Source organism: Cibotium barometz, chromosome 1 (assembly GCF_041138505.1).
Source record: "Cibotium barometz isolate CiBa-2024 chromosome 1, ASM4113850v1, whole genome shotgun sequence".
In the NCBI taxonomy this organism is placed as follows: domain Eukaryota; kingdom Viridiplantae; phylum Streptophyta; class Polypodiopsida; order Cyatheales; family Cibotiaceae; genus Cibotium; species Cibotium barometz.
In genome coordinates, this window is record NC_141046.1 from 19,057,173 (window position 1) to 19,122,074 (window position 64,902).

The 64,902-nt window shown below is 42.6% G+C and overlaps 2 protein-coding genes across 3 annotated transcripts; one reads left to right on the forward strand and one right to left on the reverse strand.

The window, feature by feature from the left end:
- The first annotated feature begins 1,473 nt into the window (after positions 1-1,473).
- LOC147641689 (omega-hydroxypalmitate O-feruloyl transferase-like) lies at positions 1,474-3,686 on the forward strand. Its single transcript, XM_086798399.1, has 3 exons — positions 1,474-2,020; positions 2,188-2,707; positions 3,166-3,686. The coding sequence occupies exons 1-3, from the start codon at positions 1,487-1,489 to the stop codon at positions 3,543-3,545; spliced, it is 1,434 nt and encodes a 477-aa protein (XP_086654525.1). The 5' UTR covers positions 1,474-1,486; the 3' UTR covers positions 3,546-3,686.
- Positions 3,687-26,734: 23,048 nt separating this feature from the next.
- On the reverse strand, positions 26,735-57,913 carry LOC147641690 (uracil phosphoribosyltransferase-like). 2 transcript variants are annotated; one of them, XR_015265949.1, is made up of 13 exons: positions 57,753-57,913; positions 57,348-57,467; positions 36,826-36,904; positions 36,681-36,739; positions 36,509-36,586; positions 36,235-36,316; positions 36,108-36,156; positions 35,904-35,965; positions 35,659-35,726; positions 27,855-27,910; positions 27,672-27,719; positions 27,354-27,549; positions 26,735-27,192 (listed from the first exon to the last, which is right to left on the reverse strand). XR_015265949.1 is itself a non-coding variant. In XM_086798535.1 (12 exons), the coding sequence occupies exons 1-12, from the start codon at positions 57,867-57,869 to the stop codon at positions 27,498-27,500; spliced, it is 870 nt and encodes a 289-aa protein (XP_086654661.1). In that variant the 5' UTR covers positions 57,870-57,913; the 3' UTR covers positions 26,736-27,497. The 2 variants fall into 2 exon arrangements, 1 of the variants encoding a protein (XP_086654661.1); XM_086798535.1 differs by having other exon boundaries at positions 26,736-27,549.
- Positions 57,914-64,902: the final 6,989 nt, after the last annotated feature.

The following is a 64,902-nucleotide window of genomic DNA, read 5'->3' on the forward strand; positions in this document are numbered from 1 at the left end:
AATATATAAATATATAAATATATAAATATATAAATATATAAATATATAAATATACATATATAAATATATAATATACATATATAAATATATAATATACATAGAGAGAGAGAGACATACACACACGTGCATACACACACACACACGTGCACACACACACACATATACACATACATACCTACGTACACAGTGTGTGTGTGTGTATAGCTACATACATACCTACAATGTGTGTGTGTATAGATAGCTACACACACACACACACACACACACACACACACACACACACACACACATGCACAGACACACACACAGACACACACAAATATGGATATATAAATATAGATGCCCACACACTCATGTATGTGTGTGTGTGTGTGTGTGTGTGCATACACTTATATATATTAGCACTGAAGAGAAAATAGGGCAATAGGATATGTATAGGGTGTATATAGACCTTATTAAAAAAGTAATCTTTGTGTATACCTAATATTGTACATATTTTAAGTAATGCTTGTGAGCGCCTTTAGGCTCGTGTTGTGTGTTGTTGCACAAGGTGCTTGAAAGACCCAATTTATATCGTATGTTTACTAGCTAGAAGTTAAAATCCCGAGATGAAATTTGTTATTATCTTGATTTCAAGGGACATATACGTATATTTTAGACCCCTCAATAGTTTCTCTAATTTTGTAGTGCTAAATCCATGTTACTTTGGGTTTTTTTTAATAAATTTCATTGGTTGGAAAACGATCTTTTTTCGACCAGTCGTTGAATTGAAAAAATGGAGAGTACAATTTTTACTCAAAAACACATGTGCAATGGATCTATATCTATGAACATATGAAAGATATGCCCTAACTAAGAAAACATCAAAATCATATTAGCTTGTCAACTAGGTAGGGTAGGCAATGCAATATCTACACATTATTCAACACAACTTACTCCCTCTCCACGTGGCCAAACAAAGGGAGGAAAGGGGCCAAGGAGAAAAGAAGATTTTTGGATTTCTGCAATTAGAGATGAAGGTATAATTTTTAAGCTTGGGAAAATATTTTTTAGTTGGTGGGTCACCTCCAAATAAAACAAAAAGATTTTCATCCCCATGGACCATAGTTGCTCTGTTATTGAGGCTCGGTACACACTGGAGGGGCACCCGAGTTAAGTGCCCGAGGCAGGGGCATGCAAAGATACACATGGGCACCCATGTTACACACTGATAGCTGGTCATCTAAAAAGTGTTGTTTTTCACATAAAAACAAAAAACTGAAAAGGGAAAAAATTTGATTGGTTGGGAACTGGGGCGCCCATCTTTGGGCAGCCATAGGTGGCAGCTGAGTCTAGTTGGCGGGAGTGCCTCAGCGAAACCTTATTGGCTACATCAAGTGACTCAGCGAAACCTTATTGGCTACATCAAAACCTCAATTAGCGGCGGTGACAAACCTCAATTAGCAGCGGCAAATTAACGGTTATATAATCACAATGCATTCAAACGATGCGTCCCGCGCATCTAATTCTTCTTCTGCAGACTCCATCGCTCACCCACGCAAGCTTCACGTTGTTTGTAAGATCAGCTATGGGCTCTCAAAATGATACGTCCCCTCTCTCCCTCCCCGTGCATGTGGGACAAATTGAGACCATCCTCCCTTCTGCACCTTCTGATACATCACCCCTCTACCTCTCCCAGATCGACCAGTGTGTCGCCTACATTGTGGACACAGTCTATTTTTACCCTGCAAACCCCAGCCAGTGCAGCAACATCCATGATGAGGTCGTGCCCAAGCTTAGACAGTGCCTGGGCGACATTCTGGTGCCCTACCACTTCATGGCGGGCAGGCTGCAGCTCAGCACGCAGGGCAAGCTCGAGATCGACTGCAACCGACAAGGCGCCCTCTTTGCTGCTGCCTCCACTGACCTCACCATCTTCGACCTCGGGGATGTTACCCGCCCCAACCCCGCCTTCCGAACCCTGGTGCTCCAAGCTGCCAATGCCCTCAAAATGACTGACAACCCCCTCCTCATGATGCAGGTTAGGCTTCTTTCTTCCTCACTCTGCACCAATTGTATCAGTGTTAACAAGCTCAGTATAGATATGGCATAGTCACTTTTGCCCACACCAAACTCCTGTACCACCACTACTTGCTGCTTTGAGTTCAAGCAAAGACTTGATTGAGGTCCTGCTTTCTTGATGTGCAGGTTACTACATTCAAGTGTGGCGGCTTCGCCATCGGTTTTTCCATGAACCATGCTGTGTTTGATGGGTTTGGGGCTCTAGAATTTGTTCTGAATTTTTCTTCTCTAGCTAGAGGGGCAGGGATCCCAATTCAACCCAAACCAGACAGGACCATCTTCAAGCCTAGAGACCCACCCCAGATCAAATTTGAGCACCCAGAGTACCTCAAATTGTCTGACATTCCGAAGGGTAACTCATTCACAACTGCTGAGTTAGCTGATGTAGACTTTGCAGCCATCAAGCTCTCACAGCAGCACATCTACAGGACCTTCTCCTTCAGTGGCGACATGCTCAACCGCCTTAAGGATGCTGCCATGGCAGACTCTTCCTTGCAGAAGTGCTCTTCTTTCGATGCCATTGCTGCCCATGTGTGGCAGGCCAGAACCAAGGCGATTGGCATGCCTCCTTCAGCACCTTCCAAGGCACTCTTTGCCGTGGACATTCGGTCCCGAATCAAGCCACCTCTACCCAAGGGATTCACAGGTCTCTAACCGCCTCCTTGTGACATGACATGGCATCTAGTATGAGCACCTCAATTGAGTTTCTCTACATGAAATCAGCTCAATGAAGTTGTCCACATGTGCATGCATGGCTGGTCACAACTGAACTGCGCCGTACTGTATGTGTTTACATGGTTAGTTCATCTGTCTAACATGAGATTGCACACAGTATAAGTGTGGCTTGAGTGCATTTCTCTTCATTAAACAAATTCCTTCATTTGCATGCATGGCTGATTCCCTGTGTCTTTACATGGATTGTTCGTTCCACATGTGTAGGTATGATCTTTGTCTGGCAGTAAGAGATTAGATGGAGACTGCATGCTAATCCAAATCAACCCAAATCAACTTCTCTTATGTGTATGCATGTTAGCCACATCACTACATGCGCTCACATTTATAATTTAAACTCTCCTATACCATGGTTGGTTTGTGATACCACAGGTAACGCAATCCTCTCAGCCTTTGCAAATGTGCCCGCAGAGGAGCTACAGAAGGGCAGCTTGTCTTTTGCAGTGGGAAAGATCCAAGAGGCCACCAATGCCATAAGTGATGAGTACATACGGTCTTCAATTGACTGGGGTGCAGTTCATGGGGGTGCCCCCAATCTGCCTGGCGGAATTTTCTTGTCAGCATGGTGGAAGCTCCCTTTCTATCTCATTGACTTTGGGTGGGGGAAGCCCATCTATGCTGGTCCTGTTGTGAATGCAATGGTGGAATTTGTGCTGCTGCTCTCCAATGGAACTCAAGAAGGGCTCAACCTCTACATTGCCCTGGAGCCTTCCCACATGCAGAAGTTTGAGCAGCTCATATATGACTTCTAAATACTGTCTCATTTGCTAAGCCCTGTAATTTGAAGTGTTGTGAATGCTTGAGTTTGGCACTATCGATGCCATTCCGAGCTACTAGGATCACCCTGTTGATAATTAGGAGGTCACACTCCAAAATACAAACATATGGTTTTGGATCTTTGGATGTGTTAGATTTGTTGTCTAGGAGGTTACACTCCAAAAAAAACATGTGGTTTTGGAGCTTTGGATGTGTTAGATTTGTGTTTTATTTTGTTTTGAAGCTTGTTTACATTAGAGCATTCTTAAGAAACTGTGAATTATAGTTATCAATATGGCTATAGCTCCAATATATATATATATACATATATATATATATATACATACATACATACATACATACATACATATATATATATATATATACATACATATATATATATATATACATACATACATACATACATACATACATATATATATATATATATACATACATATATATATATGTATACATATACATATATATGTAGGTGCTACAATTATAGAGACAATCCACCAAAGAAGATGCCATTGGAGAGCTCTATGAGAGCACATCCCTCTGCATGTGAAGCACAACCGAATGCATGTGGAGCACAACCGAATGCTACAAGATTTTCTGGGAAGGGCAAGGAGATGGTCAAGGGAAACTCCTTGTCCATGAGATCTCTCCTTTTTCTCAGCTTTTATGTTTTTTCAGTCTCTGTGTGAAGCATTTAAGTTTGTACAATACGCCAGAGGACATGACTAAGGTGCCAGTCGATAGCTCTATGAGAGAAATCCCTCTGCATGTGGAGGACAACAGAACTTATTAGGGGAAATTGGGGCTCCAAGTGGGCAATTTTGTAGTCCATTAAAATAATATAAGACCAGCCATTACAGCGCTTGGATTTTAGATCCATGTGACATGGATTTTTTTTGTTAGAGTGGGTCCCACAATTTCGAGCTAATAAATGAGAAATAAAATATAACCGCATAAAACTCAAAAAAATAGAAGAATGTCAAGTCTTAATACCACCTACTAAAACGTATGTAAGAAGGAATATCACAAAAGGAGACCAAACTGATTGAAAACTTTCTCCACAATTTGAACGTAGTTCTCTTCACTTCTCACTTCTCGTATAGCATCACTTATTTTTGCCATATCTGCTTCATCTCTTCTTCTTATTCTCTTAGCCTCTTTTTTCTTTCATCTTAATAGTCTGGTAAACTTCGTTACTCTATGTTTGCTAATTATGATTTCTTTGTGATTTTATTTTGTTTATTATGTTTGTTAACCTTACTGACCATGATGTCATTTGTAAAAATGTACACGGTTATTTGTCAACTCGACTACAAGGAAAATGGGCAGCTGAATCCCTCAGTGGTTAAAGAAGTCAGACTGGATCACGATGAGACCCAACACTTGAGAAGCATTCAAGGTAAAATGAAAAGACATTGGTGATCCTTATAAGCATTGGAAAGGTACGATCTTGGAGTATTGTAGGCGGCTAAATGGTACAATAAAGGTCCTTTTGCAGCATACTTATATGTACATGGACATGATGCTACATAATTCAAGATAAAACGAAAAGACATTGGTGATCTTAATAAGCATTAAAAAGATAGGATCTTGGAGCTTTATAGGCTGTCAAATGGTGCAATAAAGGTCTTTGTGCAACATGCTTATATGCACACGGACATAATGCTATATCACCACGATGAAAGTATAAGAACTAAGACAAACAGTAAGATTCAATAAGTAGTCTTTGTTTTTTATGTTCGATACCTAATTGTTTTGTGCTCTATAGCTATGCATTGAAATTTTCTTGTAGCTTTATGTCCATCAAATGTACAGGAGTGACAGAATGCAGAGTGCATCAGTGCAAGAATCAATGTCTTCCATATAAAGACAAGTATATATTGCTATATGACTACCCATCCAACCATTTAGCAGCATAGGGAATCTTCTTTTACAATTCCATGTATGTTTTGGCTAAGGCAAACGATAATATTGGTAGACTAGACTCTATCTCTCTACCACCATTGTTTAGCCAAGAATGGGTTTGTTCTTGCACATACATCATTGTCTACTATAACTAGGTACTTCATTGTTTGGGAGGTAAACATTATACATATGATTTCGTTATAGAAAATGGCGACTACAAAGCTTGGATCAAGACATGTGTGATGGAACTCACTCTTCCATCATAGATGTTGTAATCCAATCACAAGGTCGAGACCCATTAGTGCTTAATCTAGAAAGCCATCGGCCATTGGCCTTTCTTAGACAAGAGATCCAATTGATGTGTAGTGATGCGTTGAGGAATTTTTATTTTAAGTTAGATGGTAAGAAAATCGAAAGCAAGAGTGAAGCTTCCAAAACTTGCCTTGATTGTATCAAACCACATATCTTAGAGGTTGTTGAATCACCTTGAGATTGTAACCTTTCCATCTGTAATAAAATTTCAAGAGCTATCTTTGGTCTATATGTTGTGTAAATGTTACTTCTTTCTTCTTTTTGCATCTTTTTCTTTCTATTTGCTTCAATGGCAACCACATATTGTGAGAGGTGCCCAAGGCTAAAAATAAAGGTGGAGTGTAGAAAAAATAATAAATAAATGATTATGTGTAATGAATCTTAGTGGCAGGGACATCATGACAACGGGAAGCATAAGAATAGGTGCTGGAAAACCAGAATAGAAGGTGTATGGAGAAGAAAGGGAACCAATGCATTTGTTCCAGAAAGGCGGCGAAGCAGCGATGGACAAAAGGACGAATCAATAAAATTTACAAGTAGGAGATAGACGAGTGGAAAAAGGAGAGACAAGAGAGAAGCAAGTGAGTAAAGAGGGAAAAGGATCTACAGTGAAGAAACCTATTGCAGATAGGAGGGCTTCCAGTTCTCAGGGGTCTCAGAGATTGAAGCGCAATCCAATTGAGGAGGATTTGGGAAAATCAGAGCAGAGGAGGTGTCTTAGTCCAGAGAATTGAACATGAGATGTGTCCCTAGTTATCTCTGAAAGGAAACTTTGTTGGAGATGTGGTTTAGCCCAATACATGCTCAATTGTTGCTGTTGTAGGTTAGCCATGTGCTAAATCGAGTCTCTCTAGGAGAAGCTTGCAGTCTGAGTCAAGTTATTCACTGTAGTTAAGATAGTTTCAGGAGCATACCTATAAAAAACTCTAAGTTTGCTGACAAGTTTGAACCCATTGTCTCAGGGGTGTTGAGACAGTGTCTCTTTGTTTTGTGAACAGAACAGTGAGTTTGATGCTCATACCTATGGCATGGTCAATGTGTGTTTGTGTTTTGGAATTAGTTTGAGTTGATCTATTTGTTTTAGTTGATGTAGAGAACCTATGAAGAAGTGTCTGACAATCTAGGGGGTCTGAGCTATCCTTCTCTCATCTTCTATTGAGAGAATGCTGTCAAAATAGGATTAGAAGGGTGATAGTTACAGGTAGTTATGTTTCTAGGGAGTTCACCGGTTCTGATCATTTGGTATACAAGGGAAGGCACTCTGAGTCAAGTATGACATATTGATGTCTGATAAAAGTTAGGTTGGAAGCTGGTCATTCTGGAGCAGCTGTGACTTGAAAGTGGTCAGTTCGATGTCTAGAGGGTCATATTTTGTTTTGGTTTAAGTGTTTAGAGGGTTTAGAGATCTTAGAGGACCCATAGCTAAGTGTGTCTGTTCCAGTTGAGTCAGCTGTCTCACAGCAATCAACAATCAGACAATAATAGTCAGTTGTTGACAAACAAAATGTCTTTGAAGTGGTATCTTCATGAAACTAGGATAGCCCAAGGGCTAGAAGGATACAACGGACATAAAATAGAGAGTTACTAATCGAGATAGGGATTCTGAGTTGGTTGGTTCTACCTCTCCGAGAACAGAATTGGTAGTAGTTAAAGACCAGTTAGATCAGTGTCAACTGGAGATCAACTGAACATAGGGGGATGTCTAGTATGGCTCTAGAGATGATAGATTAATGCTAGCTGATTGGGGAGGACAATAAGAGGTCCAAGAGGATGAATATTGGGTTGAATCCTGCGTCAGGTATCCGAATCAGTTTATAGGCATCTAGGACAGAATAGAGTCAAGATGACGTTAGCAGGAGAGAGCTGATAGGTTTTAAGAAGATTAGGGTCAAGTGTTCTGCCATTGAAAGACACTCTGGAGGACTGGCGATGTATTTCTATCTGTAGTCACCTGTTCTAAATATTTTGTCAGAAGTTGTTCATTTTTGCGGGGTAAAATTTCACCAGTTTTTCTATCAATTAGGTGTAGCTGGTGTCAGCTCAAAGTGGTTATAAAGCCTTTCCTAGCTTGGTTTGAATGTTTGGTGGGTTTAGAGGTGTTAGCTGACCCAAAGAAGAGAGTATCTACATCAGCTAGGTCAGTGTAGCAAGCCTTAAAGAAGACAGACTCCTCGGAGGTAGTTGTGCATCAGCTGCTGTCAGAGTCTGTAAAGTGACAACCCTTCAAGTTTGGAGGTGCCTGAGGTCTTGTGGATGTCAGAGGACACTTGAGGAAAGTTTCTATTTTAGTGAAGGCTTCTGATTCAGAATTCTGCACATCAGATTTTTTTAGACAGAACTCAATTTACTCTTATCGGCTAGGGGGTTAGAAGGTGGTTAGCAAAGGATCCGAAGAGGTTCCGGGGATGTAGATGTGAGATCAACTGACCTTGGAGGACGTTTTTAAGAAGGGGGAGGGTCTGTTTTTGGATTGGTGTTAGACATCAAGCTTTCGGAGGTAAAATTTTCCATTTATGTGACAGTTGTTGAGGAAAATTGCTTCATTTTGAGATGCTCTAAGGGTCAGAGCTTGAGATTAGACAAAGATTGGGGAAGGTTGGAAGGTCTGGAGGATGTTTGACTGACTGGGATCAGAAATCAGAAGTCGGAGACGGATTTCAGACAACTAGAGTGTATACAGGTGAGAAGGTCATCAGGGTGTCAGCAGAGCAGCAAAAACAGCAGTAGCAGGGGAGAGTTGATAGGCTCAGAGGAGATCTAAAGCAAGGTTTTGGGACTAGTTGACACAATGGAGGACATTCTGGGAACCCGGAGAATAGAATTCTAGTAGGGGAAAAGTGGAGGACTTTCAAGGTAGAATCTGAGCAGTTCTACGTCAATTGGAGATGATTTTAGTCAGTTGGTTATCAGATGTGGTCGGCTGACGATTTTGGGTAAAAGATTTAAAATCTTGAAGGTAAGGTTTGATGGTGGACGACGACTGGAGATAGTGGACAGGTTGGATTGAAAGGTGTAGAGGTACCCATTTGTATCAGCCACCACCAGAGGTTAGGGGATTGAGCCTAGCTGTCATTTGAGCTGGGATCCTAGAGTCTCCAAGTTTTGATCCTCACATATTTTCTTCCTGTGTGTCTATTGGTGGTGTTATAGAGGCCATCACCCAGCCACCACACATGCTTTGGTGCCCTCACTGAGGAACATAAAGCTCTTGTTGAAATCTTTGATTTGCAGGTTGGAGATCACTTGTAGCTGACTCTACATATGATGTTTTCAGAGGTGAGAGAGGGTGAGATGTCTCTCTCTTCTTGAGAAGGGTAGAGTTGACCGCCTTAAGGAATGACAGAGATGATGATGTGTATAAGGCTAGGATGATGGGGTTGCTTCTGGAAGGGGCAGCCAGAGAGTGGTGGTATGAAGATGTGTTGAGAGAGAAGCAAGGAGGTATGGGAATATTCGAGGAATGCACTGAGGAGGAAGTATGGGAGGACTCAGAGTCCCAGAGGAAGTATGGGAGGACTCAGAGTCCCAGAGGAGCTCTAGCACTCTTTATCTCACTGTTCTATGTATTATACTACCTAACATTATACTTTCTATCACATTATTCTATGTATTATACTACTTGACAATGCACTTTCTATCTCATTGTTATATGTATTGTTCTACCTACTAACATTGTACTTTCTATCTCATTGTTCTATGTATTATACTACCTACTAACATTTTACTTTCTATCTCATTGTTCTATGTATTGTACTACCTAACATTGTACTTTCTATCTGATTGTTCTATGAACCATGTATGTATTACTTAACATTGTATTATCTCTCTCATTGTTCTATGCATTGTGTGAGTGAGAGAAAATAGTAAGGGTATATTAGGGGAAAATTAGGTACCCCCTGATTTTCTAAAGAAAGACAGGTTCATATAGGGTTGCTGTATGGAGTCATAAAGGATACGGTTGAGTTGAAGAACCCAAATTCTTATGTTGAAGCAGTCAGAATAGAAACAGAACAGTGGAAGAAGAGAGTGAGGAGGTAGGAGATGGCATAAAAAGAGAGAGTCAACTCTGTCAGCCAAGTTTGAACATGGAGCTGGAGGGATTGTAGTTGAGCCATTGCCAGTTGAGGTTCATGTAGAGAGAGGTTGTCGCGCTGAGGTTCCTAGGGCAACAGAGGTCGAAGAAAGAAATCAGGAGGGATTGCATCAGCAAATCCAGAGGGTTACAGAGTAGATTGGGAACTTGAACCTTGTTGTGTAGGGTATTCAAAATCAGGTCAGAAGACCACAGGGGCTGACAGACCATTGAGAAACAGGATGGAGAATTTTCAGTGTTTTAATTGGGGGGAAAGGGGGCATATTGCTCCATAGAGTACCTAGCCAAGGAGGGAACTTGGGGGTGTATACCTAATAATTCAGAGGCTTAAAAAGAACATGGGAGTTGAGAATATAGAGGTAAACAATGGAATTCCACGGCCAGTACAAGGGTAGGTACCACCACAAGGCCCATTGGGAAATGTACATACACTGGGGAGACCATTAAAGAAGAAGAGGAGGAAGATGAGGCAGACATGCTGGATAACAAGAGGACTAGGATGACTTTCAGAGTAGGGGAGAGTCAGAGCTAGGAGGAGGAAAATTGGGATGGATAACTTTCAGTTGAGAGAAGGGAACCCCCGTATAGCCTCCTATCAGATGTCAAGAATAAGAAGGCAGACATTACTTATAGCCAACTGAATTCAGGTATAAGGAGACAATGGCATAAGCTAGCTAGTGTGTTAGAAGAGTGAAAGTCAAGACACCACAAGCCAATGTAGTGCAACTAAGCAAGGTGTCTGACATTTTGCCAATTCTAGATGTTTGGATATAGGGCACAAAGGTAAGTAAAGTGTATGTAGATGGTGGAGCCCAATGGTGGAGCCCAAGTGTGTGTAATGACAGAGGAAGCAGTTCATGACTTAGCCTTGAAAGTGACAGGAAAGTCCATTTTTAGTGTTAGAATGGGTGATATCTCTAAAGTCAAATGCCTGGGTGTGATTGAGGCTATGGAAATGAATGTATTAGGACAAAAAGTTGTGATTGACATGCATATAATGCCATATGGGGTTGGAGCATACCCTATCATTTTAGGTAGACCTCATTGCTATGAGGTCCAGACAAGACTGGTACAGGGGGTGTATAGACCTTTTTGTTGACAGACCCAAGGGAAAAATAATAAGTTATGATCTGAAGATAGGTATAATACTGGAAATTGGGGAGAAGCTGGAAACAAAGAGGGAAGATGATTCAACTTCTGCTTGTAGTTTTGAAGATTATTCTACAAGTTCATCTGAGACAGATTGGAGAGTCAGAACTAGACCAAAGTCTGTTAGAACTGGAGGCAGACCTTTGTGGTGTACAGATGACTAACCATCCAGCAAAGTCAGCTTTTGATCCAACTATGAAGCCAAATATTCCAAAAGATGAGTTATTGGAGATGTTAGTAAAGGACCTGACTAAAGAAGAAAAAGAGCAGTATGAAGAGCTACTGTACAAATACCCCAAGTTATTTGCAAAGGATTATACTTAAATGAGTGGTACCAGCAATGTTTTCCATGAAATCAAATTGAAAGAAAGTGCCAAAACAGTAGGTCAAAAAATAAGAAGATTGGGAATAATATAGAAACAAATTCTAGAGACAGAGGTTACTAAACTACTGCAGGCACGTTTTATCTATCTAGTTGATGATGCTGAGTGGGTGTCTCCCATTGTAATTGTTCCTGAGAAAGGGAATAAATGGAGGGTTTATGTAGATTATAACCATTGAATGCAACTACCAAGAGACATCACTATCCACTTCCCTTTCAAGATGAGATCTTGGATCAGGTAGCAGGACATGATGCTGAGTGGGTGTCTCCCATTGCAATTGTTCCTAAGAAAGGGAATAAATGAAGGGTTTGTGTAGATTATAACCATTGAATGCAGCTACCAAGAGACATCACTATCCACTTCCCTTTCAAGATGAGATCTTGGATCAGGTAGTAGCAGGATGTGAAAGGTACTCTGTATATGATGGATTTAGTGGATATCAAATAAGAATAGCTCCTGAAGACTAGAAGAAAACCAGTTTCATTACTCTATGGGGAGTATTCTGCTTATAGGGTGATGCCTTTTGGTTTGTTGAATGCCTATGCTAGCTTCCAGAGTTGGGTAGACAAGATCCTTGCCCCCCACATATCTAGGCACTTTTGTGTGAGGATATTCATGGATGATTTTTATGTGTATAGTGACATGCTGCTGCATGTACAGAAGCTAGATATTGTTTTCAAGCATCTAGATGATGATGGAGCCCAATTGAACCCAACCAAATGTAAAATAGCAAGAGCCAAAGTTGTACTATTGGTACATGACATAAGCGAGAATGGAATAGCACCATATCTTGTAGCAAACTTAGTATTATAAGCTTTTCTGGGATCTCTCCCTTTTTCAGCTTTTATGTTTTTTCAATCTGTGTGTAAAGCACCTAAGTTTGTACAAGGATCTTATGAAGTTTTGTGGAAAAAAATAACCCACTCACTTAGAGAGAGAGAGAGAGAGAGAGAGAGAGAGAGAGAGAGAGAGAGAGAGAGAGAGAGAGAGAGAGAGACTTAGAACTAATCGATAATTTGGGCCACTTAAGAAAGTAGTTGATGATGGGTCTTAGGTGCTTTCAGATGTTGCTTCAACATTTTGATGATGGCTTCAACATTGTATTTAAAAGTTATATAAGCAACGAAGCGATAAGAGTGCTTGGGATGTAGTAGCTTGCTATCTTTTGGAAATCACATTTCCATGGATTTTGTTGTTGAATTACCATGGAATTTGTGTGGAAATAATGTCATTCACATGACCATTGGTGGTTGATTCATTAGGTTGGTGAGAGATAAAATATCATCTATATAACTTGCTCATTTATTTATTGAAATAACTTGTGGTTGAGTTTATTGGATATTTTTAGCATGAGGTGTTCAAGAAATTGGGCACTAAGCTGAGTATGACCTCATTTGATCATCTTGAGTTTGTTGATAGATAGAGCATGTGGGAGGAGGGTTGAGACACCCATGTGGAAGGAGTGTTGCGTTGCTAGAAAGAACTAGCCCACCAGCTCTTCATCACAAGACTCCACTGCTACATGATTAAAGATGAGGACAGTACATCTGTATGTAGAGGTACATTGAAGAGCCACAAGAGAGGTAGTGGATGAATGCATATTTTGGGTGTGACACCAGTACCTGGCGGTAAGTCACTGACCATGTGGGAAATGATCAAAAATAAATATCCATGAAAAATATACCACCAAAATATTTCAATTACTTCTATAATCCATAACATGCCCCGAGGTTGGAAAGCAACTAACCTCAATTGGTCATGAAGCTAGGAAGATGCCTCGATCGACGAGTCTTCTTTCTCTACTCGTGTTTCCTCAATCGGCAAGTCTACACGAAATCATGTTGCCTCAATCGGCGAGTCTGCATATAAAGAGCGCGATGCCTCAATCGGCGAGTATGCACATAGTGTACTGCCTCAATCGGCGAGTCTATTCACACAAATGGATATATGTACACTACCTCACTGTAAGATTCCTCCCTCAGCTTTTGAGGTGTGCAGGTGGTGTAAGAACCTCCCCTTCTGATCTTATAATTATTCTCCTCTCTGAAATAAAAGAAAAATCTTGTTTTACCCTGTTTTGGCCTAGAGAGAGAAAAAGTCTAGAGAGAGTTTCAAAATTGAGATATTTTTTGATATAAAAACTTCTAGTGTCTAAAATGGTTTCCCCTGAAACAAAAATTCAAAAAGAACTTTCCAATGTGCAATTGGAATTAATAAAAAATAGGTATAAAGGACCTTAGCCTAAGGATCCTAACGGTCTAGCTTTTCAGAAATTTTTGAATTATGCTTCAATTAAGGTTCCTATGGACCAATAAGATTAATCCAAATTTAGGGAGGATATAATTTGAAGAATAAAAAAAATCTCCCAAAAATGAGTAAATACTCACATAAGATGAAGAGTTGACTAAGGATAAGGTTTATTAGTTAAAAAAGAAGAGATATTTAGAGGAAACGATGCATTTTTGACACCTCAGTGTGGGGAGTTTTTCTCATGAAGGAGACGCCTATTTCACATGTGTGGAGGAGTTTTAAACTCATAGATAATGAGATATTTTCATCTCTCCTCTCTCCTGTTTCAACTAGATCCAAAAAGTAAGCTAAACTAACCCAAAAATGGTCAAAAATTGACCAAACTGATCTAGAAAATTTTAGAATTAGTTTGCTTGGTTAGAGGCTCATTTTTTCTTATAAATAGAAGCCTTCCCCTTTTTTCTATAAATAGAAGCCTCCCCCTTTGTAAAAGGTTAATAGTGTTTATGCACTGTTACTCTACGCCTCCCTAGAGCCAAAAACATTGAATTCACTTGATAATTCAATTGTTTTTGACTAAATCCTCTACAAAGAATTGGTGGCCACTCTTGATCCAATCAAGAGTAGAACCCTCAATCCCTCAAGCCAAAGGAAAGCTCACAAATCTCCATGTAAGTTAATAATTCTATTTTTTTTAAATTCTGATCTATGGTTTTCTGATTTCTTGCTTTTTTAATGTGAATATGGATGTTATACCTTGATGAAAAGGCCACCCCCTTCTCTTCATTAAGAATTCAGCCTTTCTTTATCCTAAAATGAATAACAAAAAAATTGATTTAAATTTTTCTTATTGTTTACTCTTTAGAAAGTGAAAAATTGAGTAGATTAGAGTGCTTTACTTCAACGTGGGATTAATTTAAAGTCATATTAGAATGTAAAAATTGAGAAATGGTCAGCCATACAAAGGAGGTTATGGCAAAATTTTCTTAAATTTTAGGAAAATAAAGTTTATCTTTATGTTATTCTAAAAGAGTAATCCCCACCGTTTGTGCATTCTAAAAGAAATTTTTTAAGATGCATAAAAGATTTATTTTTATTTCAAAAGTGTTATTCTCATTAAAATTGAATTTATGCATAGAAAGATGCATAAAATATTTATTTTTATTTCAAAAGTGTTATTCTCATTAAAATTTAATTTATGCATAGAAAGATGCATAAAAGATTTATTTTTATTTCAAAAGTGTTTCTTTCATTAAAATTGATTTTATGCATAGAAAAATGCATAAAAGAATTATTTTTATTTCAAAAGTGTTATTCTCATTAAAATTGAATTAAAATGCATAAAAGAATTATTTTTATTTCAAAAGTGTTATTCTCATTAAAATTGAATTTATGCATAGAAAGATGCATAAAAGATTTATTTTTATTTTAAAAGTGTTATTCTCATTAAAATTGAATTTATGCATAGAAAGATGCATAAAAGATTTGTTTTTATTTCAAAAGTGTTATTCTCATTAAAATTGAATTTATGCATAGAAGATTTATTTTTATTTTAAAAGTGTTTCTTTCATTAAAATTGATTTTATGCATAGAAAGATGCATAAAAGATTTATTTTTATTTCAAAAGTGTTATTCTCGTTAAAATTGAATTTATGCATAGAAAGATGCATAAAAGAATTATTTTTATTTCAAAAGTGTTATTCTCATTAAAATTGATTTTATGCATAAAAGATTTATTTTTATTTCAAAAGTGTTATTCTCATTAAAATTGATTTTATGCCTAGAAAGATACATAAAGGATTTAATTTTATTTCAAAAGTGTTATTTTCCTTAAATTTAAATTATGCATAAATAGATGCATAAAAGGATTTTTATAAAAGTGTTATTCCCATTGAAGGTTATTTTTATGCATAAATAGATGCGTAAAGAATCTTTATATCAAAAATTAGAATTCTCTTAAATTTTATGTTTAAATTCTATGAATAGATGTGATGAGATGTGATGTGAATCAGATAGATGTGAATGGATGGATGGATGTGATGTGAATAGAGGTGATGAGAATGAGAGGTAAATAGATGTGATGAGATGTGATGTGAATTAGATAGATGTGAATGGATGGATGGATGTGATGTGAATAGAAGTGATGAGAATATGAGGTGAATAGATGTGATGAGATAAGATGTGAATCAGATAGATGTGAATGAATGGATGGATGTGATGTGAATAGAGGTGATAAGAATGAGAGGTAAATAGATGTGATGAGATGTGATGTGAATTAGATAGATGTGAATGAATGGATGGATGGATGTGATGTGAATAGAGGAGATGAGAATGAGAGGCGAATAGATGTGATGAGATGTGATGTGAATCAGATAGATGATGAATGGATGTGCTCTTTTATATGGATCCATTTGTTGATCTTGCTGATCTTCAACGGAGATTCCATTTTTAATATGTGAGTATTTGCCGGTTACTATGAGCTAGGAACTATCGAAAAGGCCCCTAAGTGGACGGGTGGTGAGAATTCTGGTTGCCAATGATGCCATAGATACACCGATGAAGGAATGATTGGAAATAAATATTCAACCGGAGATTTTGAGGATTATGATCAGTGACACAATGGTTTCATTAAATGATTGTTTTTAAAGATAGCTGATTCTGTGAAAAAGGCAATTTCATATTGGGTGTGTAAGTGGTGTGACTAGTTTTAAATTTGCACGAATATCCGGCTAGGGGGCTTGGGAACTCTTCAAAACCTAACCAAATTCTTAATTGGATCCCATCACTACAGTGGTTGGACGGTTGGCTAACCCACAGGACTAGGCTGGACTGATGGATCCCTAAATTGAGACTCAATTCTGTTATGGTACGATAGATGAAGTAAATCCTGGACAAAAATTGTTCTATGGAAAAGAATCAACGGCTGTGCCTCTCAATGAGGAAAAAAGCGTTGGTCTCTATGATCCAAGTGCAATCTTTTCCCTGATCTGACTATGGGACTTACGGGTTTGGTCAGATCAGTTTAGTTGGTTAAGGCTTTTGACTACATTAGAGAAAAATTATCCTGGAGGAATCGCCGTGCTTTCCGAGCAAGGGAAGTTTTTTCGAGTTCGATTTTGGAAGAACCGATGGATTAGTCTCTTGTCCGCCGAATATCCGTGTGGTGGGGGGCGAGGCCCCGAGTGTGGGACCTTGCCCTGCGCAAGAAGTGCTACTTCCGCTGTTAGCACCCTTGAATTCGTTGCACAGTGGGGACAGGGATCTTACACTTGCAGAGGTGAATTTGGAGGTGCAATGTGGATTTTAGAAGCAAAATAGTATAATTTGGGGAAAAAATTTGGGAGGTGGCTTTATGAAAAAGTGGGAGGGTGAATGAGGAGAGGGGAGAAGGAAAAGGACAAATCCCATAAGCCAAAAACATGGGGAGTGGGAAGAGGGGCTTATTTAGTGTGTTGGTTTCATTTGCATGTGTCCAAGAGGATGGGGGCATTTTAGCTAGACCCTCAGGGAAGACATCTACATACTTAACCATTCTGGCTCCTTCAGGTCAGACTTCTTAGTCACCAGGTTCATCTTAGCGATATAAATTGCATATCTTTTTCTAAGCCCTTCAATAACCTAGAGGTTTTCATTAATGGCTTCCAGGACATCACATCTAAAGGTTTTTAATGTTATAAGTTTCTCTAATCTCATCACAAAACCCAAATACCATAATTTATGTACAATTTACTATTTATAAGATTACCTAGATCAAGGCTTCAATCTCAATGAGGAAAACCTAGTTCACAAAAAGCCTGATTAAAATTCATGTTACTTAATTCCAGGTTCCAGAGCAAATATGGTGAATTAATATGGGTTCAAGTAAGGGTCACCTTACAAACTCCCCCATTAAAAGAAATCGAGTTGTCTTCAACTCCGAAAAGAAGGGAGGTTTTGTCAGATCACATCCACCAACCACTCCCAAGTAGCATCTTCAACTGGGTAATTCTCCTCTTTTTTCTTGTGGATTTGGAAGAGCATGTCTTGGTGAGAGGTCCATAGTACTAGTTCAGCTTGCTTACCCACCATGAAGTATCTTTCCATCTCAATCACATCTATCACTTGGTAGGAACCTTGGCCTCTTTACTTAAGTTTTAGTTTGGTGTTCTTGACACTATACATTAGCACCATGTCTCCTACCTCTATACACTTATCCTTGAGTTGGTCTCATCAAACAACCCACTGCTTGCGCCTTAGTTTTTCAACCATCAATCCATAAGCGGGTCGCAGTCTTTGGTCACTAAGTTGCGCAAAGGCAACTAACCTCTCCGTGTGAGAGGGTTTCCCTTAAGGTTATGTCTGGTCGCCATTCGGAGGCTGGAACCAAGCGTTCCATTAGCATCACTACGTCAAGCTCAATTGCGAGCTGGAAAGTTGTGCTATGTTGACAGCCACCTTGTATTCCTTGCGGTAGGCCCATAGAGCCAAGTGGAGCTTATGCTCAAAATCGCTCCTCGATGCTTCTACCATCTTGGTGACAATAGCACACAAAGTTTTGTTTGTGCTTTCGGACTAGCCATTTGCTTTTTGTAGGTAGTAAGGTGTCAACTTTCTATGCACCACAAGGAATTCCTTGAGCAAGAATTGTACCACTTCATTGATAAAATGTGTACCACAATCTCTCACTATTTCTAGTGGGCAACAAAAGCAAGTAATCACATTCTCATAGAGGAATTTTGTGGTAGCTCTTACATTAACTTTTTACATTGCTTTGGCGATAGTGATAAAACGTGCTTGGGTTCCCTTTAGTAGCACGACTAATTGGACCAACAAAATATAAACCCCATTTTTCAAAGAGTTGTTCCAAAACTACTAGTAGGGAGGGGCATTCGGTCCTTCTCATGGACAATGGTGAACCTTTGGCATTTGTCTCACAAAGTGTTTGACAAACCTAGCTGCATCTCCAAAGAGGGTAGGGTACCAAAGTCCAGTCTGGAGAACCTTGCGGGTTGTCATGTCTCGAGCAAAGTGTCCTCGACCTATGCCAGAATGGGCTTGTTCAAGAACGGTGACAAATTCATCTTCATATAGGTGCACTGCTCATGATGTCATCTTAACCCTTCTTATATAGCATTCTTTCTATGAATTCATTGGGGGAAACCTTCCTAATGAGGCATCTGGCTTTATCATTTTTAATGGGGCGGTCAATGGGAAATCCATTGACCACCAAGAAGTGGGCGATATCTTCACTCCATTATGGTACATGGTCAATGTAGAATAGTGGAGTGTTACAGAATATTAGCTTCCACCCCTAGAGGGGTTCTCCATTTGTAATTCTAGAAAGGTGGTTAGCATGGGCATGTATAGACCCCCTTTCGCACCGTGATGGTGAAATTAAAATCTAAAAGATTAAGCAACCATCAGTGATGCATCATGTGGTGCAAGACTTGTTCACTGCTTGATGGTCAACAAAGAACACAAATTTGGTAGCTACTTAATAGGTAATGTGTGTACTTCTTCCATGTCATATGCAATGCATAACCCCTCTCTTTCAATGGTGGTGTAGCTATGCTCATCGTCATTATGTTGACGACTAGCAAAGGTCACAAGGAAGCCCATGTTGTGCTCCCTAACTATGCTAGCATGCATCTAATACGACTAGCGAAGGTTAAAGCATCTATATGCACATGGAAGATTAGATCCCAGTTGGGGGATCTTAGGATGGGTGCGCTTACTAATGCCTTCTTCAGTTTCTCATACACCCATTAGCATTTGTATGGTCATTCAAAGACAATCAGTAGCTTATGCAGAGGTTGAATCTTCTATAATACCCTACATGTCCCATGAATCTTTGCACACCTTTGTAGTTGGCAACTCAAAGCTCACATGGATCTTGTTTTCATCCATGGAGATGCCGTTCTTGGAAACGATGTCTCCAAGAATGACACCATGTTTAACCCAAAATTTACATTTAAGTGGATTTCACAAGATGCGGTAGAGTCTATAACTTTCAAAGACTAGCCAAAGATAAGAAAGATGCTCCTTTCACTTGGAGCCCACGCATAGATCATTAATGAATATCTTGAGGATCTTTAAAGGAGATCATTGAAGGCTCTACACATCAAGCACTGTGGGTGCATTGGTCAGGCCGAATGGCATGACACGATATATGTACGTTTCCCATTCCATAGTAAACGCCATCTTGTATTGGTCATGGATAGGTTAATTGTCACTTGGTTGTAGCCTAAGAAGCCATCCAAGAAGATGTAAGTTTCTACTTTGGTGGCGACTATCTCTAGCATATGGTTTGTGTAGAGAAAGGGGTAATGATCTATGGTGGCATTAACCTTTTTGAGGTTAATGCACACTCATTAACCTTTTTGAGGTTAATGCACACTCTAAGCTTTCCATTCTTTTTTGAAACGAACATTATCAGGGGACATCCACTCGGTGTGCTTGATCTTGTACAATAATCCCACATTAATATGCTTGTCTAGCTCTTCTTTGACCATTTGACCATACTTGGGATTCGTGTGGTAGGCTCTTTGTTTGGATGGTTTCACGCCTTCATGCAAAGGGATGCTGTGTTTCACCACCTTCGAAGGAATTCCCTTCATGTCAATGTATTTCAGACACATCCTAAAATTCCTTGAGCAAGGAAATCAATTCTCCTTCTTACTCACAGGTGAGGTCCTTGGCAATGAACATTGGCTTAGGTTCTTCACTTGGGCCAACAAGGTTTATTTCCTTGACCTCAGAGGAACTCTCATATAAGGCATGTGGCTCTCCGCCCGGGTTCCTTTGAGCTTTTTCACCATGTACCACTCTATCCCCAATATTGTAGGACGAAATACTCGCGCACTTACCTTAGATCTTTTTGTTGAGGCTTGGTGAGAGATCTTTAAGTTTTGCTTCCTTCTTTACCTCCGCCCTTAACCTTATTGAGCTTGTGTCTTGTAAATCAATAGATCTTGGCTTTCTTGGAGCTCATGGGCTCCTTGTCACTTTTATAGGCCACTGTCTTGGTCTGAATAGTTACCTTGTTTAAGTCAACTTCCCACTATTGGGTGTAGGTTTCATGTGAATCCATAGCCTCGAGACAACGAAGCGATTGAAGATCCATCTCCATGGGGAGGAGATGCTTCTAACATAGGGGCAATTGTCACTCTATTGGTATAATCCTTGTAAGGTTGATCGAATTTGCACTTATGGAATGTGCCCCCATAAGGAATTACGTTGAGGTTGAGCAGCACAAGATTCAGAATGCAGCACTTGGGGGATTTGTTGTGCAAGGTCCTTGTTAGGGCACTCCTTAATACAGTGTGGGCCTTTGCTGCAATGTCCTACATACCATATTGTTAAGGTCTCTTGCTCTTTGTTACACAATGGCCTGGAACAATAGAAAGATGTAGAATATAGGTGAACCCTAGTCAGGATATACCCATAAGGATCATATTATTACTACTCATATGGGACTTAGTGGTCATAAGACTCAACTCTCTTATTCCTCCGTTTTTTGTTCTACTAGGTAGGGTCACTGAGTACTGTTGTACTGGTGTGGTTCTTAGAGGAACTGGCTGGGGTAGTCTATACATACCTCACGGGTAAAGGGTTTTGATATGTAGGCACTAGAGCTTGTGCCTACTATTGATGAGTGACTAGTGGGACAAGTAAAAACAATGGTTACCTTGGCATGATAGGAAGCATGTCTCATGGTGTCAGAGTCCACCCTGTTGGTACCAACAATGAGTTGTGTCATGGTTCGTGTGGTGCTAGTGGCAATGAGCACAATATTATTTTCATCTAGATCTTAGCATTGAACACTCTATGATTGTATGATTTCAACAATAAATTACGCAGCACCAAGCTATATCTCTCCATGGTGGGAATAGATGACAAGTTTTTTTTAAGTTGATTTTTTTTCCTTTTTTTGTGCTCGTGTCTTTTTGTATGAACTCGGCTCACATACTTCCCTGGTGTGAAATAGGCCTATATGGGATATAAAAATTTAAGAATAGGACCTAGGACAGGATTGGTGTGCACTTATTGGATAATAAGTGTACTTAATTCTCCAATCATTACGAAGGACAAGAATTTTTCTTGGAATTTGTGGCTGATACAGTTTGTATGACAAGAATATCTTCCAAGGACATGAATCGGTGTGTCTGTATACGTCCTTATGATTGTAATAATTGGTCCGTACTATATTAGGTTTACCTATCTCCAAGCTCACGTCTGCAAGTATACATGCCTAAGCTCACATATGTCTCACGTGTCCGAGCTCAAGGCTCACATGTCCAAACTCATGGCTCAGTGCTCACATGTCAAAATTCACATCTTTTTGTGTGGGGCTGTAGGCTCACGTCCCCTACCTGAGAGTTGGTTTGGCCTAAGTTTTTATGGTTTTTAAAATTTTTTAGACTTGATAAGGTGTACTCAGTGCTCTTAATCCTAATTAAACATTGTGATACAAGTATTTAAGTTTTTTTTTATTGATTTTGGATCATTTTGTGCATGCTTCTATACCAATTCAACAATATATAAATAATTTATGAAAAAATATATAATGTATGAACATAAATTGATAACTTCACTCTAATTCAACCTAATGAAACTCAATGCTCATGTTTTTGGAGTGGATTCCACTCCTAAATCATAATTACTAAGCTAATTCTTGGATCAAAGCGTTGTCTTATAAAATTTAAGTGCATGATCGTGGAGGTAAGATGGTGAAGTGCCTTACGATATGTGGACAAGCAAAACCAAGTCAAACAGTGGAGTGGTTTAATAACGTGCATCTCTTGCTTAGAAACATTCCTTGAATATACTAGAATACAATCAAAGAAGACAAGGACAAATTCATCCAAGTGCTCTCTTAAGATATCTTGCACAAGGCAATTGAATGTAACATGAGCATTTATTAACCTAAATGGCATCACTATGAACTCATAATGTCTATATCGAGTATTGAAAGCTATTTTCATCTTGCTCCTTGCTTCTACTATGGTAATACCATGATTTTAGATAAATCGTAATAAAAACTGGTCACATGCAATCTAGCCAAGAGCTCATCAATTCTAGGGATAGGGTACTTTTTCTAGGGATAGAGTACTTGTTCTTAATACTCAATTGATCCAACCCACGTGTCACATCTTTATTTCTCTCAAAAAGAACACATGCACACCCCACAGGGATATATTGGACCTAATGAACTCTTGTTCCAAAACCTGTCAAAAGTTGTGTTGGCTACTTCTTGAGTTCAATGACCTCTGGTGGAATTGCAATTTAGTAGGCTTGCTTGACTGTAGGTTGAGCTCTAGAAATCAACTCTATTCTATGGTCTACTCCTCAAAATAGTCGCATGTGTGCCAACTCTTTCGAAATTATGGCATATTCACTTAACCACTTTGGTTCCCTAGACTCCGGCTCCTTGTATAATGAGTTTAGCTTGACAATATAGATGACATGTTTCTTCCTGAGTCTTTCAACAATTCAGAGACTTTACCAAACTACAATGATGGAGACCCTAAGGTTCCAATCCCTTGAACCTTGTTTCTTTGAAGATCAAGAAAAGAGATGGTTCTTTTGTGATAATGGATGTCAACTTGATTTTCGGTGAGCCAATCCAGTGTAAAAATACAATCATAGATTCCTAGGGATAAGACCTTAACACTAGAATTGTAAAGAAAAAGCCACTTTTGTGGCTTTTAGAGACTTTTGCAAATAAATTGTTACTTCTTGGGTATAACTCTATAACTAAAATCATTTTAGGGAAAAACGCCCAAGACCAGATAGGAGCTAAAAATAATAATGGGCCTAAAAAAGGGTAAGATTATGTATGCTAATATTACCATCTTTTAGAGTCATTTTGTTGAAATGCTCAAAATTTTTAAAAATTATCTAGAAAACACCTCAAAAACATTTTAACCTAGCCAAAAATGCTATGAAAAATCCATATGTACATATATAATACACTTATAAACTTTTTTTCATGTATACATAAAAACTGTTGATATTTTCAACCCCCCCTCCTCGAGTTGCATTACACAATGCTGTTTTTGGTAATTTGACTTGTTTTTTTAATGACTTTTTAATTTGACATTTTAAAGAAAAATAGTAATAGCCAATTTTTCTTTGTATCTAAAAAGAGCACCTAAGAAGTTTTGTCAAGTTTTATAACCATATAAGAAAGTTATAGAGAATTACATAAAGTTGTCTTGAGCCAATTACAAGACTAGTGTTAAATAGCAAAATTTTAATCTAACAAAAATTGAATAGGATTTGTCTCATGCCAAGTGAAAAGAATCTTTCCATTGTGAAACACTAATTGCATAGGCTTCCTGATTTTGCATCTAGTACTAACTTAAGCAAATGTCATGGTGACATGAAAGAATGAGTGCTACCAAAATCAATTAAAAGTTGAAATCTCTTACCCTGGTACGTAGTCTGCAAGAGCTTAAACCACAAAAAATTATTTGTTCTAGCCATGATGCTCTATAGCCGCATGAATCTTGTCTCTTTTCTCTTCTACTTGATCTGTAACTATGACTACTTTTTTAGATGCAACAGCAACAGCATCTGGCTAAGTAGCATAGTGTTGTAGATCCCTCTAAGGATCTAGTAGAACCATAATTAATTGTGTTGCTAGTTGGATGAAATCTTTAAAAAAATATTAGCATTTATATTTATCTATCCTCGCCTTTAAAGGATAATCTTTTAAAAGACTTGGTATAGTGACATCTAGTCTTATGTCACCAAAGTAGAAGAATTCCAATTTTGTAAATTATAACAAGATGAGAGCGGATGCCTTTTTTCACCTATAAGAGAAGACATCTTCTCTATCAAAACAATAAAAGTCTCCACTGTAAAATATTTTCTTGTGTCATTATCATACCCTTTTGCTATCTACTTTTTCTTGATTATTTAATGTGCAGCACTAAGTATTTTATTGTCTGTGAAATAATGCTCTTTGTCATGTACCTCTCATTTTGAATTTTTATTTTCTCCCACTTGGCTCAACTCATTCCATTGGAGTGAGGAGACTAAAAGAATGTAAGCCTTCTGAGTTTTGCAATTTATAAGTAGCATTTAAGTTATCTTTCATTTAAGCTTTTCTCTTTCTTTTCTTTTGTACCTTTATACTTAAGAACTCTCAATTTGTCTTTTCAATCATTAGTTGAAGCATTATCAAAATGTTCATTTTTATTATCCTATTTTATTTCCCAATCCATGTCTTGCAATATACTCTAGGTCATTGGTGAAAGTGGCCACTTTAAGGAAATATCACTTTAACAAAACCTTAGAGAAAGTGTAATTTTTATAGCCTTGCATCTTTCAACTAAAAAGGTAATAACTTTTTCGCTCTTTTTTTCATTTTTTAAACTTCTTTACATAGATGCCAAGCTATGTTCATCCATGTAAACCAATTTCCAATTTAAAGTTTCACCACAAAGTTGAAACTTTTTGTTTATAGTTGATTTTTTACACATGGTAGCAATGTCGCTTTCACCAAAAGTAAGCATATATATTTATCTTCTATGATTTTCTTTGTTTTTGAAGAAATAGCTTTCTTTTCTTCAAAATGTTTCCTCCCAACCATCAAATTTGTACAAATCTACCATATAGACACTCACCTTATGTTTCTATACCAACATTTTGAGCCATAACATTTTTTTAAAGCAAATTATCCTATTATTATTGTCCGAAGTATTGTTCAAAGTTGATAAATTAGCTCAAGTTCTAGCTTCTACATATGCACTGATGTTTGCTACTTCATTGGAGTATAACATCATAATTGATATGTTGAGATACAAGTGTGTCATGCTTTCATCATGGTGAATTTTTAACTTACGAAGTACCCAAGTATAACCCCAACTTTATGTCACGATACTCAAAGGACAATAACCTACCAATTATCATTAGTGTCACTTGACCCAAAGGAGATTGTTTAAGAAATAAATTAACTACTAGAAAATAATTAAAAATGCATCTAAAACATTAGAGTTGCAATTGACATATTGTGAGGAAGGAAGAGAAGACCTATAAAAGATGAGCACCATTACAACACTAAAGTAGTACTAACCATATAAAGCAAGGTTGTAGTCCCTAGATAAGTAAGAACTTATCTTAAAACTAAAGATAAGTTCTTACTTCTCTTTAGTTTTAAGATAAGTAAGAACTTATGAACCCATGACTCCTTAAGAAAAACATGTAACTCGTCTAGCAAGCAATGAACATAATCTATAACTCAACCCTTAACTAATCACACAATATAAATTTGTCCAAGCATATCCTATTTGTGGTGGATGAGGGAATCAATAGATAAATGATGGCTAGGGGTGGTACTTTTATGATCAAAACAAGTATCAATTTAGCTATGCTCCAACAAAAAGATCTACCAAAGATTCATAGACAAATTATCCAATTCACAATCTTACTCTTGTTTATCGCTTTATATTAATAATATCATTATGTTTTATGATGTCATTTTTTGAATAGTGAATAAGCTCAATTGTTTTAACACTACCCTTTTTATTAAGCCACAAAGCAACTTGTAACTTACAAATTTTACAAATTAAAAAGACAAATTAACTTAAACTACTTGAGAATTCTTGGTTAGCCCTTGATAAATGTTTTGAAAAAGAGATCACATTCCTAATGGAATTACCATCTTCTAATTAACTTTTAGAAACAATAAAGTGTTGTAATTGTCTCGTCTTCAAAGAGACTTGTATAAAAACTGTCTTTACTTGATAGAAGGCACATGCTAATGCATCGATATTAGTATTGTACTTGTAATGTGCTCTTTTTAAAATGAAAATATAAATCCAAAGCAAAATTTAAAAATTTTTGACTAAGTAATGACCATGGAGGACCATCCTTTTAAAACATTTTGACACTCGATATTTTTTTCCAACTAATATCCTGTGTTAGAAGTATTCTCTAGTAAGAATTTCTTTGAAATAAAGAGAGGTTTTTTTCCACCAATTTGTGAACCACGAAGGATGCCACAAGTGCGAACATAAGCATTCTAGAATTTACTTATCATGGCCATACATGGAGAAGCATAGCTGAAGTGCTTACAACAGTTTTGGCATAACAACAATTCTGATATAAATACACACAAGGCTAAAAATCAATTAAGATAAGGTTTTTAGAAGAAGGGAGAAAAAAAGGGTCACCCAACAAGAGATCTAATCCCATTGCTACCAAAATATCAAGGGATCTACTCACCCCGCCAATTAGCAATGTAATAGATTACACCACACTTGTCTGTACCCTATTTCAAATGTCATACATATTTGGGGTCGCTCCTCTGTGCAATATTTTTTGGGTACTCCACATACATACACACATAACAATGCATCATGCATTTGAGTATATACCTAGATGAATCCAAGAACATGCCGAAATTCACCTTATAAGAAAGTGCAGTTTATAACCTCATGGTAGTCATCCACAACGAGCTCACGGGACCTTGAAACAGAAAAGCTTCACTCACAAAACAGGACCGTGTCCTCTGCGATCCCCGCGAGACTCGAGTGGAATGGACTGATCAAACAATGAAAAAAAAACGCTTTCAAGTGAAAGAATAAGAGACTCCCATGCACCTACACCATACATCAGAGAACAAGAAGGGACAGCAGAGAACACCAGCCAAAAGAATCAATCAAACCCCATTACAAAGCCCCTAAGTAGATGCAAGGTTCTACCTAGGGTGGGCGTGACCATGACAGTCCACTCCTTGTCTTAGTGAACAAGGATGTCTTTGTGGCAGCTCACGTGCAGAAGTCAAAAGAAGGCAAGCCTAGCACGTTCTTAACATCCTTCCCTTGCACAACCCATTGAAGCATTCATTAGGTACCAAAACTTCTATCTCCTGCATCACCAAGCCCTGGCACAATGAACCTACACAACAGCATTTTTCATATTTCAGATAAAGTAACTCAGAAGTTGGCAAAAGAATGCAATGAGCAGACAACTCAAAAGACGAAAAATTATGCCAGGGTTATGGTTGCAGCAAGTAATACCCTTTCTCATTTAACGAGGGGTCAATGATCCCAGTGTACACCCGTAAACTACCAAAAAAAAAACCAAGTCAATAGATATTTTTCCATCATAGGCATGTTGATAGTCAATATTATTACCACAGATTGCCTTCCAAATCATAGAAAGTCCAATTAGCCACAGGAAAAGGTGAAACAAACTCTTACCCAGGAAATCTCTCTCCCAGAAGTTTCAAGGCTGGTGGAGCTGCTACAGCAGAAACCTGACACATACCAAAACACATGACGTCTCTAAGGTCACACATCGAAGAATCCTTCCACAATGGGAAAGAGCACTAACTACAACACTGACTACTGCAGTGGCAAAAGAAGATTAATGCCCCGTATCGATTTGTACAAAAGCTAATAAACTCAATGAAAAGAAGTCTAGTACATTAGCAAAGCATCTATTCTAATGCAAGGCAATCTTCAACAATTAAGCACAGCTAAGAATTGGTGACCTGCCTTCGGAGATCTGGGGATCCCACTCCTGTACAGCAGCACCCCAAGCACCCTCCCTCCCCACCCCGGCGTGCACAAGCAGCCACCCTGTCCTCTCCGGCCCTTCATGGTCCATCCGTCCTTCCTGCCTTGATCAGCTGCCTCACACCCCCCTTCTCTCATCTGTTTCTTCTGCCTCTTCCCCGTCCTTTGCCTGCCTGTCTCCATCCCCAATCTTGCCCGGGTCACCTCTACCCTGCCCTTCGCCAAACCTTCCCTGCTCTCACTTCTTCACTTCCTTTCTCCTCTGCTCATTAGACAGCAGATTGGTGCCCTTCAACCTTCCCCCTCAGCAGGACTCCATGGCAGCCGCTCTGCCTACCCCTTCCAAGGCCACCATTAGTTGTCATTTATTCAACACAAAACTCCAGCTCCTTGCTTCCTCAGTGGCCTACCTTGACGGGTTTGCATAGTTGTCAGAAGCCAACCAACTCGGTGACAGATACATGATCTCTTGAAGCCGCCCTAGTCGACGAGCAAGGGTGCATCGTGGACATCCTATTCCTCGGCAATGGATACATCTCGAGCGGTTTTGACTTGTCCACTTCGGCTGCAAAGACCTTATCATTGAGCCCACTTGTAGTATGGAGCTCCCAGGTCTCCTTCGCCTAGTGGAAGCACAGCTTCTCCCCAGATGCAAACCCAGTGGTGGCCAGAGTTTCAAGGTTCTTGGTCTCGGTTTGCTTCCAGGATGGAGTACAACACCCTCCTCCCAGCGACAGCTACCATTGCCCTAGGCTCCCAACCTTTTGAGTGATCATTGCCGTTATTTCATGAGAAGCACACAAACAAATCAATATGACCAGCCATATTACAGCCCAAATTGCAACCAACACCCCCCCCCCCCCCCCCTTCTCTCTTCCCTCCCAAAAAAAGTCTCCCTCGGATCCACCCCTAGACAACGAAGACCCCAGGCAAGTCCCACAACCAGAAGTACCTGACATGCAAGAGCGGCAGCCCTGGCCACAGGACTGTCGTCGTGGAGGAGGCCACACCCCAACGGACACAGAACCAACAGTAACAATTCTGACGGTGAACATTTATCTCCAGGCATGGCCAGCCCCACAGCGATTCCCCAAGCCTCTGCTCCCCATCCTCTGTCCCTCTCATCTCCACACGCTCTACCTGTGGATGATGCGACCCTGACCGCACCATCTTCATCTTCCGCCCCTAAACCATTGGCCTCTTCTTCGACTCCCCAACTCCCCACCCTCCATGCATCTAAGGACACCCAGTGGATTATTCTTTCTTCAACTGCCTCCACTTGATTCTAGCCCCCTAGTGGACGTGGTGGCACCCTTGCCGGTGTGTCATTCTTCGCCTCTTTCTCAAGGTAGGGCATCCCCTTAGCAATGTTCAACATCCATGAAGGTTCTCCCCCTCTGGCCTTTGTACTGGCCAGCTTCTACAGCCCAAACCTCACAACCCCACCCACTCATTGAAGCTATTTCTGATCAACCTGACCCGAAGGGTCGAAAAGCCACATGGGTTGACCTCATGCAGGAGTTCGACTTTGAGATCCATTACCGTAAGTGACCAACTAATCGGGTTGCTGATGCCCTTAGTAGGATCCCCAAGGTCAACGCTATCCCCTTTACTGAGATAACGACCGACTTCTCTCTCTCTCTCAAAGCATGTTGCCAACATGATTCCCATTTTCATCTAGTCTAGCAATTGGTACAGGTCGGTTACAGCCCACGAGATCTGAGTGTTCTGGACAGTCCAATGAGTGTGGCTGAGAGAAAGATACTTGAAAAGTATTCTGTTAGAGGTGGATTAGTATTCAAAGATGGCAAGGTTTGTGTGCCCAGTGATCTAGACATCAAAGCTTTGATATTGCATGAACCATAGAACCATGGCCTTGATTGGCCAGCATTTCCATTGGCTAGGCATGAAATCCTTCCTTGAGGATTATGTAAGGAAGTGTAGCCAATGCCCGCTTAATAAAGCTGAAAGGTTTAAAGCTGGAGAGTTATTGCATCCTTGACAAATTCCTGAGAACAAGTGGCAAAGTGTTTTGATGGATTTTGTAGTTGGATTACCCCAGACTAGTAGGGGCCATGATTCAATCTGGGTCATTGACTGATTGACGAAGATGGCTAGATTTATCCTTACCCAAGTCGTCGGTGAAGAGTCAAGAGTTGGCTCAGCTCTTCGTGGAGCAACTGTATAAGCTCTATGGATTGCCTGAGGAGATTGTCAATGACCGGGATCCCAAATTCACGCACAATTCTGGAAATCAGTGTTTCTAAATTGGAAACACGCTTGAGAATGTCATCTTCCCAAGTCGGATGGTCAGATGGAGAGTACGAACTAGACTATGGAGGATATGCTGAGGGCATATGTATCCAAGAGACAGTCTGAATGGGAAAGGTTATCTTCCACAAATTAAGTTTGCTTATAATAGTAGTAAGCAAGCGGCTACTAGTTTTAGCCCATTTATGCTTATGTACGGTTATCAACCGAAGTCACCCGTTGCCGTAGGACTACGGGGGTCAAGAATCAAGATTCACCCTGTGTTTCACGTCAATCGTTCATAGAAATGTCTAGGAGAAGGTGATGAGAGTATGCTAGTGGAGGAGATCCCTAATCTCGAGGCCATGACTAGGTATAAATGTACTAGATGGTCTCGGCATACCGTCTATTCAAAGTATTTGATCAAATGGAAAGGACAATCTAAGGTCGAGACTACATAGGAGTCAATGCGTAGTCTGAAGAGTCACTTCCCCGGATTCACGGCTAAGGACATCAATGGTTCTTAAGGGGGGAAGTATGTTACATCCCAAGGCTAACAAGAGTTAAGACCTTCAATTTAGGTTAACCATAGCCTAAGGGTAAGGCATCTTAAGTAGGGATAAGTAGCTACTATGAGACGTGCTATATTTGGCTCCTAGTTTATAGGAGGCCTACATAAGTGACTTTTTGAGTGAGTTTGAGCAAGAGCTCCTGAGACCTGGACTCAAGGCCTTGAGCCTACTCCATGCTTACATCCAATGGGTGTGTTCTGGTGGTATGGGACGCCAGGCACTTTGCACGTGGAGCCATGTCTCTGATGCTACTATCCCCCTATGCTCAGGAGTGAGCCTAAATGACTCTATGGTGGACGTGAGCTAGATGCCTCAGTCTTTGTGCGTTTTTCCTATCTGTTAATGCTTAATCACAACGATCACAAGTTGGCTCTATGGTTGAACGGTGAGCTAGATGCCCGAGTCTTTGTGTGTTTTTACTACTAGTACTACTACTATAATACGCACAGCTAGACTAAATTTTGGGTTCAAAAGCTCACTTAATCAATGACGAGGCAATGATACAAAGAAAAAAAAACATCTAACAAAAATAAAACTTGAATTAGATACAAATGCAAAACCAAGAGAGGAAAAATAAAAGATGAGTAATACTTGCATACAATTTTTGAATAAGCATTACCAATAAAGTCTATATTACTTTGATACAAAGAAAGAAAAAGAAAAAAGGAGAGAGATGAGTAATGAAGACTTTCTTATACTACACAATACGATAACATATGCATGCACTGATCCATGGACTAACAATTGACAAACAAAAGACAAAACAAAAATTAAATATCGACGGCACCTCAATGCTCATGCATGGACTGAATCATGAACTGACGATTCTCAAAATATAAAAATAGGCACAAAACCTTAACAACAAAACATTAAATGAAATCAACTGCAAGGATAAGGAGAAAATAAACTTACTAGACAACATAAAAAAGAAGAACTAGTGCAAAAAACAACAAGACATAGTATTTTAAAACATGTACAACCCACTAAAATAAACATGCATGACCCTATTTGCACACAAACATGAATAAACAATATAAATTTAAAAAAGAAAACTACAAAGCATGAGATCTTTTGAATTGAATACAAAGTTACTAAATAAATTAAAACAAAAAACATTAGAACATGCACCAATGGTTGGGACACAATATCAACATGTCTAATGACACTTTTCATAGTATTTTTTGGGTCTGAAAAAGGTTGACCGACCATCATACAACCAACCTATCTAATGTCTATTTATAGACAGATTCATGTTCATTCATAGACCATCTTGGATATAGAAGACATATATTTACAGTTACAATTCCTAGGCAAGAGATAAGACATCTCATCAACAAACAGCTTCTTCCATGAGAGCACTTATCTCACGCATTAGTAAAAGACCACAGTTCTCACCAAGTAATCAGTAGTTCATGCATAGCACCTTGTTTGCACAGCATGTCGGTCCAATTCATTGCTCAATAGCATGTGTTGGCTATATACCAAAGTTTAGGTCAAAGCACATTTTTTCTATTGTATTATTATACAATTGATTAGCATTAATCTTGTTTGCTTTTGATATTAATCGTCATTAAACGCTTCCACATAATTAGCACGTTATACAAACGATCTGGTGTGTTGAGTTTGACTCTAGGAGAAACACCTCCTCGCCCAACTTCAGTGAGACGCAAGAGAGTGGTGATAGCAAGACTGGACTATCCAACAGGAGGCTCCCAACATTCCCTTTCTCTAGTGTTCTATTACAGGAGCTAGATGATAATCTTGTGACCGTTGTCAAATGGCAAACCCGGCCCTCACCCCGATTTTCTTATGAATTAATGGCACTGACTGTGCAGCAGCTTTCGGTCTCTTAAGATTACCCTCTTTCTCTAGATGCTTGCACAACAGAGTCTCACAATGGACACGTGGCTCACTATCGCCCGTCTCTTTGAAGTCATTCAGGTGCCTGAGTGGAGGCTAGTGACATTGCCTTTGGAACTGCACAAAGGCTTTGTGAGGGCAAAAGGACCAAAGGACCAAAGGACCAAATATACGAGAGATCAGAGCAAAACCACACAGCATGAAATATGTGAGTGAATATATATAATGGTGAGTACAACTATGTACAAGAGGCTAGAGCCCTCATGTGTGAGGTGACTCTGAGTAGAAAGACCAATGCAGAAGCAGAGATGATGTCGGAGCTGAAGCACGGTCGATGACGAAGGCTCGTGTCGATGTGAGGCAAAGCACTCCGAGTGGTGCTCAGTGTCGAAGGCTCGCGTCAGTGGAAGCAGAGGCACTCCGAGGTGATAGTGGCAGCGGAAGATGAGGTGATGCAGGCTCTGATGACAAGGGTGCTACTGTACCTGAGATGGTCGATGAAGAGCAGAGAGGGCTGCCGTCCCAAGTGATGGTGGTGGTGGAGCAAGCTCTGATGACAAGGGTGCTACAAGACCTGAAGGGTGCAGGCTTTGATGACAAGGGTGTTGCGTACCTGAAGCAGAGAGGGCTGCCCTCCCGAGTGGTGCAAGCTCTGGTGACACGGATGCTGCGTACCTGAAGCAGAGAGGACTTCCGTCCCAATGTAGCAGAGAGTGGGCTGCTGTCCCGAAGGTGAGAGCTGAGGCAAAAATGCTGATATGCTCTATGTATAGCAGAGGGGGCTGCTGTCCCATGGGCTGTAGCAAAACACAGAAGATATGCTGATGTAAGCACTGATGTGAGCCCTGATGTAAGGCTGATGTAAACGCTGATGTCTGCTGATGTAAAACACAGATGAAGTGCTGATGTAGGCGCTGATCTATGCTGATGTAAAACGCAGATAACAGTGCTGAAGTAAGCCTGACTTAAGCGCCCATATAAGCCTGATGTAAGGCTGATGTGAACTCAGATGATAAATGCTGAGGTAAGCCTGATGGTGTGCTGAAGTAAACGCTGATGTACACCTGATGATGAAACGCTGAGGTCAGCCCAGCAGATGATAGCAGATAGGGCTGCTGTCCCACGGTGGCCTGTAGCAGAGGGTGGGCTGCTGTCCCAGGTAGTGGCCAGATGGTACCGGACATAACAATGAAGTGGTACACCAATGATAAAAGATAGGCAAGGCTATATATACTGAGGGGGGGGGTGCTGGTCAGTCACCCTAAAAGGTGTAGGCCAGCAGCCAAGACAAAAAACCCCAAATAAAATATAAAATACCCATAAAATCCCCTTTTTAGGGCTGGTAAAAATATTGTTTTCTTGACAGGCTTAGCAATATATACCATCATAAGGCCAGATGAATCTGAACTTACGAATAATTTTAAAAGAAAGAAGAGAGTCACCAAAAACAAACCCGCAAAAAAAAAAGGATTCTCCGTCTATACACTTCCAAACTCAACACTCTCTTTTTCATCGCATGGATGCAATTGCATGAGCCACGAAGATGGACCCAGCTCTACTCTACAAGGAGGATGGCACAAGTCTCGAGCTTCACCTCACGCTTTGCAATTTTAGGTCAATCCTTCTTCCTTGGTATCGGTCCCCCACTGGACTCCCAAGGCCAGTGTGAGCCAGCAAGAGGAGCTTATCAACAACTTTGCTGCCTGAACACATCTGCGGGCTAGATGCAGCAATGCCATAAATGGACCGATCACCCTGCTTGAGGAGTCAAAATGCCTCATTTGGACAGACATCATTCACACCCTTCAGAGGAGATGAGAGCACCTTATAGGCAGCTCGGATCGGAAGCAACAGCGTCATGCAACCTTCTTGCACACTTGGAGTCCGGGCCCCTTCTTCACTAGGAGGCGATGGACTAATCCAACATCACAGGCCCCCAGTATGGCTTTTCCCACCCTCTCAACCATTGTACCTCCCTCCTGAAGCCACCAGCCGGAGAGGAAGCTCCTCATCTTTTTTGGTTCTCATAGACCTCTCACCATTCATGAGGATCCTTTGTAATTGTTCAGCCTCTTTTGTAGAGTTGTACTATGCATCATGTGGACGCTTTCTTTGACTAATGATCTTTTCTGGGAAAAAATCTACCAGATCCCTTTTATAAACAACTCAATGAAGATGTCTAGACATGACATTTTAGTGAGGTTTTTGTAAAGAAAAAGTGCACAATCTTGCATTTGATAATACTAACTGTCCTTGGGTCTTTTTCAAACCCCTTCATTTACCATATAGATTTACTATACATATAGAATTGATCACAAAGCTAAGGACCTCCAGGGCTAGCTTAGGGTCCTAGCTCAAGGGTCTACCTTACTTGAAGAGCAAGCAAGACTAGCTCGTAAAATTTTGGGTGTTGTTATAAGCTAACTTAGTCCTAACTACATGAATGGGTTCATGATATCATGTGCCCAAATCAAATTGATAACCTAAAGGTGACTTGTTGAAAGTGGCCTTCGCTGAAACAATAGCTTTATCAATTACGTGTAGAATGTGCTTGCATAACGTGTTTTATGACACACCTAGAAACCCTTTGTGGGCAGCAAAAAAGATTAAGAACTTGGAGACGTTTATTGGACTTTGACATTATGCTGCGTATTGACCTGAATTTCCAGCCATGACAGGCTAGGTGATGACTTGGTGGGCTGTGTGAATCTGGGTGAAGACTCATAACCTCAACTACAATACCTTCTCCACTATTAGGCATGTTTATCATGATCCAAGCATCTTATGGCGTAGAATATCCTTACCACACGAATTAGCTTGTGATCAACATTCCGCTCCTTTAGAAGGTCTATAGTAGCAACCATTGTCCCCCCTGCAAGATCACACAACCATCATTGCACCTCTGGCCTGAGAGAAAGAACAAAGTTAAATCCACCAAGCATACTTTGAGTTTAGAGAAGTATCCTCACACAGCCCTTCGCAGATCTAACTACCATAACACCAACTTCTCTGAGCTTAGAAGAATAATCACTAAAGCCCAGCCAAGTACCTGTTGCAAGCATAGGGTCAGCCACAATGACACATGCATTATCCGGAAATTTTTCTGGAAGTCTGTGAATCAAAAACAAAAGCTTCGAAGTTTGTTTTCCTGAGGTTCTGTCCAACTCCTAACTTTGTCCATAGAATCACATTGAATGACCTTTGGCATGCACTGCCTGGACGTATTGATTTCAGGCAGAAAATTAAAACTCACTTGTTAAGATAAAGACTTGGCTTTAGTGTCGTTTCATCTCGCTGAAATCCTGTTCAAAGGGGATAAATTTTTTTTGTCTTTATTTAGTTGAAGCACACCACATTCTTGAGCACAATAAGAATCATACCAACATGGTAGGTTTGCGTCGCTGGCAGCACAGAGGAAACGTGCTCCACAAGAACGAGGCCTGCTCTGAGTATGGGGATCACCTAACAAAAGAAATTCTCCCAATCACTGCACTGAAGCTTGAAAGCATAACATATGGTAAAGATGTTTGTACATAGGTATGCATGTATGTTTATATGTATGTAATATATGTATGTAAAAGACAGGTGTTGCAAAACATAATAGTGATCATGCTGTACTATGTGCTTTGAGTATGAGGGCAGCCACTCACTAACCCTCACTGGATCTCTCGGATCAATGAACTCCACATTCGCCACCCCACAAGGAGTTTGTACTTCACCTGTTACTGTTGCCTACATGCACATGTTGAGGTAAAATTTTCACCAGCCTCCTTTATGATAGCATGTAATCCAAAGAAAGAGTATGAGGGCTCTTCCAATAACTCACCAACCAGTCTCTTGACGCTTCATAGATGAGATATCTTCCAAGCTCTGCCAGAGCACTTTCTAACAAAAGATAAACAGCCAATGGTTAACAGCTCACAAGCAGGATTTAGATAAAAACCTCTCTTATTTTATTTTTTTAAGCGTACTGAAAATAGGAGGTGGGCTCAACTCGTTGCGAAGAACAGATATCCAATGCTTGATCAAAGGGTGAGGGGGTACATACACCTGTTCAAAAACATCAAGTTGGTGGCTTCCATACGACATGATCCATCCAGATTCCACTCTCGCAATTTAGTTATTTACAGACTTGTATTGCCCAAACAAGGCCACTCTGTGTGGATAAAGAACAACCTTTTCCCCAGCCTGTACATCAGAAAAAAATGTAAAGGCAATTAAAAAGCCATGCTATCCAAACACTGTTTTCTCCTCCTTCACGTTGTGCTGCAAGTGATGGCTCTACAGATTTGCTCCATAAATCCAAGTGGACCTTGCCATTATTTTAGGCAAAAACACAAACCCCTAATTGTACCAGCCCATGACCAGCATAGTTTTTAAGCCCTTTCAGGGCTACCAAAATTGTCCGGGCCCAAATGGGCCTTGGGCACCTGGCCACGGCTATGTTTTGCTGCCCAAATTATGCCAAAACTTCTCCAAACTTGTTATTTTGGCTAGTCCATAATGAGTGATCGGTTTCACACATTCCTACTCTTTGGATTTGCCTGAACTTGCTCCATATACTATATACCTTCATAAGTTCAGAAAAATCTGAACTTACGAATTGAGAGATTTGAGAAAGAAATAACAGTGAAGAAGGACAAAGACAAAAACAAAGCATTTGAAAGATAAAAAATAAATAAACTAACAAACCTAGCTACTAAGGAGAGGTAGCTCCATATACTCTTTGGATTTGCCTGAACTTGCTCCATATACTCTCAATTTGACACTCTCCTCGCTAAATGCCTCCTATTTTTGGATATCCCTTCCATGGCATGCACCTAGTCTACTCATAGCACATGATAGGCATGGAAGGCATTGGGGTGGACCAGGGCACTGTCGGCCAGCAGATGGAGCACTTTCCTGATGGTGTTGGCAGCAAGAGATTTATTCATGTCAAGGAAACTAGCCAACCTACTCAGTAGGTCGGCTAGTTCACCAATCCTTCAAGGGCCTATGTAAGGCGGCACTTGGCTCATTGTTTGTTATCTGACATCTAAACAATGTTAGGTCACAATAGATTAGGTACCATAGGTTCTCCACCTTTTTATGGGCATGCCTAGGGCTGCCAAGACTTGTACCTTTTTGTACATCATGAATATACTGAAAATAAAGCTCTCTCTCTCACTGACAGAGATACACATGGCAGTATGGAACTATAATGGTTCACTATGGGTGCAGCCTGGACGACTGGAGCATGTTATGGTGGGGAGAGACATCATACTTCTGACAGAGACACATCAGAGCCCAGAGAGAGGGCTACCTCGAGTAGAGGGATTCCAGTGGGAGTCACCATACAGGAGGACCACACGCCAGGGTACCTCGAGAGGGTCGGGGGGAGTAGCAGTCCTATTCAGACGGGAGCTACAGGGGAGACTGAGAGTGGTAGCACAGGATCCAGAGGCTAGATACATGTGGATCAGCTTACAGCTCTCACAGGACAGGATTATATACATAGCTTTATGTTACTTTCTCCATCAGGATCCTCCTATGTCATTACAGAGGACATGCCACAGGAGGAGGAGACAGGAGCCTCGCCATACACTTGTCTGTCAGAGGAGATTATGCATTATTCTACACTAGGGGAAGTATTTCTTACGGGCGACTTCAATGCCCACACACAGAGCAGACAGTGTGAGGTGTATGACTATGATGACATGGAGATCCTCCACCCTGTGGATCCAGAGGAGATAGGGGCTAGTCGGGCATCAGAGGACACTGGACCAAACAGAGGACATTATGGGGACCACTTACTAGAGTTGGGAGCCAGGCATCGTCTCGTTATTTATAACGGGATGCTACAGTGGCCGGGATCAGGAGGGCTGACATGCTTCCCACATGGGGGTCATACACGGACTGGAGGCACGGTGGTAGACTACATTATGGGGTCTTTGGAGGCATCACAGCTTGTCACCTCATTCTCCATTCCACCTCGTCCTATTGGGGCAGATCATACATACTTGGCATTTTCACTAGCCGGATCACCAGTATCACCAGCCCCCCACATACCGACGCCACACACTACCATCTACTTCACACATGACATGGCAGACATATACACTAGCAGAGTAGAGGATGGGCTCCTACTCATGGATCCCCTGGCACCTATGGATACCATTACAGCCCAGCTGGCATCACTCCTACACACGGCTGCATTACAGAGCTTCCCACATCGTGTACACTCAGGAGAGCCTGCGAGACCTGGGACTATGCCCAGAACAGATGGTATGATGACGAGTGCAGAGCCCTATACTCACGGCTCCGCATACAGAGAGCCTTGGGAGACATCACAGAGCAGGAGTCGAGGAGAGAGATGAGGAGACTTACTCGCCGCAAAAGGCGGGCCTTCGCAGAGATACAGGAGCTAGAGATCTTTCATTTCTTCATGAGTAGAGATAGCCCTGTCTCATGGCGGCACTTCAGAGAGCCCCGGACCCCGACACCTATTGCAGACCCACAGACATGGCACACATATGCAGAGGGCCTATACCATGCCCCACAGCAGCCACCTATACCTCAGCCACAGGAGCCTCGACCTACCACAGCTAGCTTCTTTACCCACTCGATGGTACAGGAAGCTATCCGCCGCCTACAGCATGGACGGGCTGCCGACCATATGGGCCTGCAGGGTGAGCATCTCATATATGCAGTAGATTCTTTAGCTCCTTTTCTTGCACACCTGTTTAACAGGGCACTAGCAGAGGGTTTGCCTGCGGAGTGGACAATGCACACCATTGTGCCGATTCACAAAACAGGGGATATGCTCGATCCGAGCAACTACAGGACGGTTATGGTTGGCCACGTGCTGGCCAAACTCTGTGGTGCAGTGCTGGAGCAAGAGCTTAGCTTACATGCTGAGCGAGCAGGTTTACGCTCATCAGGGCAGGCAGGCTTCAGGAGAGCTTTCTCTACCACTGACCATGTATTCACTTTGAGATGTATGATTGATCAGGCCAGAGTGAGGAAGAGAAAGCTCTATTGCTGCTTTGTGGATTTCCGCAAGGCATTTGACACAGTACCACGAGAGAGGCTCTTTCAGCGCCTGCAGTCTCTTGGCATACCAGCAGATATGACATGGGGCATCTATGCATTATATGAGCAGGTTTTTGGGCGAGTCAGATGTCCAGGAGGTATGTCCGAGACTATTGCTAGCACCATTGGTGTGAAGCAGGGATGCCCACTTTCCCCCACGCTATTTGGGTTATACATTGATGAGGTGGCTGACTTCATTACACGGGGAGGCGGAGATGGAGTTGATTTAGCAGGTACCTCAGTACATATTATGCTCTATGCTGATGATATTGTATTAGTGTCTGAGTCTCCAGGTGGTCTACAGCAGCATCTACATGCACTCGATGATTTCTGCACACAGAGGGGTCTTACTGTGAACCTTGGGAAAACCAAGGTTATGGTCTTTCATACATCGAGACAAGGCAGGGGTCAGCTGACATTCACTCTCGCAGGATGCCAGGTGGAGGTGGTGACATCATACGTGTACCTAGGGGTTACCTTCTCTGCAGCAGCCACACGCTTCACCATGGGTTCAGCAACCAGAGCTAGATTGACACGGGGATATGCAGCATTGGCTATGCTAGAGAGACAGTGCCACCAGGCGCATTTTCAGGAGCCCCGGACGAAGGGGTGGCTATTTGACACATTAGTCACACCGGCATTGATGTATGGAGCAGCGGTATGGGCGCCAGGCCTTGCTACCCATTGGTGGACACAGATAGAGAGACCACAGGCCCTCATGATGGCACGCATGATACGCAGCAAACCGTCAGTACCTCATGACATTATCCGAGCAGAGTTTGCTGCGCCTCCTATGATGGTAGAGGCCATATTTCAGACTATATGCCTGCTAGACAGATTCAGAGAGATGCCACAGGACAGATTGTCATACAGAGCTTTTGAGGCATCTAGACAGCTGGCTGAGGCAGGAGACAGAGGATCATGGTATGCACAGGTCACACATTGGTTTTCACAGCATGGCCTAGACATGGATCATCTACCACCATTCCAGTATGACAGGGATGCACCACATATCCGTCTCTCTCATAGTGAGAGGAACAGAGTATTGAGACAGGATCTATGGCAGCTCTATACACGAGAGACATGGATATCGCCTACACAGCCTCTTCCACCGAAGATGCTATACTACAGAGATCACTTCATGAGTATCACTGATGATGGATTTATAGAGAGGCCTAGATACATGGAGGGCTTTTTACCACACGGCTCCCGAGTGGCTATTGGTCAACTCAGAGTTTCATCACACCGACTGGAGATTGAGACTGGCAGAGCAGCACGGATCCCCCGAGAGGAGAGGGTATGCAGATTGTGCAGAGAGGAGGTGGAGAGTGAGGAGCATTATGTATGCAGATGCAGAGCATATACAGCCATCAGAGAGAGATATCCCATTCTATTCAAAGAGCCACGTTCCCTACGCCAGATCTTTGAGGTAGCAGACCAGCGCATACTGGGGAGATACATTCTAGACATACAACGACGCAGAGAGACATTATTACAGGCTCAGACAGCTCCAGAGGAGGGGCGACAGACACAGATTACTGCATTTTTTCAGAGATCCATCCCCCTCCCAGCCCCTACACGGCAGGGAATTACTCTCCAGAGAGCAGAGACACTTAGAGCCCGCAGGAGACAGAGGACACCTGGCTTTCGGACACCACGACTATACCAGAGAGAGATGACAGAGATCAGAGCTCAGTTTCACAAAGAGGGTGCGGAGCGACTAGCTCGCTTCAGAGCACACCCAGGCATGTTCTTCAGGGAGCTGTGGACACCCCCTTCACTGATGTATACCATTTTATACCCCCAGTATGGTACAGGATGGTGCTAGCTAGGTTGCATATCATGATTGTATACTCCATGCATATAGCTTTGCATTTCTCCTAGTAGTAGAGCTCCATCCCCTGCACACCCAGATTCAGTTTTTTTTTGTTCAGTACTTTTTCATTTTGTTGGGATAACAGAGGATACCCCATACAGGTACTCCGATTTGTCTCATAGGCCGAGTTCGGTCTTTTGGAAGACGTTAATAAAATCTTTCTTTCTTTCTCTCTCTCTCTCTCTCTCCATCTCTTCTTTGCGTTTTGCATCAAGATGTTCCTATGAAAGGTGTTTAGGGCTGAAAGAAGACACAAAGCTTACACGCATGTGACATTGGTATCAAAGCTTCAAGTTCAGCAATGCTAAACATTGATGGTAGATGAAGGTGCAGAGTCCAAGGAGAGTAACACAAGACATGGAAGAAGTTCCCAAGAGATTGGTTGGTGGTGTTCCACAAGACCCAAAGGCCAAAGGGAATGACAGCCCTGTGAGTCGGATGCCACTTGGGGCACCCAGCATACCAAGAAAGGCTTTTAGGAAAACGGTTCCAAGGGATGATGAAGTCATACTTGTTTAAAAACGCGTTTTTTTCATGGAATAAAAAATGTGAACATTTTTTTTTGGGAACGCGTTTTTTTGCACGTGATTTTTTTTTGTGAAAAAAACCTTGGATAACGTGTTGCTGCCTGTACTTTTTCGCTTCTTCGATCTTGCTGCTACCGCCCTCCACTGTACACAAGCTGCCACCGCCTGCTATTCGCGCCTGCAACCTACTGCTGTCTCTGCTCTGCCTGCTGCTCCCTTTGCTCCAGCCTCCGCCTACAGCCTGCAACAGTGCTGCTTCAGTCTCTGCACTGTGCAGGCTGCACCTTGGTCCCTCCTATGTGCTGCAGGCAACAACCTGCTCAGTGCTCCCGCCTCTCTACTGCTCCCACAGGCCACCTCAGACCCTGCCCCTTTTGCTCAATGCTCCCACCTTTTTCCTCTTCTACACCCGGCTTTGCCCCATTTGCTCCTGAGTCTTGAAATGGGCCGAACTCCCAATCCAGTGAATGCACATGTAGAGGACCTAACTAATTACAAAGAAAGTGGCCAATCCAGGTGGAGATGCAAATATTGTGGTGACATTTATACAAGGAAGGCTACCCGTATCAAAGCCCACTTGGCCGGGTTAAAGGGAAAGGGCATTGCTATATGCCCTAGAGTGCCTAAAGATTTGGTGAATCAGGCTGTACCAGCCACTGTACTGGCTGTACCAGCCCTTGTACTTGTTGTACCTACTGTACCAGCCATTGTACCAACTGTACCAGCCATTGTACCTACTGTACCAACCCTTGTACCAGCTGTACCAACCATGTATCTATTGTACCGGCTGAATGGAGAGCTGAACCTGTTGTACCAACTCTATCGCATGAAGACCCGTGGTTTTTGGGGAAGAATCAGTACCCACACGGAGGTATATGGATTATATTGTTGGCTCGGCATTCCTACAGCCTATGTTCCGGCTTGGTTACCTCGTGTTGGGCTGTGTTACGGCATTTGTATATGGATAATCCGGCATCTCCCGTGGGGAGAGTAAGGCCCTCAAAGCTGGTACATGATATTAATCTCCTTGGGTAATAAAATACTCCAAGGGGGGGGTCGGCCCATTCCGGCCTCAGTGTGGTGTCACATGTGCAAGATCCATTTTCAGCATTTGTGGATGTTTTGTCCAATTTTTATGTTTTATGCAAAGTGATGATGGATGTGTTAAGGCTATGGCCATGTTTAAGTGTTTTAATATGCATTGATGGTATCAACAGGTGTGTCAAAGGCCCTAGTCCCCCAGGCACCTGCCGCGAGTTACAGGTCAAGCTGGGCAAGATGTGGCTTAAAGTTCGGTGCACATGCAAATGCCTGTTAGTGGCACATCGTCACGTCCACCTAAGTTGCTCATGGTGAATGCATTGAAGAGGGGGAGAGTGAAAGCAGGCATCCAAAAGCAAGCTGTAGCAGCGGCTACAGCTTGCAAATCGTCACGTCCACCTAAGTTGCTCATGGTGAATGCATTGAAGAGGGGAAGTGTGAAAGCAGGCATCCAAAAGCAAGCTGTAGTAGCGGCTACCAGGGAGATAACCAAATTGTTCATTCAATGTGCATTATCCTTCCACATATTGAAGACAAAGCGATGGAAAAGTTGCATGAGGACAGTGAGCCACATCAACTATGAGTGGGAGGGACCCGGGTAACCGCCGCGAGTTACATTGGTATCAGAGCATAGGCTTTCTTGGAAGCGGAGGCTTCCTTCTATCAATAAGGAAGAGAAAAGATCTCAAGTGGGGACCACACTTACCATCATTGCTATTAAGCATGGCCAACCACTTCATAGCCTATGAAGCAAGAGCATGAGCATGAGCATGAGCAGTAGACAGCTTGTTGATCTAAGGATTTATGAATTCACAAAATTTATCTTGGAAGTATGGAGTTGGCTTTATGTGCACACGTTTAGCACTCTTTCCATATGGATATTGTGGATTATATTATCAAGCTTACAGGCAAGCTATATGGAGATATATCTCAGGATATCTTGAGGATATGGTGACGAGATATTTCTTTTGGCTTCATGACTAACCTGGCAAAGAAAAGCTAAGTATACTTTGAGTTTGCAAAGTTAGTGCTTTTGCTATGAAGTGTTTTTGATGTTCACTAACCCTTGTATAGCCATGCAAGGAGAAAGGTGGTGTTGTTTGCCTTGAGATGGTTTCAGGGAAACATTGTTTATGGCTCCCTTTATTGGGATGGATTATATCTATGGAGATTTCTTTCTTGGACAAGATTTATATAGATATTGGGCTTCACAAGCAATTTCTATGGACGAATCTGTCCGAGTTTATAAAGAAGAAATCTTTGGATATCTCATGGATATGATGCTTTTATGGATAAAGTCCACCTCTACTCCAAGGTGTGTGGTTAGTACGGAGTATGTGGTAAGAGGTATGGTATACAAGTCTATGGATTCCTGGACTTCTTTTCTAGGGACTTGGATCTATCCTCAGGTTTATGGATTATTCTTTTTGGCTCCCTTTATTTGGGATGCATTGGACTTATGAAACTCATAGTTCACATACCCTGTGTAGTGTTCTCGTCCTACGTGCTCTCTTGAAGATTGTTTCTACCATGTGTGGGTGGAACAATAGAGAGCAGATGGAAGGGAACATGGGCACTTCAGAGGGTAGTGTTGAGCACAACATGCCGTGTGTAGTGTTCTCTTGTCCTACATACTCTCTTGAAGATTGTTTCTACTATATCTGGGTGGAACAATAGAGAGCAGATGGAAGGGAACATGGGCACTTGAGAGAGTAGTGTGAGTTGGTGGCCGAAATGCCTACAAACTATTGGTGGCCGAAATGCCTATAAACTATGTGTAGCAGAAATGCTTATGGAACACCAGGCTATTTATGCCTGCGAGTGATTGTTTTATCTTGTTACTTGAGCCCACCTATCATCCAAGGTGTGTGGTCAAGAGTACCAACACGGAGTGCAAGTGGTAAAGTGGACATGATACCTGGTTGGCAAGGGACTTATGTGTACGCCAAGGGTCATGTGGATTGACACATGTTTGTGTGCTTTGAGCTTGGATTATGATATCTCGACTTAGGGGACTGTTTTGTCTCGCCCATTTATTTGGGACATGGATTTATTTATCTTTATGCCATATTAGAATCACTATCTCCCCATACAGAGGCCAAGAGGTTCATTGTTCATCTCACTATGCATGTGGATTCATGTTGGGGTTGTGAGAGGACAATTCGATGAACACTCCACCATACACATGGATTCGTGTTGCGATTGTGGAGTGAGTGTTTCATTGTTTCCACACCATGCTTGTTGATCAGAGTTGGGATTGTATGGGAGAACATGGGAACTGTTGGGATTGGGAGAAAGGATTGCCAGAACTATGGAAAACCAGCTTTTCTGTCACCATGGTTTGTGCTCTTGAATGACACCAGTTTGTGTGCATAGCACATGTTTCTGTGCGAGGCACTAGTTTCTTGTGCATGGCATTTATTTAAGTGTCTTAGCACCTGGTTGGTGATTTTCATTGGCATATGATTATCTCATTGATATTGATGATTGAGACACAATTGGCTCTTATGCCTGTGTCTAGCATATCTTCCATGGAATTCTCGCCCATTTATTTTGGGACATGATTTTGATATTGGTATTATGGAGACTTATCTTTTTTTTTTCCCCCCGAGAAAAGATCCTTTCATTAGTTATATAAAAACGCCATTAGGGCTACAAAAGATCCTCTCCTACTCATAAGAAAACAAAGCAGAGATCCAAGCAAGGCAGCTAGGGAGACTCTCCCTAGGTGCATAAAAATACAAATATCAGTACAAAGACTGAGGGGCTATATCATACAATAGGAGGGAGGAAAAGCCAAACAGGTGGCCTGTAGTGCCAGCGGGGGGAACCCGCATGTAGGGTATAGAAGGGGCCGCTGCGCCAAGTGGTGTGGAAGGCCTTGCGCCGCAAGATCGCCTTATCCGAGTCACCCCGGATGCGGTCATACTGTCCTCGCAGAGTGTGGATCAACTCCTGCCAAATCCCCTGAATAGTCTCTGCTGGTGGCTCCAGTCTCCCCTCAAAAGCCCTGAAACACCGAGCTCTCCAGGTGAACCATATGGTGAGGCTGCTGAGGAGCTCCCATCGTAGATCCCTCTCCTGTGTCCAGCTGCATAGCAAGCCCTGACGAAGTCGACCAAGCAGTGGCACCCCACGTATACATACTCTCTGGAGAGAGGGGGACCAGAATGTGCAGCATCCGTAGCCAAATCTACTGCGCCTGAGGACAGTCCCATAGGCAATGTCTCTGTGTCTCCATAGGGTGGCCGCATCGGCCGCAAGCCGCCGGAAGACCGCTGTAGACAAGCCAAGTGCCAACTGCAGAGCCCCTGTGGGTGACCAGCCACACTGGAAGGTCGAGATCCTGCGTGCCTATCGACTAGCCCAGAGCCTGGTCCAAAAATCCTCCAGGAACTCCTGTGAGATTCCTTGTAGCCGCCAATGCTCCGATGCAGCTGGAGAGCCCAATCTCCTCGCCGTCAAAATATGTCGCCCCAACCGAACAGTATACTAGAAAAAGGTGATCTCTGTGGCCTCGGGGGATGCATAAGGATCATGCCACTCGTACTCGCCAGGGTCCCACTGGAGCCGGGCCAAGGGGCGCGCTGCATAAGCCCATATGCGCCAATCAGAGTCCACATCTACAGGGTCTGGGTCAATATGCCACTTCCGAGAAGCGGCGGCCACTACCCGTATCCTCTGAAAAATGCACTCTGCAACCAAAGGCAACTCCACCTCCACTCTCTGAAGCCTGCCCTCATCCTGGATCTCATAGTAGAGGCATCTACCATCCTCAGTGCAAGCTCTGACATCAATCAGGATCTCCAACTGTGTAAAGGCTCCCATCCACCATGGGGCCACTGGCTCAAGAGGCGTGAACCACTCCTCTATGAGTGCCTCCTGAATGTCATCCCTCATAATCAGTCCCCCTCTGAAGTGACTTAGCCTCTCTACCTAGATCTCCTCTGGGAGACTGCAGAAGGCCTGCCAGTCTCCAAAACTACGTGTTGGGCCTGCCACCAATGGTCCCCAGGCTAGACGAGGCCGAGAACCCAGCATATGACCCTGCTCTGTGCGAACCACTGGGCTCCAGATGAGCGGCTGTCTGGCCCGCTCCTCATCACAAGGAGGAGGTCTCTGAGAGAGTCCCGGTCTCAGCAACTCCCAAGCTCGCAAGATGCTCAAGGCAAATCTGTCCTCCCATCCTCTACTGAGGCCTGTCCTCCTCATCTCTATGAAGATCCATCGTATCTCCGGTGCCCAAGTGCCCCCTGCTGGAGGAGCCCGAGCCTGCAGCCGCTGCAAAAGCTCTTTCCAAGGCTCAGCGCCTGGAAGCAGCCCCCGAACAAAAAGCTTCCCCAATAAGGCTCTACTCTGATCAACTGGATCTATAATGCCCAAGCCCCCCTGGGCCAACGGAAGTGTAATAACTGCCCAAGCGACCTTAGCCCGAGCTGACTGACCGTCCCGCCCAGACCAAAGAAAGTTCCTGATCAGCCTCTGTACCTAGCTGATGTAAGAGCTCGAGAAGATCCAGCAAGACGTGATGTACCACATGGTCGCTAAAAGCACATGATTCGCCACCACCACCCTCCCAGCCAAGGATAGCCGAGTTGTACTCCAATACAAAAGCTTCCTCCGAATGCTCAGAAGAAGCGGGACAATCTGCTGCTCATGTGACAAATCTAGTCCAATCTGGCATCCCAAATACCGCACTGCTGTGCCAGGAGGAATCCATCAAAAACCCGGGTCTGGGCTCCATGCCGGAGTGGGAGCGCTACTGATCCAAAAGGCCACTGTCTTGCGCCAATCGATCAATGCTCCCGAAGCTGCACTAAAAACCTGAAACAACTGCTCTACCCTCTAAAGATTGGCCTCCTGGCCATGCAAAAATAAACCCGTGTCATCAGCAAATACAGCATCGAGCAGGTCCTCCCCTCGGACCGGGAGTCGGAGTCCTCTCAAACCAACCTCCTCTGCCGTCAGATACATGCTCATAGCCTCAGCAAAGAAGAGAAAAAGAAACGGGGCGAGAGGACACCCTTGACGGACTGATCTGGTCAACTCAAAACTCCGCCCCCGTCCTCCTGCCATCAGCACCTGGCTACGAGCTGTGGAATATAGAGCCGCCACTCCTCGAATCCAAACTGGCTCAAAGCCCAGGCGAAGCATCGTGCCCTCTAAGAAACTCCAATCGACTCGATCGTATGTCTTCTCAAAATCGAGAAGCATCACGACCAGGTACTCACCGAGAAATCTAGCTCGGGCCGTCGCCTCCCAGAAGGTGAAAATGTTGTCAAGGATACTACGCTCCTTGACGAATCCTGTCTGGGTAGCATGAATCAACTCCCCCAGGAAGGGCTGGATCCTCAAACTCAAGGCCTTTGCTAAGACCTTGTAGACAATATTGAGGATCGTAATAGGTCTCCAATGCCGAATATCATCTGATACTCCCTCCCCCTTGGGGATAAGAAAGATCAAGCCCTCCGAAAAGCTCTGTGGCATCACCCCAGTGTCCAAAACATACTGAAAGCCCCTGCGGAGGCCTGGTCCCAAAAGGTCCCAATATCGCATAAAAAAGGATCCGTCCTCCCCAAGGCAACTGTGGCGCGGAAGGGCTCTCAAGGCCTCAGCAAGCTCAACCTCTAAAAGAGGCTCACCCAGAACTGTCCGCATACGATCTGTGACCCTCCTCTGCACATGGGCCCACACAGTCTGTCTGCAAGCATCCCGAGCCTCAGTGGCTGGCTCCGTTGAAAGCAGGTCTCTATAGAACTCAGTGGCAATGGCTCTGATCTCCCCGGGCTCAGTGGCTATCGATCCGTCCTGCCTCTTGAGCTGGTGGACTCCTCAGTCACTCTATCACCAAGCTGCGTCCACTGAGAGGCCCGGCGATGATAGTAAAACTCATGTCTCTGCTCCTCTGCCTCTCTAACCTCCTGGCATGCCTGGCTCAGCTGGGACGCCACCCACTCACATGTAGGCTGCTGCTCTTGAAGGCGCTGAAGCGAAGCAAGGCTACGTCTCAACTGCCGCTCTCGCTCGCGTGTCTCCCAGCCGTGTCAAGGCTGCAGCGTGCAAAAAAGAGCTGAGCTCGATGAGTCCCTGGGCACACTGGCCTACTGCATCCTGGTCAGAGCTCTGGCTATCATGCGATATCCTCTCAATGTCCTCAGCGAGACTAGGATCTGTAAGTATCCTCTTTGGGATCCTCAACTGCAAGCTGGTCTCCCGTGTCCTCTCCTCAAGTGTCAAAATAACTAGCGCATGGTCTGAAAAATAGGTGCCAGCGAGAATGCCAACGGAGCCCCCTCGCTCCCCTAACTTGTCACCCACATAGAAGCGATCAATCCGTGATAGATTAGTCCCTCCTTGCCAGCGATCCGACCGAGAGAAACTAAGACTGTCCTGAGAGCGGGAGAAAGCCTCATGCTGCGATGCATCAGTGATCCTCAGTGTCATGCAAAATCGCTCCCAAGCTGCAAGCTCCGTGCCGTGCACTGTGACATGACTGCCTCCCACCCTATCGGCCGGGTCCTCAAGCATGTTGAAGTCTCCCCCGACACACCAATGTGCGGCCTCTGGCAATGCATCCGTAACCTGGGTCCAGAACTCTGCTCTGGCACTAGCATGGTTGGGCGCATAGACATTGAGCACGCCAAAGAGCTCATCATGCATCCTCAGAATGACATACTGTGCTCTACCAGGCACAATGATCCCGCGATCCACAATGGCCTGCCGCCATACAGCCGCAATGACCATACATACTCCTCCCTGCCCACCCAAGGGGCCAAACGCTGCAGACCAAAAGGTGTCCCATCTACCAGGCATCACCGAACCGTATCTCCGGATCCTGCTCCCACCCAAATGGTACTCCTGCATCATCGAAATATCAATACTGCCCCCAACCAGGCATCTCTGAAGCTCCTGCCTCAAGCAACCACGGTAACGTATATAGTGTGCGCCGCCAAGGCCCTGTACATTCCATGAGATGATCCTCATGGATGACCTGCTGAGGTGGAAGCTGTCTCAGCCGTACGGCGGGCCTTCGCAAGCGGCTTGGATGGAGAATAGTCCCCATCCGAGCGGCTACGAATTTGCCCACCCGGTGTGCTGCAAGAACCTCGGATCAGGCGCCAGTGGCTGTGTCCCATGGCGACTGCCTCCCGCTCAGACAGAGCAACCTCGTGTATGCATACATATCCAGGGTCGCGTGCTAAGTCTGCCACTATGCGAACCACCAGATGTCGAATCCCGGAGGCATCCACACTCCCGGGATCAAGGAAAAAATGAGCCAACTCCCATAGTCGGCCTATCACATCTGTCACCTCCAGATCGCTCACATGGTGAGAAAACTCAACTGCCTGAGTCTTCAAAGTGCTAAGAGCGAGATCCATCGTCCACTCCCGGTCGCTAGGGCCACAGAGAGGGAATGAGAAGGCCACCGCTGAATCAAGTGCCTCCTTCCCTCGGGCCAGAGGTATCACTACATGAACTCTGATGGGTGCTGGCTCATGGGGGCCCTCCGCTCCAAAACGCCGTGTGAAGGAATAATCAAAAGCCTCCGAGCGCTGTCTAGTGTCGAGGCAACTCAGCCGACTGCGGATAGATGATATCCGAGAAGCCCGAATCGGCATGGTAAGTCTCCTCTGTGGTGCTCAAGCAAGGTCGGTGCTCAGTGTCCGTCGGACTGCAGGTGAGCGCCAGGGAACTGCCAGGGCCTCCCGGGGAGCTGAGGCGAGCGGGGGGGGGAGGAGGGGGGGAGAAGGGGGTGGAGAAGGAGCCGCTGCCAAAACCGCCGGAGCGGGGACGGGAGGAGGCAAAGGTGGAAGCAAGGCGGGAGGGGGGGACGGGAGAGGGGGGGGTGGGGGCGAAGGAGGGGTGCTGGCATCTCCTGGTCCTCAGTCGGCGCTGGGGTCTCTTCCTGTAGGGGAGCAAAGCTGTTCCTCACGGGAACCCAGTGATGCTGAGACTGTGGCTGCTACTGCTGCATCGGTCTTTAGGGGTTCTGCTGGGGCTGTCTCCCTCGACGGCGCCCCTGTCCAGGCTGCCACTCCGAGGTCTCTGTGGGCTAAGCAGGCGTCCCGGAGGCTGCCTGTCGAGCCGCATCTGTGGGCGGGCCATCGGGGGCCTGCTGCTACGGTGGAGGTCAGGGTCTCCTGCGAGGGCAGGCCTTGGCCAGGTGGCCGACCTGCCTGCAGATAAAGCACTGGTTCAGGAGCCCCGAAAACTCCACTCTCTGATCAATCCATCCCCCCCCCTATCCTAGGTAGCTGAATGACCTTCGGAAAGGAGGAGATGTCAGGAACCAAAACTCTGACCGAAGGTAGTCCAACTGCTCTGGCCACCACTGAAGTTGTTGTGGGGCCAGCCTCAAGCACCGAACCCACCAATGCTCCTAGCCTAGAAAGGAGCGGAAGGTACTCACGGCGGAGCCCAGGGAAGCAAACTGTAACATGGAAAAGGCGCTCTTATGGAGACTTATCTAGTCTCACCCATTTCTTTGGGACATGGATTCTTCAGTTATATTGGATTTTTGAGACTGTCTTGTCTCGCCCACTTGATGGGACATGATTATATCTTGAATATATAGCTTCAAGCTTAAAGTTGAGGACAACTTTTAAGAAGCTGGGGAGGATGTCACTAGCCTGGACATTTCCCAGTATGAAAGGGGTCTGGTGGACTCCATGATGCCTAAATATTTGGAAAGTACAAGCTTTGGGAATGGGGGATTATCCTAGAATACAAAGGACCACACTCCTAAAATTTAGGAGAGTTGCTATTTTTGGCCCGACTCCAATGGAAATTCTGTTCGCGTCATTACATCTGGAATTAAGCATATACCAAGAGTTGGCAAAGTGCCTATGACAGAATGTCTACTAGTTGGGATATTTTTAGAGGTAAAGATAATGGAAGGACTCATCTTTTAGATTGGGACATGTGGCAAGAAAGTGAACCAAAGTGAGACAAGTGGCCTGACACTTGTTAGAAAATGGATCAAAGTGAGACAAGTGGCCTCACACTTGTCACTTCAGCTATTGTGTGGCTCTCCACTTGTCATTGTAGCCTTCTCTTGCCATTTTAGCTCATGGGAGGCCCAAATCTATAAATTGGAGTTCTCTCTCTTCATTAATAGAGGCTCTCTTGCTGCACACTAGCCTCTACCACTATTACAAGCTGCCCTAATGATGGCTACTCTTTTTCTCTCTCTCTCTCTCTTGAAGGCTGCCCAAGAAGAATACCGACTGCTGGGAACTATTTTGGAGGCTTCCATCGCGAAGAAATACTGAAGGCAAGGGTATTTAATCATTTATTATGATTTCTAGCTATTGTACTTGTTGTACCAACCATTGTACCGACTGTACCAACTTCTATACTTGTTGTACTAGCCACTGTACCTGCTGTACTAGTCACTGTACATGTACCAACATTTATACTTGTACCTGTTGTACCAACCACCACACCGACTATACCAACCACTGTACCTGCTGTACCAACCATTGTACCAACTGTACCAACCACTGTACTTGTTGTACCAACTGAATGGAGTTGTACTTGCTATACCAGCTCTATTGCATGAAGACCCGTGGTTTTTGGGGAAGAATCAGTACCCACACGGAGGTATATGGATTATGTTGTTGGCTCGGCATTTCTACAGCCTATGTTCCGGCTTGGTAGCCTCGTGTTGGGCTGTGTTATGGCATTTGTATATGGATAATCCGGCATCTCCCATGGGGAGAATAAGGCCCTCAAAGCTTGTACATGAAATTATTCTCCTTGGGTAATAAAATACTCCAAGGGGGGGGTCGGCCCATTCCGGCCTCTATGCGGTGTCACACGTGGAAGCTCCATTTTCAGCATTTGTGGATATTTTGTCCAGCTTTTATGTTTTATGCAAAGTGATGATGGATATGTGTTAACCCGGGCATCTGCCGCGAGTTACAGAGAGTGTATGCAGGTAGAGGAGGACATACAACCCCTTAGAGCTACATGGGAGAAATATGGATGCACACTTCTATGTGATGGATGGTCAAATGTACGCAAAAGAAGTGTGTAACATTTTGGTGCTTTACCAGGTACAGCGGTGACAGGGGAGTTCGTTTGGAGACACTTACATGAGGCTGTGATGGAGATAGGCCCAGAGAACATAGTGCAAGTTATTACAAATAATGACTCTAATTATGTCAGTATGGGCCGTATGTTGCATGAGGAGTTCCCCAAAATTGTTTGTACTCCTTGTGCATCACATAGCTTGGATTTGTTGATGGAGGATGTGGGAAAGATGTCGTGGGTTGCCAAAGTGTTGGCCACTTCAAACTTCATTGTCAAATTTGTCACAAAGAGGCCAAAGGTGCTGAACATCTTTAGAGTAGAGAGTGAGCTGCAGCTCCAAAAACCCTCCTCCACTAGATTTGCCTACGTGTTTATTCTAGTTGACAGGGTACTACAAGTTCGGGCTGGACTCTTACGCACATTTGTTTCACGCGCATGGTTTGAGATGAATGAGGTGAAAGAAAGAAGGCCCAAATATGTGAAGTTTGAAACCACTATAATGGGAGATGAAGCCTTTTGGAAGAAGGCTGAAGTATTGGTGAGGATTCTACAGCCATTCTACAGTGTCTTACGCATCACCGATATGGAGGGCAGCACACTTGGCTTATTGTATGAGTATATGGACAAGATCGGTGAATGCATTAACAAGGCACAAGCTTGGAAGAAGAGGAGTAAGTACATTACTACATTGACTAGGAAGTTGTATCATTTATGCATAACACACCTAATGAATTTTAATGCTTTATGTATAATGTTTTAATGAATCAATTAGGGTGACGGATCTTCGCAATGCGTGGCTCACTCGATGGGATTGGTTTCATAGACCAATTCATGCTGTTGCACACATCCTCCATCCTCTATGGAGAAATGACAAGCAATTCTTATGTGAGAAGTTGGAGGATGGCTAGAGGGAGTACATCGCTGATTTGACTGGTGGAGATGTGCAGTAGTTGAGGATACTAGAGCAGGAGCGCCTACACTTTCGAAATGGCACAGGAAAACACTTTGGGTCCTCCACTGCTCGCTTACGAGAGTGCCAACTTGAGCCTATGTCATGGTGGGAGAAATATAGCATTGGTGCTCCCCATCTGGTAGGAACTTTGTTGCAGCTTGCCTATGATCCTAATTTCCTAAAGTGATGGAGTGTTAGTAAATTTTTCTCAACTTCTCGAATCTTGATTTATTATAGCAACTTCTAAGTTCTTCTAATTTTTGAATGAGAGAGAAGCATTGCCATGAGAGTTCTATCACAAGACTGCAGCTCGGGTCCTTGTGAGAGAAACTAGAGTACTTAGGCCCTCTTTCACACAAAGAAGAGGAACAGAGTATCTATCGCTCAGCTGGAGTGTTTGGTGCATTGCCACTGCAACCTTCGTCTTCTTGAGGAGAAAGGCAATCCCATTGAGCCTCGCCAGGTGAATGTCAACTTGATCGACATCGAGAAGGTGAAGGAAATTCCAAAGATCCCACCAGATGAGCGAGACATTTATGCTATGCTCTACGAGGAGGCCATGCAGCCGATTCGCACCACGCGGAGCCATTCGAGAGTGAGAGCCTGAGTTCAGACCACGACCAGTTCATCAGCAGCGAGATCTAGTGCTCGAGTTGGCACGAGTCAAGGTGTTGCAATAGAGATAGAGGAGGCAGATTTGGATGATTCGAATGATTCATCTACTTACACTACAGATTCAGAGGCTGAGGCATCTGATCATGATGTTGAGATGGATGTGTAGACTCTAGAGTGTCAGTCTTCAGTCTTGACATTATTTTTATTTCATTTGTACTTGGCACTTGTGATTGAAATTTGGCATTTTGATTCAACTTTGATCATGGATCATGGATGGTGGATTATGTTACTTGTGTCTTAGCTCTAGCCTCTAGAGTCTGAGTTCTTCAATTATCATTCTTTCGATTTTTAAACTTTACAATGTATATGAATGGTTAATGTTGAATAGTCATTGGTAAATCAATATTACAGTCAATGAAGATGCACCTTCTCCTAATGCAAGAACTTACAAGGACTTGAAATCTCTGGTTCCTTGGTCATTGTTTTCATGCACAAGGTTAACTTTTATACATGGAATCTGTGGTTCCAACATCCTAGGCTTAAAAACTATAGATATAGGCCATAATTACAGCTTTAAAAAATTAATGAATAAAAAACTTATTTAAAAAACTTCTCCAAAAATAAAAAACGTTTTTAAAAGTATAAAACTTCCCGTTTTAAAAACGTATGGCAACTAAGCAAGGGGTGGAGTGAGGATGCCACACTCAATACTCACGAAAAGAAGACCAAAGAAAGTGTTCAAGGATAGGGCAAGAAGGCAAGGGCCAAAGTGGAAGATATGCACAAATCTTCATCTGATTTGGAGTGAAGTTGGAGACAAGGCAAGGTTTTCAGTGAAAAAGTTGCCAGGAAGGGAATCATTTTGTCTCCTTTAGTACCTTAAATTGGAATTACTTGAAACTTAAGAGTTGAATTTATAACTCATGGGATTATGTGAGTCCTCTTGTAGAAGTATGTGCACTTGAGACTTTGGTCTTGTGTATAATCAATTCAGCCAAGAACTCTTTGTGCTGCAGCCCGAGGCAGTCTGAAGCTATCTTCAGCATTTGGCCTTCAGTATTGCATCTCCCTCCGCAAATCCAGGTGTACATAAGGCTCTCCGAAGTGGCTTCACAACTGTTCTCAACCCATTTGATGGTTCAGCAGATGATTGGTCTACATTGTCCTTGCCTTTGGCATTCCTCAGTCAACCATCTTTACTAAGTTTTATGCATTGTAAAGAAGTTCTCCAAAGCAAATAAAAGCAAATACTCCTGCTTGCAAGAGAGGGCCCTTAAAAAGTGGGTAGATTGGGACCCAATCTGGTGTCATCTCTACATTCTCTCTCTCTTCAGCTTTATCTCCTATGAATAAAGATTAAAGTGGATTGCTTCATGCTCACTAACATAAAGGTATAAAGAAGACCCTGTTGTGCATTACACAATCATACCGGTTGCATGTTAAAGGCAAGGACATATGATCAACATCTAGATGCCTTATTGTGCCGGCACAACATTATTGCATGTCGTTGATGCCTTAGCCCCTGACTTGCAATTACAAGAGAGTGGATATATAGGCATATTTGGCAAACTATTGACGAGATTTGGACAAAACATGTAGTACGGACCAATGACGCAAATTACGCAGAGATGGGAGAATTTGTAGAAACGGATTATCAAACCATTGTGCGAAGTCATAGTGCTTCCTACTCTCTTGGTTTGATGATGGAGGATATTGCGAAGCTGGGTAGAGCCCATGTTAGAGAAAGCTATTGCTGCTACAGAGTCACATGGTTTTAGCTAAAACCTTCAATGCTCAACCCCAAACGTAAAGACAATGAGAAAGCAACGATAGCCATGACAACCATGGTTGTAGAGATGGTAGCGGTGGATCACTTCTTATGCAAGAGATGATGCCCACAAACAAGCAAGAGCTAGAGACTTCTCATTCTACTAGTACTAGTATCTTAAGACATTCATGGTTCAGAAGAGGGAGAGCCAAGAGACCACTAGTTCCTTGCCTCCTAGCATGGAGGCTCTATGATATATGGTTCACACTTAAGCTACTTGATATTAAACTCTTTTGATCTATGATGCGACTCATACTTTTTTATTATCTATGACGTCACTCATACTCTTTTGATGACATATGAATCATGACATAAATTTTATATTATGAATATTGAGGTCACCAAATTCAAGTATTGTGGGAACCTGTGGAATGTCTCAATATTCATGAGTCTTTATTTCATGATGCGAAATCTCATATGAGGTTTCTACAAGTTTATTGAATACTTACATTTTATTATAATTTACTCAAAAGAATGCATGTACTTAATTAAACCACGCAGGCTTAAAGATATTTTAATTTACTTAAATCAATAGAAATAAAACATACCAGCATCTGGTCATCTCTGATTCTTCGGCTCTCGGTGGCAGATGCCGCTCTTACCACCCACCTGCGGTCTCTGTGCTGGAGAGCTTCGGATGTCAAAATGGGGAACCTCAAAGGCGTTGACTGTGAAGACATGGACAAAGAGTTCACATCAAGCAAGGGGAACCCTTTCTTGCAGAGAATGCAAGAAGACTTAGTAATTACAATGCTATACTGCACATTTTTGCTTTTCTTTTAAGAAACCCTACAAAGCGCAAAAAGCCAATAAATACTGCGCAAAAAAAAACTCTAAGAGCCGCAGTTCAGGGGCAGAAAACCCTGATGAGAAGATGCAGGTTGCGTGAAACAAATAATGCAGGTTACTCCAGGAAAGATTGCAAGATTTAAAAGACGGTTGCAAACCACCACCTTGGATTGCTGCTGCTGGTGCTGGTGGGGATGGATGGGCGAGCGAGGGGGCGATGACGGAAGACGGGCACCCGGGGAAGACGATGTGGAGGAGCCCAGTAAGCCCAAAGCTGCCATCTCTCTCTCTCTCTCTATATCTGGCTCTCTCTCCCCCTCATAATTATAATTACATTTATAACCAGAGCAGAAAACATATATACTGACCTACTTTTAAAAGCAGCCACTCAATTCCTATTACATACCGCTATTAAGTAAAGTGCAAATCTGATGCCACCTCTCCTCTTCCCAAACAAAGCACGAATGTTCCCAAGAAAAGTGATACCCTAGCTGCAAGCCAGCCAACCAGCAAAGACTTCATAGTGGAGGAGTCTGATTATCCACAATCTCTTTCTTTGACCAGATCTTCACATCAGTTCTTGTGCCAAGAGGATTCTCAATCAGGGCCATAAACGTGTGAACTGGTTGATTCTCCTTCCGATACCATCTTTGGGTCTTGGGTTCAAACTTTGGCAAACTTTCCCTCACATCTTTCCATGTATAGCCCTGCCACATTTCAGTAAACAGTTAGGTTACCCTAGTATGTGCAATCATCTGGCTCATCCTATCCTAGACAACAAGGCCTGCACTACCTCTACAAAAGAATTGACATTCATCCTATTCACATAATAAGACCAACATTGGTGCACACATCCGTACATCAACTCTATTTCATCCACGCCCTGCCTTGTACCCTTTTGAAATACCATCTCATTTCTAGAGTTCCAAATATCCCATAGAAACCTATATCTAGCAAGGCTGAAGACCATATTAATTGCCCCTTCAGCTTCTACAGTCTCCCCATCAACCAGTCCCCCCAAGACCCCTTTACCCCTATGCTAGAGAACACCCATTTCTCAATTCTGCTCCGCAACCCCCTAATAGCTAGGCATCCCCAGAAAGCATGTTTACCATCTACAACTGCTACAACTGCAGTTCCACATCTGGGACACGCCCCATAAGTAAAGTTCCTCTATACCAATTTGTATCCAATTGGAAGAGCCCACATACACACTCTCCATAGATAGATCTGAGCTTTTAGAGATACATCTACTTCTACGTCTATCTCCTCCCATACGGCGTAAGGGGAGTGCGCGGTGCAAAATAACACACAATAATGTGGGGAGAGAGAGAGAGAGAGAGAGAGAGAGAGAGAGAGAGAGAGTTACAGAGAGAGAGAGAGAGAGAGAGAGAGAGAGAGAGAGAGAGAGAGAGAGAGAGAGAGAGAGAGAAGTAGAGATAGGTAGAGAGTGAGTTAGAGGGAGAGAGAGTTAAAGAGCGTTAGAGAGAGAGAGAGAGTGAGTGAAAGAGTTAGAGAGAGTAAGAGAGATTGCAAGAGTTATAGAGAGAGAGAGAGAGATAGTTTGTGTGTGAGTGAAGTAGAGAGAGAGTTATAAAGAGTTAGAGAGAGAGAAAGATGGAGTTAGAAACGAAGAGAGTTATAAAGGTCGAGAGAGAAATAGATAGAGTTAGAGAGAGAGAGAGAGAGAGAGAGAGAGAGAGAGAGAAAGTGAGTGAGAATTAGAGGTAGAGAGAGAGTGTTACAAAGAGGTAGAGGTAGAGAGTTAGAGAGGGAGATAGTTAAATAGAGAGAAGTAGAGATAGGTAGAGAGAGAGAAGTAGAGATAGCTAGAGAGAGAGAGATTTAGAGAAAGAGAGAGAATTAGAAAGAGTTAGAGAGAGAGAGAGTTAGCGAGTTAGAGCGAGAAATAGAGAGCGTTACATAGAGTTAGAGAGTTATATATATATATGTATATGTATATGTGTATATATATATATATGTGTATATATATATATGTGTATACATATATATATATATATATGTATATATATATATATGTATATATGTATATATACACACACACACACACACAAACACATATATATATATATATATACATATATATATATATGTGTATGTATATATATGTATATATATATATATATATAGAGAGAGAGAGAGAGAGAGAGAGAGAGAGAGATCTAAAGAAAGAGATAGAGATAGTTAGAGAGAGAGTTAAAGCGTTAGAGAGAGAGAGATCTAAAGAAAGAGATAGAGATATATACATATACATATATATATATATGTATATGTATATGTATATATATATATATATATATATATAGAGAGAGAGAGAGAGAGAGAGAGAGAGAGAGAGAGAGAGATCTAAAGAAAGAGATAGAGATAGTTAGAGAGAGAGTTAAAGCGTTAGAGAGAGAGAGAGTCAAAGTGTGTGTGTGTGTGTGTGAGAGAGAGAGAGAGAGAGAGAGAGAGAGAGAGAGAGAGTTAGGGAAAGCTAACGAGAGAGAGTTTAGACATAGAGAGATAGAGAGAGAGGGGGGGAGAGAGACTAGAATTACTTTTTTTAAAGGTATTTTGTTTTGTTTTAAATGGGAAAAATAATGAGCCTTTTTTGAGGGGGGGGAATGAGAGAGAGAGAGAGAGAGAGAGAGAGAGAGAGAGAGATAAGGGCCATCAACCTCACCGAAGGTGTAAGCGCTCTAAGTGCTTTATGACCAAGAAGAATTTCTTGTTCATGTCTTATCCAATCTGTGTCTTCTCCTCGGTGCTTTATACCCACGGGTCCAGGCTCTACACACACACACACACATATATATAGATCCTTGACAACTCGGACTAATGTGGTGTGTAGAAAAGTGGCCACCACCATGTATAGTAGATGACCCTCATTCGTACAATAGGTAGCCATGTGGGGACAAAGAGGGGAAGCTCTCTAGAGCTATCCACTTGTTGTGCAAACAAAAGTAACACAAAGATCTTTTTAAAAAATAAAATTAAAAGAGTAGCATGTCATCTCCATTTCTTCCCCTCTCCCCATCATTAAAAGATGAGCATGTCGTCTCCATCTCTTCCCCTCTCCACATCATCAATATGTGAAATAGTTGTAATCCCTCTCTCACGCACACAAAGACCTTGGCAATAAAACTGAAATATTGTTTTAAAACACATGTAGAGAGTTGCCCTTCTTTTATCTCATGTTACTATTAGGGCTAGTTTTTTTGGCTTTTAGGGATTTTGGGTAAGAAGGACTAGCTGGCTTGAACCCTGCCTTGATGTGCTTATGTGTTCTCATTAACTTAGTTTTTCTTGTCTTATGGAGCATGGAAAATTGCACATGAGAGGCTTTTCTCATGTTGATATAATCTTGCCCCTTTCTTTTACACACTAGTTGTTTTTTTGTAAATCTTTTTGAGGAGGCACTACACTGTTCGTGTTTGTTAAGAAAAGAGAGAGACATATTGAAATTACTGTTGCCATATATATAGGCAGTGATGTGTGTGAACACACTTAGGACCGCCGGGGCACTTTTTCCCTCTTTAGGAGGTTTTTCCCCCGGCTTGTATATACGCCCATCCTTCTAGGACTAATTTATCTTTGTACATTGACACAATCTAATACATTGTGTGTTGTGTGCATTCTTGCTTCTTCTTCTCCAAGCTTTGTGTGCTTTCCTGCAACCCTAATTCCAACAATTGGTATCAGAGCAGGCATCGGCTCCCAGGGCTATGCCGCTAACACCCTTCGACTCAAGTTCTCCGATTGAGGTGAGCTTTCACGAGCACTTGCAGGTCCCTATACTCTGCAAATTAGCCCTTAGGACTCCGCATTTTCAGAAATTGCATCTGAGGTCGTTTTGAGCTCCGTTATTGCATTTTAAGTTCTGCACAGGTGTTTTCATCATTTTGTGTAGAAATTTCGACAGTGCAGTTATCTGCAAAACAGGCATACGTATTCTATTGTGGACCGTGCTACATAGCACGACTGGTTTTCTGTTCAGTCTTTGCTTCATTACAGGTAGCTTTTGCATCAGTTTCAGTCAGTGGCCATGGCTAATTACAGCAATGATGTATTTCGCATGTTGTATGCTGATGACAAACTGGATGGAGACAGAAACTACCCACTTTGGGCATACATGATGCAGCATGTTTTGGTTGCAAAAGGAGTGTGGAGCATTGTGTAGGGTATGGATGTACGTCCAAGTTTTGTGGATGTAGGATCTGTTGAGGATGTTGCAGGTTCTAGCAGCTCTACTGTTGCTGCCGTTTTACCCACTGCTGAACAAGCTCATTGGGATGGTAAAGATGCGCAGGCTCATGCCTTGATTGCACTTTCTGTCAAACGTAACATCACTCCACATATTCGTTCAGCTAAAACAGCAAAACAAGCTTGGGATATTCTAGCTGGTTTGTATGCAGGACGAGGCAAAAATCTCTTACCTGCGTAAAGAGCTAGAATCGAAGATTATGCAGGAAGATGATGACATGAATGTTTTTCTTGCTGAGATTAAAGATCTCAAGGGACAATTGATTTCTACAGGTGAGATTATTCCTGATAAATCTCTTGTGCAGACTGTTGTTGATGCTTTACCTGAGTCATATCGGACTTTTGCTTCCACGTGGAGACTTGTTACTGAGGATAGACCTAATGTTGTCAAGTATGATACTTTAGTCAACAAGCTCTTGCAAGAAGCACAGTCCAGGCAAAACAGGGCTAGGCACCGTGCAGTTGATCAGGCATTTGTTGCTACCCAGCAGAGAAGAAGTGGTAAGGCATCCCCTTCCACTGTTTCTTCTCTTATTAGCAGGTCTACAACTTCTTCTCCTTCCACAAGTAGCAACAATAGGTCCGAGAATAGGTCCGAGAAGGCTCTTGATAAAGGCAAGAAAAAGATCAGGTGCAACTATTGTAAGGCAACTGATCATGTCATTAAGAATTTCCCTAAGCTAAAGGGAAAAGAGGCAAAGAAGAAAGAGTCAAATGCAGCCACAATAGCAGATGCTTCTACAAATGCAAATTCTGCAAATGTTGTGCAGGATACAGAATGGGCGTTTAGCGTGTATTGCCAGTATGACCCATCTGTACATGATGCATGTTTGGCAGTTTCTGTTGACTTTGATGTATGGTATTTTGACAGTGGTGCTACAAAGCACATTACCTCGCATCGTGATATGTTCACTTGTCTTGAGGCTGTCCCTAATGGGAATACTGTCACATGTGCCAATAATGCTTCTTACCCAGTGAAGGGCATTGGTAAAATTATGCTTACTGCTGCAAATGGCAGCACTTTCACACTTTCAGATGCTTTGTATGTGCCAGGGATAAAGAAGAATCTATTGTCTGTCTCTGCGCTTGCTAGACTTGTACTTGTAGTCAAATTTGTGGATGACAGATGTACTGTTCATGATTTGACTTCTGGTGATACGATTATTGTATCTGGCACCTTGTTTCGTGGGCTGTATAGGCTCAATTCTTATGACAAGTGTGTGGAAGATTCAGCAAATGCAGTTTCTGATGAAAAGGCAGTTTCAGATGCAAAACTATGGCATGCTCGTTTTGGTCATCTAAACTTTGCTAGTTTGCTGCGTTTGCAGAAATTTGATATGGTTGCTTCATTGCCCATGCCTTGATTGCACTTTCTGTCACACTCTATCAGACAACTGTTGGTTGCCTCATTTATGTATGTATTACGAGGCCGGACATTCAGTTTGCAGTCTCACAGGTGAGCAGGTTTATGCATAGCCCAGGGTTTTAGCATTGTAAACGCATCTTTCGCTACTTGAGTGGCACCATATATCTTGGGTTGTTTTATCCCAAGGGGGGATCATTGCCGCTAGATTTACATGCTTTTTCGGACTCAGATTGGGCTGGTTGCTATGACACAAGAGTGTCCACAAGTGGTTTTTGTTTCATGCTTAGTAGCTCATGCATATCTTGGTTGAGCAAGAAGCAACCTACTGTGGCCACTTCTAGTTTGGAAGCTGAGTACAGGGCAGCTTTCACAACTACGGTTGAGTGTGTGTGGCTCAGACGGCTTATGGCTGACTTGGGTGTTGGACAGGAGTCTGCCACCTCTATCTACACTAACAATCAGAGCACATTGGTAGTTGCGAGAAACCCAATTTTTCATGCTCGCACAAAGCACATTGAGGTGCATTATCACTATGTCAGGGAGAGACTCTCAGCAGGAGAGATCAGCTTGGCCTATGTGCCAACACAGGACAACCTCGTCGATCTTTTCACAAAGGCGCTTCCTCGTGAGAAGTTCGACGCTTTTCGCAAAGCTTTGGGCTTGCTCCCCTTTGTGGACTGATCTACTTCGATCATGGCACTTCCCTATACATGAGTGCCAGCTCTCGTTCACACCATCACTCCCAGGGGGGATTTGTTGCCATATATATAGGCAGTGATGTGTGTGAACACACTTAGGATGGTCGGGGCACTTTTTTCCTCTTTAGGAGGTTTTTTCCCCTGGCTTGTATATACGCCCATCCTTCTAGGGCTAACTTATCTTTGTACATTGACACAATCTAATACATTGTGTGTTGTGTGCATTCTTGCTTCTTCTTCTCCAAGCTTTGTGTGCTTTCTTGGAACCCTAATTCCAACAATTACCAAAAAAAGTATTGGATATGCTTAAGAGCTCTACATATCGAGATTGTTGGTGGATTGGCTTCTAGTTTGAGATGTGATCAAATGGGGAAGTCCTGCATTTTTCCATGGCTTAAGAGCACAAAATCTCTAAATATTTTTAAAAAAAATTAAAAATTGTAGATAATTTGAAGTTTTGTTTTCAGCTTATCCCACCTTTGTCTGCTAATAATACTTGTGAAATTTTTTATAGCTTCTTCTGTTCAAGGTAAGTTTACTAAACCTTAAATACTTTTGTAGCATGCATGTTATTTATAGGATATGTATACTTGTGATATTTTTTATATAGACACTCTATACATAATACTATTATATACGTATGCCATGGGCACTTTTGTCCCATTGGGTTTTTTCCTATGGTCATCCAGGTGTGAACAAGTAGCTTAGGGTTAGCTAGTACATAAGCAACCTTATTAGGGTTGCTTGCTCATTTGTACTTTCTTTTTGTACTCGTAGAAAGCTTTCATCTCTCTCCTTTGAGCTTGCCATTCTCTCTCACACCCTACACCCTTGTGTTCTTGTCTTTGAGCATTCTGTGTGTGTGAGTTCGGCCCTTCATTTTTGTGAGATCTAACAGTGGTATCAGAGCAAAGCTTTTTCATAGCTTGGTTTCTGATTTCCTCCATATTGTGTTCAAGTTTTCTATAACTTGTTGTCAAGCTT

What these genes read in the sequence shown, in the direction of transcription:
- LOC147641689 (XM_086798399.1), top strand. Translation starts at nt 1,487, where the DNA reads ATGCGTCCCGCGCATCTAATTCTTCTTCTGCAGACTCCATCGCTCACC. An exon ending in ACCCCCTCCTCATGATGCAG is followed by an intron (nt 2,021 to 2,187) that starts GTTAGGCTTCTT and finishes CTTGATGTGCAG; the next exon opens with GTTACTACATTCAAGTGTGG. An exon ending in TCTACCCAAGGGATTCACAG is followed by an intron (nt 2,708 to 3,165) that starts GTCTCTAACCGC and finishes GTGATACCACAG; the next exon opens with GTAACGCAATCCTCTCAGCC.
- LOC147641690 (XM_086798535.1), bottom strand. Translation starts at nt 57,869, where the DNA reads ATGGCAGCTTTGGGCTTACTGGGCTCCTCCACATCGTCTTCCCCGGGT. An exon ending in GAGCCCACCTCCTATTTTCA is followed by an intron (nt 36,740 to 36,825) that starts GTACGCTTAAAA and finishes ATCTTTTGTTAG; the next exon opens with AAAGTGCTCTGGCAGAGCTT. An exon ending in AAGCGTCAAGAGACTGGTTG is followed by an intron (nt 36,587 to 36,680) that starts GTGAGTTATTGG and finishes ATGTGCATGTAG; the next exon opens with GCAACAGTAACAGGTGAAGT.